The sequence below is a fragment of the Lolium rigidum genome, chromosome 3, assembly GCF_022539505.1.
Source record: "Lolium rigidum isolate FL_2022 chromosome 3, APGP_CSIRO_Lrig_0.1, whole genome shotgun sequence".
NCBI classification, from domain to species: domain Eukaryota; kingdom Viridiplantae; phylum Streptophyta; class Magnoliopsida; order Poales; family Poaceae; genus Lolium; species Lolium rigidum.
In genome coordinates, this window is record NC_061510.1 from 259,628,910 (window position 1) to 259,700,998 (window position 72,089).

The 72,089-nt window shown below is 46.7% G+C and overlaps 1 long non-coding RNA gene across 1 annotated transcript; it reads left to right on the forward strand.

Moving 5' to 3' along the window:
* The first annotated feature begins 26,979 nt into the window (after positions 1-26,979).
* On the forward strand, positions 26,980-34,390 carry LOC124703352. The gene is made up of 3 exons (XR_007003073.1): positions 26,980-28,088; positions 28,172-29,869; positions 31,323-34,390. It is a non-coding gene; the product is annotated as an uncharacterized LOC124703352 (long non-coding RNA).
* Positions 34,391-72,089: the final 37,699 nt, after the last annotated feature.

A 72,089-nucleotide genomic window follows, 5' to 3' on the forward strand; every position in this document is an offset into this window, starting at 1 on the left:
CAAGTGTATTAGGTGTGTTGGGGACACAAGAGACTTCTTGTATCGTAATTGCACGGTTGCTTGAGAGGGATATCTTTGACCTCTACCTCCCTGAGTTCGATAAACCTTGGGTGATTCACTTAAGGGAAACTTGCTGCTGTTCTACAAACCTCTGCTCTTGGAGGCCCAACACTGTCTACAGGAAAAGGAGTGTGCGTAGACATCAGGCTCCCAATTGCCCAAACCGCTTTGACAAGCGTCAGCAAGGAAAGGGCGGCAAGACAGCCAATGTTGTCATTGGAGACACTGAGATGAAGGATGCTGGGTATGGTATATTTCCTACTGTCCTTTCAATATGTCATTCTCCTGAATGGTGGATTGACACAGGTGCCAATGTACACGTTTGTGCTGATATCTCCATGTTTTCTTCTTATCAGGTCGCAGGGTGACAAGGTATTAACTTGTCAATGCCTACGGGTTGTAGACTAGGGTTTAGTTGGAAGTAGAGGGCAAGTAGATCTCGAAGGTTTCAGCCGAAAAGTACTCGATGATTATGAAAACTAGGGTTTGAGAGACAATGATTTTATGATTCTTCGTCCCTCGACGAAGCCCTTATATAGGATACGGAGACGGAGCCGAGGGATTCGTGTTGTACAAGTTACAGAGTCCGGGAAGGTTTCTAACTCATCCCGCAAGATTACAAATAACACTTCCTATTACAACTCTAGCTTTCCTTAATAATATCTTGGGCTTCCGAATCTTCTTATTCTTCGGGTAGTGGGCCTTCAGTAAACCCCGGGTACTATCTTCGGCAGGCCCATTTGGGATGCCTATGTCAATAGCCCCCGAGATTTTGCTTGAATCGTAGAGTCAGGGAAAATCTCCACTGTTTTATTTTTATTCGACAACTTTAACTTTTCTATATTTCTTCACATAAACTTCTATATTGTGCAGGGATAATGGTAGTTGGGGCTAGTTCATCTGACGGATCAGGTACTAGTTAACTGCTCTAGTGGCAATCCGCAAAAACCTACTTCAAGATCACGTCCCTGGACATGATCTCGGGATACTGGTGTAAACTTCGACATGTGCCGCTTAAGGTCTTACCATTCTGTCGAGTCCCAGTAAAATTTATCGGGTACCTAACGCGTCCGTTAGGATTTTTCTTCGTATCTGTTGATACGGATAAAAGTAGCAAACCGACGTCAGAGACGGCGCCACGCCACACAGAACGGATCTTGGGTCTTACCTTCGCAAATTTGCGGCATTCAGAAATTGATCGCAACTTTGGCGTTTTGAGAATATATTGTCGAGTGCTTATTCGGCTGTTGGAATGGCACATTTTATTGAGTCAAAGATGACTTAAATTGCTCTCCCGATGGGAGTATATGCAGAGTTATTTATAACTCGAAATATACTTTTTTGGTCTGCTATCTTTCTTTTTCTTTTTCTTTCTTTCTTTTTCATGATTTCATCGGGCACGCGAACAGCGTTCCCGATGGGAGTAGCCCCTGAGGCTACAGCCAAGGACTTGTACTTGGTTGTAGGCTCCACGCCTTATGCCGCTATGTTTTCTTTTATCTCCCGAAGTTTTATAATTTCTCGGGTGCGCGAACAGCGCTCCCGATGGGAGTAGCCCCCGAGGCTATGAACAAATATTTGTATTTGATCATAGGCTCACGCCATTTCTATTTTGTCTTTCTTGATCTTTTCATTTTTTCAAAGTAGCCCCCGAGCATTTGATCAAAAACTTGTATTTGATCAAAGGCTGAGCATAACTTTTCCATGTCGCCTTTTATGAAGCTATTTAAGGCGAATTTTTTCTTCTGCCAAGGTGACGTTATTGCTGACGATAGCCACGATTGCGAGTTAAAAATCGCGAGAAGTCTCCTCCCGCTGCCTTGCGGGCCCAATTGATCCACTATCTTGACACGTCGTGCAAGTGGGGGACACACGTCCTCCGCTTTTTCTGGCGCACGTACCGTAACTTCTCCAATGTTAAAATACCTTTTTACCCCCACTTCCACGTGGTTATCATCTACCACGCATTTTTTCCATCCAACGGTCCGCCGTTTCGCCGCACCTCTATATAAGATCTCCTTCTTCCTCCTCGAGCACTTCCGCTCACGCCGCACCTCTGCTCTCCTCTGCAAAACCTCCTCCTGCGCTCCTCAATCCCCTAAGCTCATCTTCTCGAAGCTGCATTCCTGCGCCATTGTTGATGCCACCGCGTCGTTTGACCAGGCACAGTACGCCGGAATCATCAATGGCTGCCGTGGATCTGGGAACCGCGGAGTGGGAAAGGTCCAAGATTTCCACCCAGGACATCAATCTGCTGAAGAAGCTGGGAATCAACAAGAAGCCCAAGGCGCTGAGCTTCCCTAGCGAGGAAAGCTACCCAACCCCACCAATGGGGTATCGGGTAAGTTTTGTCGACCACCTCATCCGCGGTCTTTCCGCCCCCATTCATCCTTTTCTCCGCGGACTGCTCTTTATTTACGGTCTGCAACTTCACCACCTGACGCCCAATTCCATCCTCCATATCTCTATTTTCATCACCCTCTGCGAAGCCTTCCTTGGCGTCCAGCCTAACTGGGCGCTATGGAAGCGCATTTTCTTTTGTCGCCGCAATGGCTCTCCCAATGTCGCCTATAATATAGGCGGCGTTGTAATTTCTGTTCGCCCCACCGTCGATTACTTCGACGTTAAACTCCCTGACTCAGTTCAAGGGTGGCGCAAGAAGTGGTTGTACATTCAGGAAGAAAACCATGGATGTGCTGAAGACAACATCCCTCCCTTCGATGGTCCCGAGAAAATCCTTCGCCGCCACTCCTGGGACGCAGAGGCTACCGAAGAAGAAAAAATAGCGACAGAAGCCCTGATGACTCGCATCCATGAGTTGCAAAATACTCGCGGCAAAGAGTTGTCAGGTATCCAAATCACGGCATATTTTCTTAGGACTAGAGTGCAGCCGCTTCAGGCTCGCAAATACCCTTTCTGGAAATATGCTGGCGACAAGGACGCAGATCGGTTGTCAGCGGATTTAGAGGTCAAGGACTTAGAAAAGCTTCTCCGAAAAATCTCGTCTCTCAGCAAAAAAGATCCTGTCCCTTCTTCTTGCCGTGTAAAACCATTCAGTGCCGTCAATCCACTTCCCAAGGTAACCTTTGTCGATTGATTTGTTATTGCTTTGCTATCTTTTTTTGTAACTCCTTTTCTGATATCTTCCCCTGTTTTTTTTGTAAAGAACCATCCAAATCTTGTCTCGCTTCCTCCTCTTCCTGAAGGTGGAGAAGTCGAGGAAAGGGCCGTTGTCACTGATGACAACCAAGATGCCCCCTCCTTTGTGAATGAACCCGTGGATTCTCTAAAATCTGCGAGATCTTCTGAAAAGGAGGCTGCCTCCGAAGGCACTGCGTTGGCACAATCTCCTCCTCCTGCTGTTTCTCCAAGGAACAAGAGGAAGAGGAATGATGCCGAAGATTCTGGCACCTCCAAAGCCGAAGAAGTTGGTCCTTCACATCAGAAGGCAACTTATGATCCATATCTTGAATCCCTCATCAGCTCGTAAGTCACCTTTATTTCCCCTTATTTTTGTACTCGAAATTTTTTGTCTATCTTGTTTTTTATGCTGTCGACTTTTAATCGTAGTGATGATGAGGAAGAAGTACCAACTCTTGATGTGGCTGCTCGAACGAGCACGTCACATACTTTAATTGTTTCGGAGACGCCAGTTGAAGGAGAGGAATCCTCGCCTCCTCAACAAAATGTCGGCGCTCGCACTCCTCCGTCGAGCCCTCTTGTCCCTTCACCAAAAAGGACAAGGGTGGAAACAATCCCGGAGCCTACCCTCCAATTGGGTAGCTCCTCTAATTCTCTCTTGGATGATGTAAGTTCTTGATTTTCTTGTCATTATCTATATTTCCTCTGTTTGCTTTTTCATGCCTTCATATTTTTGTCATACCGACATTTTCTTTCTTTGTTCTTCTTTGACAGCCTATGATCAAAGAACTTGTTCGCATCGGTGCCCAATTTATTGGGTACCGTGAGTATGCCAGCAAGACTGAAGGTAATAACTTTTGCTGACCCTTGTTTATAGCACCTTGCTTCTATTTTGTCGCCATTTTGATGATTCTTTGCTATTTTGGCAGAAAAACTTGCAGAAGCCAACAAGCTTGTCGACACTCTTGCTCAAAAACTGGAGCAAAGTGAAACGGCTCGCAAGAAAGCTGAACTTGACGCTAGCCAAGCTAAAGCAGAGGCTGAGAAAGCCAAGGCAAAAGCTGCTGGTGTCGAGGATCTGCAAAAAAGACTTGATGACGCCGAAACTGCTTTGAATGAGCACAAGGCTGCCCAGGCTACTCGTGAACAGGCAATCATCAAGCGCTTGAACACACAGAATCGACGCTTCCTTGGTAACTTTGTTGATCCCTTCTATCTTTCTTAGGCTTGCTTTTCCTTGCTTGCTGTCGACCAATCATATATTTTCTGCGGCAGGTAAAACAAACCAAGAGTTTGAGCTTGAGGATCCCGACAATGATCCTCTCCTTGACGCACTCTCTTTCCTGGAATTTCATGGGACCGAGGTTCGTGAAGGCATGGAGCATGCTGAGGCAGGATTATCAAGGCTGTTCCCCTACTTCTTCCCGAGGAAAGAGGAGCCCAAGACTTTCCTTGCCCTTGCCAAGGACTTCAATCCACCGGAGGATCTTGGACTGAAGATGCGCCAGGAGAATATGAAGATTGCTGTCGAGAGCACTGTTGCCTTGGTCGCTGACAGCCAACAAACTGTTGACTGGATGAAAGTTGGCGACACTGAGCAGATAGAACAAACAAAATGGCGGTCATTGATCAAGGCAGCGAAACCCAACACGAAGAAAATCCTGGCCTATCTTGGGATCAAGCCATCTCCAACTCCTAGCTCATCAAGGCCGGAGGTCTAGTTGAATGCCTCTTCTTTTGCTTTCTCTGTTTCTTTTGTTATTGTCGCCATATTAGCTTTGGCGATAATTATCTTGGTAGTCCTTTTGGAGAACCTTCTTCTGTAATATCCATGTAAATTTCCTGAAGATCAATGAAATTCTATCTTGCACTATCATTGATCCTGAGACTTTCTTTTCCAGTTAATATTCAATAATTACTCCGCCGACCCTTGTTCTGCCGATACTTCGCCTGCTTCTTCCTTCTCGAAGAAAACGCTAGTCGATAATAACCTCATCGAAGGTTCTGCAAGCAAACATTTGTCGCAAGATTTGCAAGAACTTCGACAACAACTTCAATCCATGAAAAAGCAAACTCTGGCAATGATGGAACAATCTCGAAAAGCATCTGAAAGAGAGAAAATTGCTCTCCAACAAGCCAAAGAGGCCATAGCTACCAAGGATGCTGCTGTGTCGGAGGCTGAAAAGGCCACTGCTCGAGAAAATAGCATGCTCAAGCTAATGTCTGAAGCTAGCACGGATATGCTAGGTATGTTTTTCCAACCTCATACTGCTTCTTTCTTGTTTTATTGTGCTTCCCCTTAAATTTCTTGCCTTGTCACTTAATAGGCTCTGTTCTTGACGCTGCCGCTGAAGATGAAAGAGTGAATGTCAGAACAAATCTCCTCGTCAATCTTTCTCTTAACCATGGCTGTCTGTTTTGGGCCACCCCTGAACGGACCCAGCAAATTGTTAGGTTCCAAGATCGCGCTTGCCAGGTGCGCGAATTTCTCAATTTTTGCACGAGAACCTTGACCCTGGTTTACAAGACTTTATTTCCTCGAGATGAAACTCCAAAAACTCTTCCTGGACTACTGGAGAAATTTAGAGATGCCCCTCGCATTCATAATTTTGTGCGAGCTCAATTGACTGCTGGAGCAAGGTTCGCCATGATTATGATAAACATTTGCCATCCCAAGTTGGACCTGATGAAGATTGTTGCTGATTGCTTGGCCAAAAAATCGTGGCGAAAAAATGATATTGACACAATCAATGACATGGTGACTCCTGTGGCCGAGTCGATGATGGACGAACTTCTTCGGATGGATTCAGAATTCTTCGTCAAGGGGACCTATGCTGAACAAAACAACCAGAGGTTTATCCATAGATAGTATCTTAGGCCTTGATTGAGCTGTACTGTATTGCGAGATATTATGTCTGTATTGTTTTGATCTCTTTTTGTTCCGAAGAAATTTGTTTATATTGTAAAGTGGCCTATATTGTTGGAGCCCCCGAGCCTCTGGCGAATTTTTTTCCTCTTGTCGTAAGAAGATATATTTATTTTTCCATCGATGGGTTACAAGCCCCCGAGTGTCTTGGTGTCGAAGTTCTATATTTTTCTTGCGAGGTTTTGAGACAAAAGCAATAATACTTTGACGAGTATACTATATTTATAATTGTTAGCTTCCGATGTTTATATTTGGCGAGGTATTATTGTACCAAGGCGAAATATTTCGGTAAGTCTAGTTTATCTATATTGTATGTATTTTGTAACTTGAAGGCGTTGAGTCCCCGAGCGTGTTGAGGAATAAGAAGTATATCTCCACTATCTTTATTATATTGCAGCACCGAGAGCCCGCCTCATTAAAAACCCACTCGGTGCCCCGAAAAGGAAAAGAGTGCGTCTGAAAACTCGCGGGGGTTTCAGTACATTGTATTTTTACAAAGGAGGACTATATCTCGACTCTAGGCGTAGAACCGCCTGAGCTGCGCCACGTTCCAGGGGTTTTTCTCGGGAGCCCCCGTCTTCTTGTCCTTGATCCTGTATGCTCCTCCGTCGATGACTTCCGTGACGACGTAAGGGCCTAGCCATGGTGATTCGAGCTTTTCAGTACTTTTTTGATTTAACCGTGAGACCAAATCTCCGACCTGGAAAGATCTTGGCCTTAACCGTCGACTGTGGTAGTTTTTGAGGTCCTGCTGGTACTTGGTGACTCGTGAAAGTACTTCGTCTCGAGCTTCATCGAGTGCGTCCATATCATCCTCCCGAGCTTTTCGCGACGTTTCTTCGTCATACTCTGTTACTCTTGGAGAATCATGCTCTATTTCAATTGGTAATACTGCTTCGGCTCCGTGGACGAGAAAAAATGGAGTTTCTTGTGTCGCCGTATTTGGTGTTGTTTGAATGCTCCACAAAACACTTGGCAATTCCTCTGGCCAAGTATGTCGAGCTTTTTCAAGCGGTCCTAACAGGCGCTTTTTGAGGCCGTTGCAGATGATACCATTGGCTTTCTCGACTTGACCATTGGTTTGCGGGTGCCCAACTGACGCAAAGTGCAATTTAATGCCTACTTCTGCGCAGTACTCCTTGAATTCCTTGGACGTAAAATTTGTACCATTATCTGTGACAATGCTATGAGGCACTCCAAACCGAAAAACGAGGCCTTTCACAAACTTTATTGCCGACGCTGCATCTGGTGAATTTATTGGCTTCGCTTCTACCCACTTGGTGAATTTGTCGACAGCGACCAGCAAGTACTCATATCCTCCTGGCGAAGCTTTGTGCAACTTGCCCACCATATCAAGTCCCCATTGGGAAAAGGGTCATGACAATGGTATTGGCATCAGTTCTGCCGCCGGGGAGTGAGGTTTTGCGGCAAATCTTTGGCACGCGTCGCAGGTTCGTACTATTTCCTTGGCATCCTCAATTGCTGTCAACCAATAAAATCCTGCCCGAAAAACCTTGGCTGCAATAGCTCGACTACTCGCGTGGTGGCCACATATTCCTTCGTGTACATCCTTTAGGATTATTCTTCCTTCCTCGGGTGTGACGCACCTTTGCAAGACGCCTGAAATACTTCGCTTGTATAACTCCCTTTGACCACTGTGAAAGCTTTGGATCGTCGAATAACTCGCCTTGCCTCAACTGGATCGTCGGGTATTTCTTTCCTGAGGATATACGATATGTACGCTTGCATCCAAGGAACTTCCACCATCATCACAAGCTCTTGGTCCTCTTCGTCCTCCGTGGCTTCCTTGAGGGGCGCCGAAGTTTTTTCATCCTTTGCTTTTTTCTGCACTTTTTTCGGCTTCGTGGATCTTTCCGCTATTTCTTCCCAAAATACACCTGGCGGGATTGGAAGGCACTGCGATCCGATGTTTGCGAGAACATCGGCTTCATCATTGCTCAACCTACTGATGTGATTTACCTCGCATCCATCAAACAGCTTCTCGAGCTCATTGTACACCTCCTTATATGCTATCATGCTATCATTGACTGCATCACATTGGTTCATAACTTGCTGAGCCACCAATTGTGAGTCGCCAAAGATTTTTAGTCGAGTTACACCAAAAGCTTTCGCCATCTTCATCCCGTGTATGAGTGCTTCATATTCTGCTTCATTGTTGGATGCGTTAGGGAACGTCATCCGTAGGACGTATTTTAACTTGTCGCCTTCAGGTGATATAAGTATTACTCATGCGCCAGCTCCTTCTACTCTCTTGGATCCATCAAAGTTCATGGTCCAAGTTCTTGACAAATCTGGAGGTCCCGTGTTTTGCAGCTCCATCCACTCTGCAATGAAATCTGGCAAAACTTGTGACTTGATTGCCTTTCTTTTTTCATACGTGATGTCCCGAGGGGAAAGTTCTATTCCCCAAAGGGAGACACGCCCTGTAGCTTCTGGATTGTTCAGTATATTTGAAAGAGGTGCTTCATTGACTACTATTATCGGGTGTGCCGAAAAATAGTGGCGCAACTTTCTTGCCGTTGCAATTACTCCATATGCTAGTTTCTGGTACTGCGGGTACCGCTGTTTGGAAGGCGATAAAACTTCACTAATGAAATATACCGGCCTTTGCACTCCATGGAGTTTTCCTTCTTCTTCTCTTTCGACAACTAGCACCGTGCTAACCACTTGGGGTGTGGCTGCAATGTACAGCAGGAGAGGTTCCTTTTCCTTCGGCGCCACCAAGATTGGTGGTGTCGAGATTGTGCGTTTCAGATCCTCGAAAGCTCTATCGGCTTCTTCGTTCCACTGGAATTTCTCCCCTTGCTTTATCAAAGCGTAGAACGGTAACGCTTTTTCTCCCAGCCTGGCGACGAATCTGCTCAAAGCTGCGACTCACCCAGTTAGTTGCTGTATTTCTTTCAACTTTGTTGGCTTCCTCATTGTTACGATAGCTTGTATTTTGTCGGGATTTGCTTCAATCCCTCTTGCTGAAACTAGAAACCCCAGAAGTTCTCCTGCTGGGACGCCGAAGGAGCACTTCGTCGGGTTCAGCTTGAGGCAGAATTTGTCGAGGTTGTCAAAGGTTTCCTTGAGATCCTCGATCAGCGTCGCCCCCTTTTTTGATGTTATGACAACATCGTCGATGTATACTTGCACGTTTTTTCCGATCTGTGTCGCCAAACACTTCTGCATCATCCTCTGATATGTTGCTCCCGCGTTTTTCAGACCAAAGGGCATTGTTCTGTAGCAAAACACGCCGTAAGGTGTGATGAACGCTGTTTTTACTTCATCTTCTTCTTTTAATCTGATCTGGTTATAACCAGAATATGCGTCCAGGAAGGAAAGACGTTCACACCCAGCCGTGGAGTCGATAATTTGATCGATCCTCGGGAGGGGAAAGTGATCCTTTGGACAATGTTTATTGAGACATGTAAAGTCGACGCACATGCGAAGGACCTTAGTGTTTTTCTTCGGCACCAGCACTGGATTTGCTACCCATGTGGCCTCTGTGTGCAGCTCCTTGATAAAACCAGCTTCTCTTAGTCGATCAATTTCTGACAGCATAGCCTTGCGGTTTGGTTCCGAAAAACGCCGCAAAGGTTGTTTGATTGGTCTCACTAGTGGATCCAAGTTTAGGTGGTGCTCGGCAAGTTCCCTGGGTACTCCTGGCATGTCAGCTGGACACCATGCGAAGATTTTCCAGTTCTCACGGAGGAACTCGATGAGCGCGCTTTCCTATGCGAGGTCCATGTCGTTCGCGATGGACGTCGTCTTTTTCGGGTCTGTCGGGTGAATCTGCACCTCCTTAGAATTTTTCTCAGTATTGAAAGTTGATTCTTTATTTGGCCTTCCAACGTCTGGCAGCACGTCGTAGTCAGTCATACTCCTTGACGCCAAATACTCAGCTTGCATCCCGAAAGTTTCTGATATCCGATGAAAATCCTTGTCACATTTATCGGCTAAAGCAAAGCTTCCTTTGACTGTGATTGGTCCCTTAGGTCCAGGCATCCTCCACAGCAGGTACGTGTAATGTGGTACCGCCATAAATCTAGCATATGCTGGTCGCCCCAACAGAGCTTGGTACTGTGACGGAAAATCTACGACTTCAAACTCCAACTTCTCGATTCTGTAATTTTCTCGAGTCCCAAACTGAACGTCGAGATTGATCTTCCCCAGCGGATAACTTGGCTTCTCCGGTGTAATACCATGGAACCTCGTGTCCGTTGGTTTTAGGTTTGCTAGGGATATATTCATCTTCCTTAGTGTATCTGCATACATAAGGTTTAAGCTGCTGCCGCCATCTATGAACACGCGAGAGACGTCGAACCCTGCGATGACTGCTGGTAGGATAAGTGCTGACTGCCCTGGTCGAGGAACTTGCTGTGGATAATCTGCTATGGTGAAGCCAATATCTTGCCCTGACCAATTAAGGTACTCAACTGTTGGTGGAGGCATTTTTTCTGCCATGAACACTTGCCGCGAAATTACTTTCTGAGTTCTATTGGATGGCCTTCCCTTCTGAATCATCGAGACCGCTCCGTTAGAGTTAGGATCAACGTAAGGCGGTGGTGGAGGTGCTGCCGCTATTCTGAGCTGATGTCGATTGTCGTCCGTAATCGCAGGAGGAGGTGGCAAGTGAATCTCACTCCTGGGTTCTCGAGGATTTCTCTGTGCTGCCCGAGCATTAGCATGCTCTGCCCACCTTAACATTGCCTGGAAATTGCGACAATCTTTTTGCAGATGTCCTGACTGTCTTTTTCCGTTGCTGTCGAGGAAAAAGTGCATCTGACACGGCCCGTTCATCATTTCTTCGGGAGACACGAAAGGCCTCTGGAACCTTGGCCCACTATTTTGCCTGTTGTTTCGGGAGTCATCTCTATTGTCGCCTCGTTGCTCATTGCTTCTCTGGTAATCATCTCTATTGTTTCCTCCGGTGTTCGCTCGGAAGCCTGCCGAAATTTGACCTGGAGCGTCGTAACTCGGGTACTGCCGAGGAAATCGTCGCCTTGGTTGATAGTTTCGACCGCGATCTTCCTCTGGCGACCTATGCCGTTTGTTGTGAACAGCATCTTCTCCATCTGCCCACCTGTTTGCTATTTCCATTAAAGAAGATACTGTCTTTGGATTGGTTCTCCCCAAATCCTCGACAAAATCTCCACGCCTGATCCCTGCGACAAACGCATCTATCGCTCTCTCGTCAGATATATTTTCTGCCGAGTTTTTGATGATGTTCCACCTTTGGATATATTTTCTCATTGGCTCGTCTGGCTTTTGTCGGCATGCTCTCAACTCCTCTAACGACGCAGGTTTCTTGCACGTGGACCGGAAGTTCTTGACGAACACGTCCTCGAAGCTTTCCCAGCTGTCGATGGATCCTGGAGGAAGTTTCTTTATCCAAGATCGTGCGGCTCCACTCAAATGCACCTGGATGCTTTGCATAGCTATTGCTCTGGTTCCTCCTGTAAGCTTCACCGTCTCGAGATAATCAACTAGCCAATCCTCTGGATCTTGAAGGCCGTCGAATTTCTTGAAGTTATCAGGTAACTTGAATCCCGAAGGGACTCGAGTTTTTCGCACTCTCCTCGTGAAGCACGGCAAGCCACACATATCCTCGTCGTTTAATTCTGGGGACTGCCGATGTTCCCTCCTGCTTTGTCGCGCTCTGTCGACCCTTGCTTGTGCTGCCGTGTCCCTTGCTCCACTTGGTCCTTCGGGAGCTGCTGCTGCTGCTGCCGCAGGTCGTGGACTATTTTGCCTTGCCGCTCCTTCGGGAGGTGTTGATACAAACGCCGTCCCCATGGCTCCAACTCCTGCTATCGCCATGTTGTACAGTGTTTCCCTTGGATCTCCTGGAGGTGGTTTAGATGCGAGGATAAAAGCTTGTGTCGCCATATACCCAGCCTCTGGTGTCTTAGGGATGATGTTTCCTCTTGTGTCTATCGACATAAAAGACATGTCGAGGTTTTGGACCAAGTGCTCTCTTTCTCCTTCGGGTACGTGTTGTAACCTCGATCTTGCTCTATTCCGAGCCTCCCTGTGGCTATCACCCGAAGTTCTAGATTGTCGACTCAGCTCTGCCCTTCTCCTGCTGGATGCAGAAGCTGCCTCCTTTCTTCCGTTTAACTCAGCCTGCCTGTTTTTCCAATTCCCTTGCCGCTCGTGCGAGCCTATATTGATATGCTTGTAATTCCTCTGGCGTGGCTGTGGTGGCCATTGGTTCTGAGCCATCCATAGCTCTCGCGGCTCTATCCCATGCTGCTTGCGGGAGTCGAACTCTGTGTCGCGGCTGTGGCCCGACATATTTATTGCCTAGACCTCGCCGCAGATCAGAGGGATCGACGTATGGATTTCCCAAATCGTCGAAAGCCTCAGATGTTTCTTCTTGGTCATGGCTTGGCTCTCCGATGACATAAATCTGATGATACTTTGTATTCAGATCTATGTTGGGTTTGGTGACACCATCGTTAAGATTGGCGAAGACCTTGCCCACTGTAGTAGATTTGTCGATGAAGTTGTAGTTGTCGACACTGCTTGAGCCATCGCTTATATATGAGTCCGCAGATGACTCAAACGACATGTCGCTGAAGATCTTGGCGAGTTTTTCTCTTGCCCTGGTGCTGATGAAGCGTGACGACGAAGTTTCTTCTTCTCCTGATTCGGTTGACGATGTATAGCTTGAAAAATCGGAATTGACCGCCGACGATCCCGACGAAATCGGAATTTCGACACGATACGATCCTTCTTTCTCGACGCGAAAGTGAAACCTTCCGAACGTCATCTCCATAGGCTCCTCCAGATATGCATATGCATCCAAACGGGAGGGCGGGTGAGGAACAAAATCGACAGGACCAGTAGCGATCTGTTTACCTCGATCCATTGCGTTGCTTGCGGTTGACGAAGTCGACGATCTTGAATGTGCCATCGAGATCAGATCCTTGACGCCTCTAGTTCCCACAGACGGCGCCAATTGACAAGGTATTAACTTGTCAATGCCTACGGGTTCTAGACTAGGGTTTAGTTGGAAGTAGAGGGCAAGTAGATCTCGAAGGTTTCAGCCGAAAAGTACTCAACGATTATGAAAACTAGGGTTTGAGAGACAATGATTTTATGATTCTTCGTCCCTCGACTCCCCCTTATATAGGAGATGGAGCCGAGGGATTCGTGTTGTACAAGTTACAGAGTCCGGGAAGGTTTCTAACTCATCCCGCAAGATTACAAATAACACTTCCTATTACAACTCTAGCTTTCCTTAATAATATCTTGGGCTTCCGAATCTTCTTATTCTTCGGGTAGTGGGCATTCAGTAAACCCCGGGTACTATCTTCGGCAGGCCCATTTGGGATGCCTATGTCACAGGGACTTCCTCTGTGTTGATGGGCAACGGCTCGCATGCTACTGTTCGTGGTGTTGGTACGGTCGATCTGAAGTTCACTTCGGGGAAGATCGTGCGCCTGAAGAACGTGCATCATGTCCCTTCTATCAATAAAAATCTTGTTAGCGGATCGCTTCTGTGTCGTGATGGCTACAAGATTGTGTTTGAGTCCAATAAATTTGTTGTGTCAAAATTTGGAACCTTTGTTGGTAAAGGCTATGAGTGCGGAGGTTTGTTCCGCCTATCCCTGTCAGACGTTTGTAATAAAGTTGTTAATCATATTTGGACAAACACTGAGACAAATGTTTGGCATTCACGTCTTTGTCATGTTAATTTTGGTTGTATGACGTGGCTAGCTAAACTGAATTTAATCCCAAGTTTCACTAATGTAAAGGGTTCTAAGTGTCAAGTGTGTGTTCAAGCTAAGCAACCTCGCAAGTCTCATACGACTGCGGAGGTAAGAAATGTGGCACCTCTAGAACTCATACATTCAGATATCTGCGAGATGAATGGTGTGTTGACAAAAGGTGGAAAGAAATACTTCATGACGTTCATTGATGACTCAACTAGATATTGTTATGTGTATCTTCTGAAATCGAAGGATGAAGCGTTAAGTTTCTTCAAAATCTATAAAGCTGAAACAGAAAATCAACTTGAACGAAAGATCAAGCGACTTAGGTCTGATCGTGGTGGAGAGTATTTCTCCAATGAGTTAGACTCATTTTGTGCGGAGCATGGTATAATCCATGAGAGGACGCCTCCCTACTCACCTCAGTCAAATGGGGTGGCCTAAAGAAAGAACCGCACTCTAACTGATTTGGTTAACGCCATGTTAGACACATCGGGTCTCTCCAAGGCATGGTGGGGGGAGGCGATATTGACTGCATGTCATGTCCTAAACCGAGTTCCCACAAAGAATAAGGAGATAACTCCATTCGAGGAATGGGAGAAGTAAAGATTGAAACTCTCTTACCTACAGACTTGGGGATGTTTGGCCAAAGTCAATGTGCCAATTCCCAAGAAGCGCAAGGTTGGACCAAAAACTGTTGATTGTGTTTTTCTGGGCTATGCTTTTCATAGCATTGGCTATAGATTATTGATAGTAAAGTCTGAGGTATCCGACATGCATGTTGGTACAATCATGGAGTCGAATGATGCGACTTTCTTTGAGGATATATTTCCCATGAAGGATATTCCTAGCTCATCGAATCAGGGGATGCCTAGTACATCTATCCAGGAATTCGCTACAATTCCTGAATCCACCATTCCGATAGAACACCTTGAGAATCGGAGGAGGATAACAATGAAGCTCCTAAAAGGAGTAAGAGACAGAGGACTGCGAAGTCCTTTGGTAATGATTTCATTGTGTATCTCGTGGATGACACTCCCACTTCTATTCCGAAGCCTATGCATCTCCGGATGCCGACTACTCGGAAGGAAGCTGTCCGAAGTGAGATGGATTCCATTTTGACTAATGGAACTTGGGAGATTACTGATCGTCCTTATGGGTGCAAACCCGTGGGATGTAAATGGGTGTTTAAGAAGAAGCTTAGGCCTGATGGTACAATTGAAAAGTACAAGGCACAGCTTGTGGCCAAGGGTTATACCCAAAAGGAAGGTGAAGATTCTTTGATACGTACTCACCTGTAGCTAGATTGACTACCATTAGAGTACTACTATCACTGGCTGCCTCATACGGTCTTCTCATTCATCAAATGGATGTTAAGACAGCTTTCCTAAATGGAGAGTTGGATGAGGAAATTTACATGGACCAGCCAGATGGATTTGTAGTAAATGGTCAAGAAGGAAAGGTGTGCAAATTATTGAAGTCTTTATATGGTCTCAAGCAAGCACCTAAGCGATGGCATGAGAAGTTCGAAAGAACTTTAACTGCTGAAGGCTTTGTTGTAAATGAAGCTGATAAATGTGTGTACTATCGCCATGGTGGGGGCGAAGGAGTCATTCTTTGCTTATACGTCGATGACATACTGATTTTCGGAACCAACCTAAATATCATCAAGAAGACCAAGGATTTCTTATCTCGCTGTTTTGAGATGAAGGATCTTGGGGTAGCTGATGTAATCTTAAACATCAAGCTGTTGAAGGATGACAATGGTGGGATTACACTGCTTCAATCTCACTATGTGGAAAAGATCTTGAGTCGTTTTGGGTATAGCGATTGCAAGTCTTGTCCAACGCCTTATGATCCTAGTGTGCTTGCTTAGAAAGAATAAAACGACTCGCTAGAGGTCAACTAAGATATTCTCGGATTATTGGCTCGTCGATGTATTTGGCTAGCGCTACGAGGCTCGACATCGCCTTTGCTGTGAGCAAACTTAGCCGATTTGTCTCAAATCCTGGTGATGATCATCGGCATGCTCTTGAAAGAGTGATGCACTATCTAAAAGGCACTGCGAGTTATGGCATTCACTATACCGGGTATCCGAGGGTACTAGAGGGTTATAGTGATTCAAACTGGATTTCTGATGCTGATGAGATTAAGGCCAGTAGTGGATATGTATTTACACTTGGTGGTGGCGCTGTTTCTTGGAAGTCTTGCAAGCAGACCATCTTAACGAGGTCAACAATGGAAGCAGAACTCACAGCACTAGACACAACCACTGTTGAAGCAGAGTGGCTTCGTGAACTCTTGATGAACTTACCCGTGGTTGAGAAACCAATACCCGCTATCCCAATGAACTGTGATAATCAAACTGTGATCATCAAGGTTAATAGTTCTAAGGATAATATGAAGTCATCAAGGCATGTGAAGAGGAGATTAAAATCTATCAGAAAAATGAGAAACTCCGGAGTTATTGCATTGGATTATATCCATACATCTAGAAATTTGGCAGACCCCTTCACGAAGGGTCTATCACGTAACGTGATAGATAATGCATCAAAGGAGATGGGTATGAGACCCACCATTTAAGTTGTCCACAGTGGTAACCCATTCTATGTGATCGGAGATCCCGTGAATTAGAACTGGGAGACAAGCTGTATGTCAACTGAGAGGAAAGTATCCTTACTCCTTATATGATACCACTCCTTAAAAGATGCAATACTTTCCTAATCTGCACGGTAGGCTAATTTATCTTAATGTGTTCTAAGTTGCTTATTTAAGCACATATGTTGTCCTGCAGAACATCCGTTGAAGAACACACCTATATGAGTTTGGTTGTTAAAACGTCGCAACCTATGAGAGTTGGGTGCTTTCTAATAAACTCATGAAAGACCATGGAGTATGACGCATAAGCTCCACCCGCGGGGAAGCCCTGCGACGGCCTAGTACCGGTCAAGGCTCGTTGTGAAGCTAGATTAGCAGAAAACTTGCAGTTCAAGGCTTAGTCCACTGTTCAAGTAGCAGTCTAGTGTAGCATAGAGTTCTGGCGAAAGTTCAACTTAACAGTCTTCGCTATAGTACCGGTATATAAAACAATGTTTTGGAACCAAAGGCAAATTCTATGTGCCTCTAGGATCTGGTGGGGGATTGTTGGAATTTTGGCCCATATTGGATCAACACAATAAATATTCCAAAAATTTCTAATAAATCCTAGAGGCCCACATGGCCCATTCATGCATGGCAGGGGTGGGGGATAAAAGTTTAGTCCCACATTGCTAGTTGAAGAAGAGTTGGAGCAGCTTATAAGGGGAGCTCTTCATACCTTTTGTAAGAGAGAAATAATAGGAGGAAATAGGAGCTGACCACACGCGCGCTCCTCCTCCGACGACGTTGCCGCTCGCTCGCCTCGTCACGACACGACACGTTGCGCCGCGCCGCGGTTTGCGGGAATGCTGAGAGCCGAGAGCCTCTCTCTTTCTTTTTGCCACTCATGAACGGGTATATGAACAGACGCTAGGAACTGAAACGTTTTTCAGTTGGTTTTGAATAAGTAGGCTGTTCAGCTTCGGCTGCTGCCTGTTCGGTTCACCTCCCTGGCCCTTCGTTTCATCTCCTCACGTGGCCTGTTCAGCTCCTCTCTCTGTGCCTATAAAAGAGGTCGCTCCTCTCCGGAGATACACTACGAGACACATGCGCCTACCACTCGGTTCCAGAGCTTTGCGCCGCCGCTCAAGACTTCTCCATCCCATCTATCGGCGTGCACCGCTGGACGGGACAGCAGGCCTCCGGAACCCCGTCTCTTGTGATCCTGTACGGGAGAGATGCGATAAGGTTTTTGGGGAGCGTTCTACCGCGACTGCTGGCTTCAACATCGACACGGAGGCCGACGACTACTTCCCCAACGACGACTTCTTCCCCGACATCAGCAACCTCTTCAGCGACATGGCTCTCAACAGCGACAACGGCAACGCTGGTTCCTCTTCTGGACCGTATGTGTTCTTGCCTTTCTTTTATGAGATTATTATCCTCTTTCTTCTCCTAGCAACAAGTTCAGGTTCATTGTCAGCAAACATATTGCTCTTCTCAATCAGTTTAGACATGTTTCTCCTTTACTCTATGGTGATTTGCATGACTAGTTTTATCTCAAACTTTTTAGTCATGTTTTATCCAATGTTTTATTTGATTAAATCATGGGGAAAATTGCTAATATATTCAACACGAACCGCTCTGCGTGAAGGCAGTGATGCTAGCAGCAGTAGGCGGGACTCGGGAGCAGACGAGAGATGGGGCTTGCCTGCGCCCGCGGCTGTGCGCCCATCCGTATGCCGCGGTCTTTATTATCCATCGCACGGTTCTGCTTTGTTCTCTTCTCACGCTTTCCCTTTTCAGTTAAAACAAATTTCGAATACCGTTCTAATACTCCTCCATAGAGTATGTCTCCTCCGTAGAATGCGCTATGATGATCTGCGACATCTCTGGCGACGCCAAGCTTGGAGAAGGTCATCGGATGGTGGCGGCCAGCAACGTCTTCCGCACCGGCGAGCAAATATCTGTCGATGCTGGAGCTCGCAAAAATGGAAATCGATAGAACGTTGTCGATGCGTCAAGGAGCCGAGCGCCCGCCCGTGCGTACTGACCCTACTCGTCGTTGATAGGAACCAGACCCGGCCTCCGGTGACATGAGGTCCATCCAGGCCGCCGCTGACTCGCACCTGCCGATCAACCTCGCCCGTCGTCTGCTCATCAAGATCAACGCCGGCATATTGCATTACCCCGTTGGCATTCTGTCCGGTTTTATTTCTCCAGCCGATGATCCATGCATAAGACCATGATCATGTATATCTCATCCGTGCAGCCGGCTCTGTCTCAGGGACAAGGTAACGATATTGCCTATGCGTGTGTTCATATCATCGCTTGAGCCTTGAGGAGTTGAGGGTGCACAAAACAGTCATGCGGTAGGGCAACGCCATTGACACGCCGGCCAGGTTGATGGGCGACAATCGCCGTCAAGGCGAAGTAATTCATCGCCCGAAAACATCACCAACGTCCGGCCGTCCGTCCTGTCCTCTTCCGCGCTTAGCTCCTCTTAGAGTTGGGAATCGGCCAGATTGTTGGTCTCAGGCTCATTCTCGTGTGGTCCTCTTCTTCGGGCTCTCGCTCTCGGAAGCGATGGTCCTCTTCTTCGGGCTCTCGCTCATGGAAGCGATGTCTCGGACAGCGAGCGCATGTCGATACGAGGTCGCCCGCGGTCGCCTCGGCGCCACTGCTATCCTCGACGACGGGAGGAGGGCCACGTGAGGTCCAAGTCTCTGAGAATCCCCTGCTCGCCTGTGCGGAAAGCGTCGCCCGCCGTTTATTATAGTGCCTTCTACGGAGGATGAAGAAGAGTACAGCAAGATATGTATTAGAACAGTATTTGCCATGCTACACAGTGCCCAGGCACTATTTAGTCTTCCACGGTGCCCCACCCAAAAATAGAAAAGAATTAGTTAACTGTCACTATCGGTTCCCAAAAAAGGAAATCCTAATCCCTCACGTTTCTTCTGCACACAATCCCTCTCCGTACCACCATCGCACGTCTTCTTCCTGTGAACCCACTTCCCACGCCATCGTTTTACCACAGTCTGGTCCCATTGCTATTTAGTAGAATTAAAACAAAGGATCTTGGCAGGAATAAAAAAATGCATCCCTCTAAAAAATAATTCATACTGCTCATTTTGTGATCCAAATGACGATGTACAAAATACAGCGATGGATGTAAAAATATATAAAAATTACATTCAAAATCACCAAAATTGGGATCACAAATATACTCTAGATGTAGAAAAATGTACAATATACGACGGATGTAAAAAATCAAATATACTCTAGATGTAGAAAAATGTACAATATACAGCCATGGATGTAAAAAATATATATAAATTACATTCAAAATCACCAAAATAGTATTATGTCTTACACCTTGATCCATTAAACATTATAGATGTAGAAAAACGATGAAAACTACATCCACAGTGGAGAAAGAAAATAATATAGTTATATCTTTCTACTGATGGGAAAGTAAAAAAAGTTTAAGAAGCAAAAATTAGTCTGCACAAATTACATCCATGACATAATTTCTTCGTACCGATCTGGAAGTAAAATATTTAAGAGGCAAAATTAATCTGCAAAAGTTACATCTATGAACAATTTTTTAGTGCATGCAATAGAATAGATCAAGTACAGTAGTAGTAATCTTGAGGATTCGGGCACCTGAAACATCCTCAGCGCGAACGCCCTGGCACGCGGGCTCCCACCCGGAGGATCTGCTCCGCCGTTGTCCAACCGCCGCCCTTGGCCGGGAGGAGGACCCCGATGATGCAGGCCCGAATGGAGTCGTCGTCGGCGCCCATGAACTTGGAGGCGAGGCAGACGAGCATGGTCTCGATGAAGACACTGGGCTTGTCGGGCAGGACGTCGTGTGCGGAGCTCGCCGCCGCCAGGAGGGCGGGGCACGCAGATGGGTCACAGATGCGAGGGGCGGCGGCATCGAGGGCCTGGAGGCGCGAGCCTGGAGGGGGAGCAGTGGAGGGGCGGCGGCATCGACCGGTGTTGGGAGAGAAACGAACTGTTGGTCGACGGAGGAAGCTCCCCTCGTGCCTCACCGCGGCAAGCACGCAGGCAGGTGCTTGCTACATCTCTCGACGGTGGCGCCGGCCTCACGGGGCTAGAGGGCCTCTTCGACGGCGGTCTCGCACCGCGCCACCCGCTTGATACCCCGCTTGGCCGCCGGTCGCCGCCTCCGTGCTCGGCCGCTAGCCGCCGCATCTGACAAAGAGGTGCGGGAGTGAGATGTGTTTCAGGGAGGTGAAGAATGGGGAAATTTTGACCGACCGTCTCTTCTCTCTCTCAAGTATCAAGGAGTGCCGCACGGATCGGGAGAGTTGTCAGATGGCAATCTGACGTGACAGACCAGGAGCACCGCCTAAAACTACACGGTGCCCAGGCAACAATTAGATATTGGGTTATTTTTAATCGAAAAACGGACGCGTCAGAAGGGAATGAAGCAGAACCGTGGGATGCCTAAGAAACGGCCGGGCGCACGGATGGGCACAGGACCGCGGCGCAGGCAACCCCCGTCCGCAGAGGAGGACCACGCGCGAGACAGGCGACCGATCTTTCCCCAGCGATAGATCGGCTGATTTCAAGCATTTACCTAATCAAATTGCCTTGGGCTGGTCGATCTGCTGTGCTGCTACTATTTGCTTTGGCTGGACGTAATACTAGGTCGCGCGGATGGATTTTCTCCTCGGTGATCCACGCGCGGCAACGGAATCCGGACAGAAGCAAACTTGAACACGCTCGCAAGAAACAGATCGAAGCGACTGGATGCTGGCAATGTCAGCACCTTGACAGACGCAACGCGATGCGATGAAATGCAACTCCGACGAATCGCTAGAAGCGGCGCACAATACCTTGGTGAAGCTGCCTGATGTCGCCAGACTACCTCTGTTGATCCAATTGTCGTTGCGCGGTGATGCCTAAGGAGCACAACGGAGAAATCTCCGCAGCGGTTCGATCTTAAAACCTTGTGATCTCATACTTGTAAACACAAATATATTAAACGAATAACACGAACACATATCTTTACGTGAAAAATCTAAATAGGAAAAAACCACGGAATGCATGGCAGTATATCACTATAATTGGGAGGAGTATTACTGTGCATGACAGGACATAATGTGCTATCCATATGATGGAACTCTCTCGATCTATTATATGACTAGTTGAAACTATATATAGAGGCAAACAACTCTTTTTTTTTGGCGGACACCAAATAAAGTTATAGATGTGCTACGGCTAGCATGTTTGGCATACCGTGATCCATCAGAACTCCTTCCATAGTACATCAGGTAAATAGGATTCGGATCATATTCAACAGTAACTATTACTGATTTAAATCAAATATACTGCAAAAAAAGTTCACCATCTAGTACTTTCATGTTAAGTTAAATAGGAATTTTTTTTCAAAAAAGCTAAATACGAAAATTTGGTACAAAGAATAGCGAATAGCCTCATATAACATCAAATAAAATTTAGGAACAGTTTGTATCCTTCCACAAACCTACAATTTGGTCGACAAAATCAGTAACATTTTCAACCAGACCAAGATTTAAAAGCAGGTTAAAAAACTATCACTCCCTCCGTCTATAAAAGAATGTCGAAGATTTATTTAAATTCGAATGTATGAATACACTAAAGAGTGTCTAGATATACATCTAAATTTAGATGAACTTGTGGCATCCTTTTATAGACGGAGGTAGTACATAACAAAGACTACATTGAAACATCACAAGTGGCAAGATAGAAATTCCTACTCGACTCAGAATGTCGTTTGTTTCTCATGCACCTGGAGCACCGTCTCTTGGTCCCATACAGATAGAAGGCTCTTTAATTTCTGCATAATAAATACCGAAAATAAAATAAAATAACATCAGCTATGTGACAATTAAATTTGCCCAACAACATAGAGGGAGTACATTGTTACGTAGAAAGGAAACATACAATTTACAGCGTGGACATTCGTAATAAACATATTATTAGGAAACATAGCCACACCTGGGATACGGAAGCCAGTGAAGGGACATAGTCTCCCCGGCTTCACGGACATCTTTGTGGCCCGCCTTGATTTGAGGTGGATCATATAAGAATCACCGGATGAGTGCACAAAGATGACATCCGTGCCTTTCACGAAGCCACTCACATATATCCAATGAGGCTTTATTGGGGTTGGGAGAGCATCATCAGGCAGCATCGTCTCGAGCTCGATGGTCCTGCTGCAAACCCACATCGGAATTCCGTGGGCATCTACTTCCAGTAATGACCACATCTAAAGGTATAATTGATGCCCCCCCATGGGGGTCTCACAACGATCCTTGCTTCTGGATCGTCGGATCTCCCCATCAACTGCATCTTGTCCACCCATTCTAGACAGCAGCGCAGCCTCCCATTGGCTGCCCTCTAGATTAAACCATGCAACAGCCGTGGTCTACCCACCTGCAGCTGCGTTCGGGACCCACGTTTGTCCGGGTCCACACGTCATTCGCTTGGGGTAAGTTTGGGTTGGGTCAGGCGCGAGCGTGAGACAACCAGGAGGCAAAGCCTTCCCCAATCACGTCCTCTCCTTTCTCCCCCAATCCCCTTTCTCTCCTTCTCCACCGAGCCTCCTCCTCCCAGCCCTTGCTTGGCCGCCCGCCCCTGCCTTCTCCACCCAGCCGGTTGCGGCTTCGCCGGCCGGAGGCCATGACGGCAGGACGACGCCGAGATCGATGAGGAATGGGGAGGCAGCGGGCGAGCTCAAGGTGGAAGTAGACCATGGTGGGTAGGGTTTCTTGATCTCTCCTCTGTCTGCCGCCTCTCCCTCCTCGATTTCCTCTCCTCCTCCTTTCTGGCAAGCCAATCCCGCCTCACTTAATCCCGTGCAGTAGTGGAAGAGGAACCACAACGCTGTGGTGGAGCATCCCGCTGCCTAGGCCCGCCTCCAAGAATACATCCAACCTACAGGTCTGTAGCACACCCCTCTTTCTTCCTCTCCCTCTCCCTCTCAAATCCCTACAGATTCTTATCTTTGTTTGTCCAGTTTTCATTTTGTTTATGCCTACAAGGTGTTTGACAAAAATCCTACAGGGGGTAAGATGAGTCTATGTAGTTAATTAATTGGATTATTGTAATGATTTGGCTGGCTCAACTTTCTGGATATTCAAGATATTTCTACTTTAGGAACTTCAAGTGACAAAAATCTTTTTTCGTATTGTCTTACTTTAGGTTTGTCACTGCATCACACATGTGCTACTCACAGTTAGAGCAACAAAGAAAATCTGGGAAGGTGTTGATTTATGTCTATGGACAAAGGCTGATCCGGAGGTGGTGATTTATGTGTCTTCTTTTTTCTTTGGAAGGGCGTAGGAAAGTGTTTGATTTTACTCATTTATAATGGAGTGCGTGTCTTGATCTGCAGGAACTTAACTGGGTCAAATCCATGTGACTACAAATTATGTATGTCATCAAGTCTAATTAGTCACTTGTAAGAATTTATTATATGTCTCCTCGCGTCAATTATATTTTGCATTTCTATTTTTTGGTTGCTTCTTTTAGTTTATCCTTTGTTTATTTTTGGTGCAGGTGTATTCTATAGGAAGAAGATGAAGTTGGCTCACGAAGGATGCCAACAAGCATTGCAGTTGTCTGCCCTCCTCGGCCATTTGTGTACTTGGTGGGCGTCGTCGTTTCGGTCATCCTTGTGCCCAGAAAGCATCTAGGTATCTCTCTCTGGTAGATATTCAAGGGAAACAGAGGCCTACACTTAATTTAAGCGCTGGAACATTCTGGAGCAACAATGAGGAGGCAATAGCAAGAGGATGCGGGAGCAAGAGAAGAAGATGAAGTCCACCACGGCTTCTTCACTCTACCTGTGGCCTGTAGACTGTTCCTACAGTTTAGATGACTATAATATCTGGTCATCTGAATACTCTGAATATGTACACCTACAATTCACCTACTTGTATTCTAAATCAGTGCAAGATTTGAAATAGCTTTCAAATAAAACCATGATGGAATGAGGAGAACTCGTCAATGGATTTGTTTGCAGGGTCTTGCTGAAATAGGATGAATATTTATGTATATTCTTACTCGGAGGTGATCATTCCATTCCCCCCTTATTGGCCTATTTATTTATTAGTGATATCGAATGCTACTATGATTTGAAATCAGGAAATACACTTTTTGTTTGCTGAGCATCGATTCTTTGTATGCTCGCCATATAATGTTTCTGCTCAGATAATTAAATTGTTTTACTTCTCAGTACAATGATAAGGCACAGTTGACTGAAGAATATATTTTCTCTCTGATTTAGATATAACCACTGAACTAAAAGCCATTATGTGAGTTTACATCCTTTACTCTCAGGCTGACCATGCTTTATATCAATTAAATATCCAGATACTGCTTCCTTTTATTTATGATGCCCCCGAGAAAATTTATCATTGCAATTTCCTCCCTGATTCTTAGTCTATACACAAATAATATTAGTCTATGAGTTTTTCATTCTCAAATTTAGCTATTTATAACAGGGTAAAACAATTTAAACACCTCATGCATCTTACATGTGTAGGAACGGGTTGTTTTAGAGAGCATTTTAAAATAGCATACTATTGTTTGTCAAATACAGGTTGGTACCAAAAAAGTGAGATTAGGATGGGAAGGAATCTCCTCATTTCAAATTTTATTTATGAAGCACCTCATGCACCCATTCTTCTTGGATCTTATACTTGATTGTGTGAATTGCAATGGAAAGTTCATTGTATTGTAGTGTCATATGGTTGTTCAACACCAGATGTGATATAATTTCAACACCTATGTTCCAATGCATATGGTTGTTCAGTTTTTATTAATCCACTATGGTACTCTTTTTAATTTTGATGTGTGAGATTTGATTTGGTTTGTGATTTTCAGTCAGACATGTTGAAGAGTTACCTGTCCAGGTCCCGCTCCGTGGCATCTCCGGCCACCGCTGCAGCTATGGTGGTCACATCACCATCAGGTACCTACATTAAGAATTTTGTACTCGCTACCGATTGAGCCGGCTTTTCCCAAATGTCTTAATGTATATACCTATGGATATTTTCTCAAGAGGAGCTTGTAAACTCATCTCTCTTCATCAGCTTGCAACATCAGTTAACTGAATTTGAACTATCCAGTTTTACCTCATGATGTTTCATGTTTCAGGTTCAGGATTATGAGAACATGAGCCATTTGGATATTTGAGAGAAAGATCAAAACGTTAGTGTGTATATCCTGGGAAGGGAGAGATAGTCCTTGCTCAGTTTAGCCTTGACAACTCCTGGAATAGAGCAATGGTATGGCTACAGTTAATTTACCCATCTTGAAACTAACTAAATGATTCTTTGAATGACTAACTTGAGCTATGGAATTGTAGGAGGTTTCAAGGCAATTCTTTTCAAGGTCCGCTTCCAGCTACTCTTGCCAATCTTGGCCAAATGAAAGACTTGTAAGTGTCTATTTCCAGTGATAAGAGCTAAGTGTCATTCTTAAATGTCAAGGTTGCAGCAGAGAAAATTTAATAATATACTTCTGTTGGGCAGACAAATTGGTGATATAGTAAATGGAAGTTCTTCTTCATTGCCATTCCTCACTAATATGACATCTTTGACCACCCTGTATGCATAACTTACTATTCAGTTATTGGCTCAAATGACAGTTCCAATTTGTTGTAATTCACCGAGTTGTTATCCTAAAACTTGTATTATGTTATTTTGCAGGGTTTTGAGGAACTGTAGGATATCTGATAGGCTTGTATCAGTAGACTTTTCAAACTTCGCGAGTTTACGTTTATTGTAAGCATTTTATTTCGGCATCCAAGTGCCTTTTGTGCAAGATACTTAAATGCATTGCTATAGATTGTATATATTGGTGTATGACGTCTTTCCTGTCTTGCTTTTTTACAGGGATTTGAGTTTCAACAATATCACAGGCCAAGTACCACAAACTTTGTTTAAGCTGACCTCACTCCACTTCTTGTATGGACTCTCTTGACTTGCAAAGCGTATTTCTGTGGAAGGAAAACTTTTATCATTCTTCTCGCTAATCTTTATAAATTTTGTTGTGACTAGATTTCTTGGGAACAATAGCCTTTCAGGAAGCCTTCCAAGCTCAATAGGATCTTCACTTAAAAATTTGTATGGAATGTGGTTCGGTTTTACTTACAGTATCACACAATAAAATCAGGAGATGTTTATTTAATTTCTAATGGTGCTTTCATATTATTATGTAGAGATTTTTCTTACAATCAGCTATCAGGAACCGTTCCTTCTTGGGCTAAAGATTCACAGTTGTAAGTTCCAAGTTCTGAATTTCCCATTACTGGCTGAACCAAATCCAGCCCAACTAAGGCTTATTAGGCTTATAGTGTACACAAGAAATAAGCAAGAATCATATTGATAAATATGAAAGTATGTTTGGTGCATCTGTCTTAAGCATTTATAAAGTTGTGTCTGGGTTCTTTGGTGGATATGAGGTGGCTCGGAGAAGCACTGTGGTTGGTTCCTTGGACCACAATAACAGGTGTGATGGGCAGAACACTTCAGCTCTGGTTGTGTGAGCCGTCTAATCGATTTATCTTCTCAGTTACATATGCCATTGGTCATGTTTCTCGACTTCTCCTTTTTGGATTTCTTGATAGTTTGTTGTGTGACATTTGCCGTGTTCTTGCTGCAGGTGTTCCTCTGTCCATTGGATGTCCACTGGTTGCATATATACAACACGCAGATGGCTACATGTGTTGCTATGTTCATTATGTTAGTTCCATTTCTTTGGTCGTGTTGCAGGATTGCAACTCATCCCTTTTTACAGTTTGTCTCCTGCATGGTCAGGTTTCTTACAAGCTATATGCATCACCTGCTGTTAACTTTATCATTATTCGTCAACCGTTCGCATGGAGGTTGTTGAGATTCTAACCACAGCCCTGCTTGAGGAGATGCTGAAGAAGCTGTGCTTGCCAAGCCCAAAGCACAAGAAATACTTATCTCTGGAAGCATAGCTGATTGCTTCGATCACGTTCTACCCGAAAACTTTGTCTTAGTTTTACTTACGGCAACATCTCACTGTCCAGCTGTCCTATGGACGGTTTGGGGGCTGCAAATATAATATCTAAGCATATAATGCTCCTTTAAAATCCAAGCAGATTGACATGGGAGTATTAATCTCTGTAATTGTCGTATTTTTTTATTGGAAATTTATTCAGTAAATGCTAGCAAGGTGTTCAATTAATATTTTAGCTAGCTATTTCTGATGATCTGTACAACTAATTTCTTTAGCTTCCTAAATTTAATCCTATTTTTGCAGGTGCCAGCCCCCGCACCCAGGTGCAACGGCTCCAACTCCTGGTGGCGAGCATGGGTATTCATGGGTAAACTCCTGACCCTCATAGGGCAAGACCCTGTGATCTCACGGGAAGCTGGAAGATACATCGTCTGGTTGATTCCAGGGCTCTTTGCCTATGCAGTCAGCCATCCCCTAACAAAGTTTTTGCAGTCTCAGAGCCTAATAATTCCTATGCTTTGGTCCTCCATTGGAACATTGCTCTTGCACATTCCTCTCTGTTGGTTATTGGTTTTGGAGACCAGTATGGGGTATTTTGGAGTCGGTGTGTTCATGCGCCTAGCTCTGCCATCTGCACTAATGTTATGGTAATCCCAGCAGTGTGATTCACAATATCTCTGTGTCATGTTTCTTTTACACATGCTAATGCCTTTTCTTGTGCATCTTCCAGTTTTGAATGGTGGTCATTTGAGGCCATTATTCTTCTGTCGGGACTTCTACCCAATCCAGAGCTGCAAACTTCTGTTCTTTCGACCTGTTAAGAATTTCCCATGTAAGGTAATAAGCTCTTATGGTAATATCTGCATTATACTTACACTCATCTTCTTGTGCAGCATGACAACAATCACAGATCTTATGCTCTAGGACAAACAGGTATTGGAATACATCTATGACGCATGAACTTGAATAGAAAATATGATGTTTCACATTCTCTGATCGCTCGCATGTTACGTTTCTTTCTGATACACCTATGATTGTTAGGCAGCATTCCCTTTTTATTGTCTAAACCTTCGTTGATTCAGTTATCTCCTGAATTTTCTCGGTCAGTACTTGTAGAATCAAAAGGGAGTAACCTGCATAGTTATATGATACTTGGTTTGCTCGAAAGAATAAATGCTAATAAAATCCTAGACTGCCACGACTAGAGGGCATGTATCTAATGGTTTGGCTGGTCTCATCTGCAAGTATTTTTCTTTCATCTCATCTGTCTTGACACGGTTCATATCACACCTATGCAGAAAACTAAGTTATTATGTACTATTATCATCACAAGGCTTAGCCCTGAACAAGGCTCTTGATTCTCTTCCTGTGCAACTTGCCATAAATCGGTGGTTCCATACGACACAGAGTAAAGGTGCTCTGATTTAGGCCGTTGATTAATTAGTATTTAGTTGTTTGTGTATGGATTTGCCTAGAGGTATTCAGGTTACTTCCGTCCCAGCGTGCTAAAGCAATCCTGCATTTTTAATGTTTTATAGGAGTATGTTTCCTAATAATTGAGCAGTGAGGCAGAGTAAGCACAGATACAGACCAACAGACTTTTATTATTTTTCCTAAATAAAAAGGAAAATCCAGGATGCATGTATGTGCGTATGTCATAATACGTTCCAAGGTTTTCATTTACGTTCAGGTGCATCTGAATGAAGTATGGTATTCTTTAATATCTATCATTTACATTCCAAGGTTTTCACGTGTGTCCCATAAAAATCCTGAAGAGAAAGGTGAGTTCTTGATGGAAGTGCATTTAGCATTTCTTTCAAGGCAGAAACGAGCAGATGCTTGAAAATTTTCATTCTTGCGTTAGTTTACAAATAGTTACATTACATGGCCGTCAATTACAACGACGGATTCTCAGGGCGGAGCACTTGGCAGTAGCTGACCATTTAGCAGGGAAGGTAAAATTGGACAGTGTATATTTGCATATGTTCAGAGCGCAACTTCAGAGCGCCATTTTTTCGTTTCACCGTATAATTGATTATTTTTAGCTAACTGCCGTTGAAGGTCAGTGTTCATGTGCCCAATGCCCACAACTGCAGTTGAAGGTAAAACCGTGGTTTTAGCAAGTGGAGTTAATTTCCATTAATATGTCACAGCAATATACTTGCTAGAATAGATGTAGGTCTCATATACTCCAAGAAGTTGATTGGATAATTGCAATGGTTGTAGTGGCTCAAATTATTTGGATTGAAAATCTTTCTGCTACAGAAAGTAAGTATTGACTGAACAATGAAAATCTTCCAGCTAATATTTATTCCATGATTTAAAGGGCACAACTAATTTATGGCTGGGTTTTACCTTGCTGCATCGATTCTATCCTGTTTTGCTGCCTCGCTGATAAGGACCATGGCATCATTGGATGGACTTGCAGGTATTTCATGATTTGTTTCTATACACATTTGTTACCTTAGAGTATATATAAAATTAATACAATTTTTTACACATTTGTTACCTTAGAGTATATATAAAATTAATACAATTTTTTTAGTCCATGAAAATATGCATCGATACTGCGCTTCTTATATGCAACGATGTTCATTATTTTCTATAAAGCATGGTCGTGCCTTTTTTGGATAATTATGCTGATGTAGTATGGTCGTTTTGCACTCAAGAAAGTTATCTAGCAATAGCCAACTGCATCTGAACACAGAAGCAATATTGTTCTTTTGTCTCATTGTTTAATTACATGCTCAACTATAGTTCACTTCATATTTTCCATGTACAATGATACTTCAAATAACAGTGGCCTTATACTTTTATACATGTTCAATTTTCGTCGAGTCTTCTGGTCTGTTCCAGAAGTTAGAAAGACCCTCTGCACAGTACGTTGTTGGACTGTGTTTCTAAACTCTTCTATTTTAAGCTCTGATTTCTTGTTTGGGTCAGACATGCAGAAATAGGAAGTAACTATCCAATCTGTGGTGTAATATGTATTTTATTGCAAAATGCAAAATGGTGACTTACTGTATTATATTTTATTTTAACTGGTTCATCTATCCATTAATTAGAAGAATAGCCATGTTGGTTTTGTATTCCACATATTTCTGTCAGCTGCATTCAGAGGTGCTGAACTCCATCCAGATCATCTAGGCTGAATTGCACTGCAAGTCCTAGAAAAAAGATATAAACCAAATGTTAGAGCTTTTGTTGTAAATTCAGATGACTGAGTTCTACAGCGGGGTATCCCGTTAACATGCCCCTGTGATTACTACTACTTAACCATGTACGTCTATAAGAATAAAAGATCTCTTCTCTGCCCCACAAAATGTATGTGACTAATTTCTTCTCAGATCTTCCATCACCAAAGTTCGTTGTGCGATAAATATTATTCGAGTTAATTAGAATGAGTTCAGTTTTTCCTTATGAGGTCACGATGGTTCATGTGTCCCTTTCTTTTGCCTCCATCTGGCATTTTATTGTTGCAGTTTCCATATGATCAAGTATTCAGGTCGATAAGCGAGTAGGTCATATCTTTGTTTTCTTTATGATGGATACAAGGTTCTGTTTTGCTGCATTTTCAGTAATGTCAGCGTTAAAGTACTTATTTAGATTATATCTTACCTCTTTGTTCATGGTAGTTGATGGACATATACTGGACAGAGTATATTTGGAGTCCAAAGTATCATGGTTAGAGGTGTGCCTTGGCGCACGATCCCATGGAACACTTGCCGTGCGTGGGTTTCCCTCTTCGTTTCGTCTTGCTCTGTGACAATATGATTTTTGATGCATCTTTTGCTTATCATAATCCTCACATGATTCATGCTTATCGAATTCTTCTACTGAATATGAGTACTGCACACTATTGTGCATCTTTTTAATTTCAGATATTTGACCCATTGAAAGTGGTGGTGAACAAGAGAAGCATACTCGTGTAAGTTTGAGGTATAGGTTGTATCCTCTTGAGATTGAAGAACACATCTATTCCAATTTACAATATTACAGTTTGATCAGAAATAAATATTCAGGTTTTTCAATATTAAATCTATCTCTAAGTGTAGATGTTATCATATTAAAACTATCTCTAGGTTACTCTTTGCCTCTGTGTTGTGTTACTCTAGATCTCAGTTTTCACATGCATGAGTGGTAGTGAATCTTAAAATAAAACATAAGTTCACAACTTTAGTAAACATGTACAAAAATCCTATCTTTTATGGATGTTGCCCTTGCGGGGAAGAGTGAAATAGGGTCAATGTTCATAAGTGTTGGGTATATACTAACATCATATACACATTTGAACTGTGAAAATACCATTGCATCAGTTGCAGGCTATCTTTTATAGAGGTTGCCCTTGTGGGGAAGAGTGAATATTCATTGGCGCCTTTATCCTAGATGAATTCAATATGCCATTCATAGTCAATTGCTTGAAACGCAAATATAGTAGGGCTACCTCTGTAGAAGATAGCCTGCAACTCATGCAGTTACTACTTGATTATTTTATGCATGATGCCGATCGAATCTAAATTTTTTTTTCTTACTGTGCCAGGATAAATCCATTAGAATGTTCCCTTATATTTGTTTTCAGGTGCTTGTTTTTTCTTAATCTATCAGTCTGGACACCTGAGTGTAGCAGAGTGTCAACATGTTAGCTAGGTTTGTAGCTCCGACGTTGTGGCATAAAGTGATAAACCGTATGCAAAAACAATTGAATTATAAATTTTGAACTACAAGTGTTGAACTGCTTTCTTTTATGCTCCAAAGGACCAAGAAATACATCGAGAACTTAACCGTACTATATGTATGTAGGGTTAAATACTTTGTCGTATATACTACCAACGTACCAGAATATAAGATGTTTTAGTACCCTATTTTAGCCTACTAAAACGTCTTATATTTTGAAACAGAATAGAGGAAACATATTTTTATTAAACTCAATCACACGTGGATGGTAGTAGTTGCTTACACTTAGCATGCCTATGCTATGTCCTTTCTAGCTGAATGACTAGATCAGACATGCGGAGAAGCAAGGTTTTTTTTTCTTTCAGTTCTTGTGTCACAATTGCAACTAGAATGTGTGTCCCTGATAAATATCTTCTACAAGTAGTAGTTATTTTGTCTCTTTGAATTATATTGTCTATCTTTCACTGCCGCAGATTGATGTTAGGATGTTCAGTGTGGCATGTCCTGCAAAATTTTAATCAAACTATAACCTGACATGAAAAAGACCGCAAATCGATGCTATGATGTGCAATATGAGGTTTGCTTCCATCTCTCGCCTAGGTTCTCAGGTGATATTTTAGGCTATTTAACGAACATATTACTTTTTCAATACTGAATGCATTTCGCTTAGAAAAATGGATCATTACATAATCATTAAGATTGATGCCATGCTTACATAATGATGTTTGAACTGATAATATTGAAGTACAGCTTGTTGCTGAGGCACACATTGGTATGATTTGGATCTTCATTAACATCCTCATCACAAGCAGTCACAAAATATTAGTTGAAACATGAGAATCTCCGTCGAGCAGCCTGGGAATGGCTCTCCAGGAACCACATCCAGAACCTGGTTTGCCCCTAGCCTTTTCCCATGCTTCTTTGGTGTTTTTGACATATTGTTGTGCTAGAATCTTCTCGATTGTCATTAGTCAAATGTTATTAGGAACATATACCTACATGGTTGCCTTTGTTGGTACCTTAGTACATATTACTAAATCGTCATCAGATTCTTCTCCGTAGATAATGGACACTAATGTGCTATGCTTTTGCTTCTGAGCGGCGTAGATTATATTAGGCCGGCCTCACCGCTATTAGCGCTGGACAAAAGCTGATGCTGGCCGAGAAAATGGTTCTTTACTGTTAAGATTGGTCGGTTGATTTGGCCATAGTCTGTAACACTAATAGTTACTAATTAACCTAAGCAAAAGGGGACATCTAGGGATGCGACTGACTATACTAGGATCCCACGTGGTTTATTTTTTATCTATAGATTTCACAATATTATTCCATGTTGTTCTTCAACTTTAACAATATTTTCTATTTTGAGTTAGTACCTTGGTAATATTCAGCTCTGTAGACTCCATATGTAGGCTGTATTTTTCTGTAGGTAAAGAAAATATACTGTGTATATCTCAGGCTTGCATTTCAGATATGTATACGTTCCTGCTTAATGGTAATTTTCATTTTCCGTTTGTGAACTAGATTAATCTCACAGTTCTTTGGTTCATGTAATTGAGAGTCTGCTTCAAAGGGTTATGTCTTTGTACTGTGATTCTACATCGAATTCACAGCAAATCTTTAAAGGATAATATGGCATCTTTTAGTTTAATCATATGTATGCTGCTTGCTTTCGATTTGAAAAAATGTTTAATATAGTGTTTTACAAACCCGTTTACCAATGCAGAAGACAGGGGACACGTGCCAAGATGCGCCCCTAAATTTGTTGGTCATTATCTTTGTCCTAAGACAAATAACTCTCTTCCTCGGATGTCCAGATGTGGTTGGCAAGATTTCAGCAACCTAATGTGCTTCCTTTCTATGTCTATATGTTCATTCTATTTATGGTCTGGCTATTGCATTCCCCGTAGCGGCCAGGTGCTAAAATTTGATCTTTGGGCTGATAGTGCTTTAATGGAAACACGTTGATTTTCCTTCGGAAAATTGAGTCAGTTGTTATTTTTCTTGGCACCACTGTTCGAGGTTATTTCGGTAGCCCCTCTTTATTTCGTTAGACATGCTAGCGTGATATCATTTCTTCATTTCCTGTTAACATATATTTGCAGGGCAAAGGAGTCTAGCCGTTGGGAAAGCATGTAGACGGTACATCAATGTAGACATCCTTGAAATAATTGTCCTCCCTTGGATGATACTGACTGATCTTTTTTTTTATTTCATTGCGGTCGACCAATTTGAACCCAATGCAAATTCTTCGTTGGATATCAATATTGCGCTGCGTCACGAGGAAATCACTTGCTGAATTCATCAACTTTGATCTCTTGCATGTGACTGTTTGGAGAAAATGATGATGGGCTCCTATTCCTAAACTTACAATTATTATGCACTCATGTAGTGTAAGGTTGTTTATAGCCTCTTCAGTTCATCCATTTTGTTGCTTTTGACTGTGTTATTACCCCTGTTTGATAGGTTAATTAGATTGATATCTATGAAATTTCGTATGGTTCCAGTAATTATGTTTATGACCTTCTCTTGATTTTATCAGCTTATTATATATATTTCACAAAGCGTTCCTTCCTTTCTTTTGTCTCTCTCTTAAGAGAGCCGCACTGTTTATGATTTCGTGCTTTGTCCTAATTTCATCCTATCAACTTTATTTTGTAAAACCTAAAAAGCGTATTATCATTTTCCACCTTATATTTATCGTTGTTATACAAAATCTAAATTATAGCTAATTTCACGGGATCGTGCGCCAAGGCGCACATCTAAATCTAGTATTGATGGTAGACCCCTCTACATCGACGGAACTCAGCAGGTGCCATTGCGACGGGCCGACGTGGCGATCATGGATAGTTTGTGGGTACTCAGTTTGCATTGGAAGGTGAAATCCCTCCCGCAGCTGAAGTAGAGTGCGTCTCCATGGCGAGGTACTCATAAACAAACATATTCATTTTACTGTAAAATATAATACTACTAGTAGATTTATAGCCGGCTAAATGATCAACTAGCACACTCATGGTGATAAGGGGTTGCCCGATCTTCTCAGTAAGCGATGGTGGATGTGATGAACACACGATGAACACAGCGGATATATGAAGTGGATGATAGCTTGTATGACGCAACGAGTCTCTCGATTGGTCCCTGTCGCCAATGCAACAGCTCTCAACCCTGCAAGAAATTCGCAACTCCACACAATTGCCCATGTGGCCGCCGACCACGAAGCGGTAAGTTGCAACCGTCTAATTCTCAATGGAACAACATATCACACAAGACTTTCAGTAGCTAAACACCAAACCGATGCAGATCGGTGTAGAGATTCAATAGAGTTGTCAAGCAATCAACTATGAACTAGGGTTTATCTTAAACGTGATCTAAACCTAATTTGGGGACGTCCTAGGCACTTATATAGGGGTTCAGGATGACCAGGGGTCGAGAAAATACATTAAAAACCGACCCAGATCGGAATCTGGTCGAGACAGACTCGGACTAGGCCGGCGTGGGAGCCGGTCGACCGGACCTGGGATCGGCCGGTCCGGTTTGGACCGGGCCTGGGACCGGGTCATGACCGGGGCGCCGAGGTGATGCACAGTACACCCCCCGGTTGGCACCAGTGCAGGAGCCGGTCGAAACCGGGCTCACCCGGCGTGGGGGCCGGTTGGACCGGGGCTGTGACCGGGTCAGCCGGCTTGGCGGCCGGTCGGACCGGGCCTGGCACCGGCCTGGACAGCTTCTTCTTCCTCCTCCCTCGCGCATGTCTCCCGCTCCACCCTCGCGCGTCCATAGGTTGTCTTCATGTCCAGCTTCATGTCCAGCTCCATGTCCAGCTTCACGTCTAGCTGCTCCTCTCCTCCTCGTGCGATGCTTGCTCCCTCTTCGTACCTGATCATGCATAAGTAAAAAAACTTAGTTAGTATAAAGTTCTCATCGATCAAAGTATCATTTAGGAACAAGTTCACCTGTTGTTTGAGTAGCTTCGCACGAGCTCTTGTAATGGGTCCAATCCTGACTTCGTTGGACTTGAACTTCACAGCAGCATCGTCTTCATCTTGCAATGATAGAGGTAGTAGTGTAGTAGGGATGTCCTCACCATCTCCCCCCTTCAAAAGGCGTCGACCTCGATGCTCCAAGGTCTTCTCCGTCATATGGTGTCAAATCAGCCACATTGAAAGAATTACTGACACCAAACTTATCAATTAGAAGATCTATAGAGTATGCATTATCATTGATGTTGGCAAGCAGTTTGTAAGGACCAACACCAAGAGGAAGCAACTTGGACTTCCGCGGTTTCGGGAACCTATCCTTGCGAAAATGTACCCAGACCATATCACCAGGCTTGAACAATATCTCCTTACCCTTCTTGTTCATTCTTGCAGCATTGTTCTTGCCTTTCTTCTCTATCAACTCTTTAGTCTTCACATGTATCTTCCGTACATAATCTGCCCTCTTTGATGCCTCCATATTGACTCTCTCATGGATGGGTAAAGGCAACAAGTCAAGTGGAGTAATGGGTTTGAAACCATACAACACCTCAAAGGGACATAGCTCTGTGGTAGAATGTACCGCCCTGTTGTAAGCAAACTCCACATGCGGAAATCTATCTTTCCACTCCTTCAAGTTCTTCTTGATCATGGATCTCAACAGTTGTGACAATGTTCTATTCACCACCTCAGTTTGACCATCAGTTTGGGGATGACAAGTAGTGACGTGGGCACTACCCTTCGAGTAATGGACGTTGCCCTATCCTGTATTGACTAATTGGAGGCCCATGAAGACACCCGAAGGCTAGATGGGCCACCTGGACAGCGCACCGGAAGAAACCTTGGTGGGCAAGACAAGGAAGCAGTCAACAAGGAAAGATTAGATCTAAAAGTGCTGTAAACCTAGTCGTACTCGGTTAGGACCCTTGAGACCTGGCCTCCTATATAAAGGCCAGGAGAGGGGCTGCCGAGGGACACGAACAATCTTAGCGATCATAGCCAAAAAAAGCTTAGAGCTAGGTAACCCTAGCAGTAGTAATCTCGACGAGATCTCAGCCGAACTATTCGGCACCCCATTGTAACCCATTGTCATCATAATCAAGAACAGACAGGCAGGACATAAGGGTTTTACCTCATCGAGGGCCCCGAACCTGGGTAAATCGCTCTCCCCGCTTGTCTGTGAACCGATGTCTCGTGTCAGCTTGCAGGATTCCATCAACCCTAAGCCCCTATCGGAGGGCATTGGCGAGGAGTACCCTCGACAATTGGCGCCGTCTGTGGGAACCCTGTCGGCGCAAGATCGGACATCGGCTGAACCCGTCATGTCATCGGTAGCTTCATCAACACCATCATCACCTTATCTGGGAAGCCCGATCCGTTTCGGCTCCGACGAATTCACCCCGCATAGCGACTCGTCTCGCTCGACTTTCTCCAGTTTACAAGGCAACATGGAGATGACTTTCGGGAGCGTCCACTACAACATCAATTCAGAAGAAATTCTTCTGCTGCTGGAATCTCCCATCTCCAGGTCGATGAGTCCAAGCGCGTCATCGTCACTCGACCTTTCGGCTGGCCTCACAAGCCCGTCGAGTCCAACTCCGCCTTCGAATCCCCATTCAGCATCCTCTATGTCGGTCGGATCAGATGACCTCACATCCTCGGAGCTAACCTCGTATTACTGCATGAACTGCGACACCAGGCACGGACTGGGGTCAAGTGACACGCCGTTCATCTGCAATGCCTACTATTCATCGGGAGAGGACAGCATCGGTAGCATCACCCGAGGAGACACCCGAAGAGTGGCGCCCCTCCAAGTTTATGTCGCTAACAGGGGAGACGAAGATCGCACCCCTCGTTCCAGCAGGCGAGCTAGTTTTGAAAACAGCGCCAGCAACAACAACATCGACCATACCATCGCAGAGGAGGAGTGGGCAGCAGCCAAAGCAGCTGTGCTTAACAACACACCGCTTCCAGCAGGAACCACGGTTGGCACTCTCAATGCTTACCGCTCCATATTGGAGAAAAATCGGGAGCGCCTATCTAAGGAGCAAGCCACCCTCGAGAAACGCCTATCTGCAGCAGACCGATCTAGCGAACGACGGAGGGGCTCACGGGGAAGTGCCTCTCGAAGTACCCATGGAGGAGGAAAACACCGATCAAGAATGTCCAGGCTTTCGGAAGATGATGCAAGGGAGATAACGTCAAACTTGACTAAATCCTTTATGACTACAGACACCACGAGCATGCCACGGTAAAAAACCGTCGCGGGAGCAACAGCCAACCTTGCAGCATACTTCATTAATCAGCGTCCCGAAGGATCCATGGCTCAGGCTCACTGTGGCGCCTTAGAAAGCCTCGCGATATTAGGAGACAATCTAGTACCAAGGAAGGAGAAGACCACATTGCAGGCCAGCGGCTCAAAGCACCGCGCAAGAGACGCTCGGGATGAAATTACACAGAGTAGGATCGACAAGGCAAGGCGACGACGCGCCCTCAGAGAGGAATTCGACAGCGATTCTTCGGATGAGATCCAGGAGAACGACGGCGAACTTAGGGGGGCCGATTGTTTAAGCTACAAAATTCGGGAGGCGATGCCACCTAAGAAGTTCAAACCCACCCCTACCGACGCCGCCAAGTACGATGGGCAGCAGGAGCCGAGATCCTGGATAGAGGATTACCTGCAAACGGTGATTCTGCAAAAAGGAAACCAGATAGCAGCAATGCACTGCCTGCAGCTTTACCTAAAGGACTCAGCACGAGCCTGGCTGAGAGGTCTGCCAAAGGGTTCCATCAAGTCTTGGGACGACCTAGTAGAAGCCTTCGTCGCCAACTTCCAAGCAACTTACAAAAGGCCCGTCGGGATTGAAGAGTTACGGCACTACCAGCAAAAACAGAAGGAGTCGATGCGAACATACATCGGGAGATTCACCAAACTCTTGAATGCTGCGGAGGACGTATCTGTCGACAGAGCAATCGACGCCTTCAGTGATGGCATCCGACGTGAAAGTTACATAGAAGAACTTGGACGAAAGAAGCCGAAAACCATAACCAAGCTAATGGAAATCGCCAACAGCTGGGCCGATGGCGAAGACAACGTTCGTAAGCCACGACAGCGCAGCGATGACGAAGAAGATGACCAGCCGAAGCATGATTCGGGAGGTCGAAGGGATCGCAACAAGAGGAGGAAGAACCGCAGCTACGATGATAACAACTTGGTAGCTGCAGGATACTCTGATCGGCAGGATGATCGGTACGATGACAGGCGAGACGATCGACAGGACGGTAATCGGAGCAACTCTGGCAATCGTGGCAACTTTAAACCACAACAACAGAGAACTCCAGAACTACCCTACGCTGAGCAGATCAACGCCCCCTGCTATCTGCATTCGTATACCGATTCCAAGGATGACAAAATAAAGTCTAGCCACCTGCTCAGGGACTGTCGGCAGTTCATCGATATGCATAAGCTCATCCAGCAGGCAGGCCAGCAATAGCTACCACCGCCACCACCACCACCCCCACCACAGCACCAGGTCCAGCAAGCTCAACCTCATCAACCCAACGAGGCATTTCCACCACCACGTGGGCAGATGAGCATGATTCACAGGACAGGCGTCTCAAGGAGAGAAATGAAAAAGCTCACCCGAGAAATCAACCTGGCAGAAAGCGTCATGGCAAACATCCCTGAGTATGTCGAGTGGTCGTCTCAGAACATCACGTTTAGCCGAGCGGATCACCCGATGACTATACCAAAACCAGGACACGCTGCCCTAGTGGTTGAAGCACGGATAGGAGGGTTCAAGATGAGCAAAGTCTTCATGGACGGAGGAAGTGGACTCAACTTGATATTCCTTGACACAATTCAAAGCATGGGGATCACCATGAGAATGCTAGAAGAATCAGATACCCGCTTCCATGGGATCCTCCCTACTTCACCGGCGTACTCTCTTGGCAAAACGTACCTGAACGTTGTCTTCGGCACACCCGACAATTTCAGGAAGGAGAAGATCGAGTTTGAAGTCGTGAACTGGGAATCACAGTATCACGCTATACTCGGGAGACCAGCTTATGCCAAGTTCATGGCTGTGCCGCATTATGCATACCTCAAGCTGAAGATGCCTGGGAACAATGGGACGAACATCACAGTCTATGGAAGCTTTTCACGCTCGGACAATTGTGATCGTGATTTCCAAAGGATTGCTGCAAAGTTTGGGCCACAATGGGAAACTGTCGACCCTCCACCCAAACTGACGATACGAGAAATCAAGGAGGAAAAACTCGACAGAAACATCAAGAAGAAGCCAGCCAACCTTGCCCTTGAAGCCTCGGCAGTAAAAGCGTCGGCAGTACAAGCTTCGGCAGTTGCCGATGCAGAAGATATAGGAGGCAGCAAGACATTGACAATCGCTGCCCAAGCCCCTGACGAAATCAACAACGCTGCAGCAACCACTGGCATGACGAAGAAATCGGAAGATGCTGTTGAAGATGAGAAGAATCCCTTCCTTGATAAAACACTTCCTTAGTCTTTAAATTTTTTCCCTTTACCTTACACAGGGCTCTCCCTTTTTCGCCCTCTAGTTTCGTATTTACCCCATCAATGAGCATTTAAGTTTCGATTCTTGTTAAGCATTGCAGTAATTTAAAGCATCTGTGACCACGCCACCGTGAACCTTGCTCACAAGTAACGGTACAACATAACGCGTGGCAGAAGATTGCGCCACGAGGAAAAAACTTCTACGAGTGCTGCAAAGCAAACAAGGACATTAATCCTTACCTCTGCTTTAGATGCCTCTACGAGTGCCGCAAAAAGCAAGAGTTCGGAAAATATAAAACAACCCACGTTCGATATTTCACTTATGGAAATATCAAAGAACAACGGGCTCATTGGCAGAATCACTGCACCCGAAATATTCGGGAGTGACTGTCGAAATTCAGAATCAGTTGAAAGCAAAGTTGCGCATACAACAGGTTTAGCTAAACCTGCAACACGAGCTGATCACTCATAATGATTTGCTGACCAACCAGTATACAACGGGCAATTAAGATTTGCTCCTTCAAAATTTTGCCAACGGCATGGTAAAAATACATATTCATGTATCTACCAAATAACAAGTTTCGGCTTAACAATCCTAACATTTAGATGGATTAGCCAATACAATTCATTTTACAAAAGATAACTTTACACCCAAACGTCACCCTTGCGGAGTTTCCTTTTCTTCAGGTGCATTTAACTCCTCCTCAAGCCTGTCGACAATTATGTTGGCAGGCACTAAAACCTTCGGGTACAGTTCCTCAAAATCACCAGTTGCGTTGGCGATAGATAGCAAACATGCTGATGGATAACGAGCAAGCACAAGGGCAAGCGTACACTTGGCCCCTGCGAAAACTTGAGCTCGCACCAAGTCCCGAACCTTCTTGGCGTTTCCAAACTCGGACATCAAAGTTAAAAGCATGGGGGGAACTGGATTTAACGGAAACATCGTCTTCCAAACCACCCTCATAGCTTTGTAGCACTTATCAAAGAATTGATGGACCTGTTGGACCCGATCTTGGAATTTTGCAACAGCCGAAGCCTTCGAGTGATCCCGCCAGAAAATCTCTTCGGATGAGGAAAGCTGGGTCAAAGCATGCACCCGCTCATGTATCCGTTTGTTCTCTTCCGCACGGTTCAACGCTATGACTGGCAAAAGAATCAGTAAAGAGTCAGGCAAGGTGTTGTTGGCAAAAGGGCAAAGGAATCAGGAAACTTACAGTTCAAACTCTCAGTAGCTTTATGCAGCTCCGCAAGAGTGTACCGTTCCACGTCGGCTGCAATCTCACTCTTCTTATTGACAATAGCAGCTAGGGCATAAGTGCTGCGCAGGTCCTTTTCCATCTGCGTAATCCGATCCTTCATGCGCTGGATCCGATCGCTTTCAGGAAGGGCACCCGAAGAGTCGTCAACAAATGAGGACACTGGGAAGACCTGCAGGAAACATCGTTACAAAAGAATGATGGACATGATACAACTGAGCATCCGAAATAACTCCCATCGGGAGAAGTATGAGAAGAAACATCATAACAAAAGTGTGCTAACAACATTGCTAGCACGGAGTTTATTACAAGCGTAAGTTTGCGGCAGAACAATGTTTCACAATAGCTTAAGCATAAGCTTGCTACAAGAATCAAGGGGCTTGGGTCTGAGTCGATAAACTGGGCCCAGCCGACGATTTCCTTGATGAAACCAGTTCAAGAAGCTGGCGGGCACAAGTAAGGGCTTATACGTCTCCGACGTATCGATAATTTCTTATGTTCCATGCCACATTATTGATGATATCTACATGTTTTATGCACACTTTATGTCATAATTATGCGTTTTCTGGAACTAACCTATTGACGAGATGCCGAAGGGCCAGTTGCTGTTTTCTGCTGTTTTTGGTTTCAGAAATCCTAGTAAGGAAATATTCTCGGAATCGGACGAAATCAACGCCCAGCATCCTATTTTTCCACGAAGCTTCCAGAACACCCGAGATTCGCCAGAGGGGAGCCCTGTTGGGCCCAGGAGGTAGGCCGGCGCGGCCCAGGCCCTGGCCGCGCCGCCTTACCATCTCACCGCCTCTTCGACCCTCTGACGCTGCCTCTTCGACCCTCTGACGCCGCCTCTTCACCTATTTAAGGGTCCTCGACCTAAAACCTCGAGACGGAAAAGCCACGGTACGAGAAACCATCCAGAGCCGCCGCCATCGCGAAGCCAAGATCTGGGGGACAGGAGTCTCTGTTCCGGCACGCCGCCGGGACGGGGAAGTGCCCCCGGAAGGCTTCTCCATCTCCACCGCCGCCATCTCCACCGCCATCTTCATCAACGCTGCTGTCTCCCATGAGGAGGGAGTAGATCTCCATCGAGGCTCGGGGCTGTACCGGTAGCTATGTGGTTAATCTCTCTCTTATGTACTTCAATACAATGATCTCATAGGCTGCCTTACATGATTGAGATTCATATGAGTTTTGTATCACTATTCATCTATGTGCTACTCTAGTGATGTTATTAAAGTACTCTATTCCTCCTGCATGGTGTAAAGGGGCAGTGTGTGCATCATGTAGTACTTGGCGTAGTTTATGATCGTGATCTCTTGTAGATTGTGAAGTTAACTATTACTATGATGGTATTGATGTGATCTATTTGGTTATGTTGATCTATCTTGCACTCTAAGGTTATTTAAATATGAACATTGAATATTGTGGAGCTTGTTAACTCCGGCATTGAGGGTTCGTGTAATCCTACGCAATGGTGTTCATCATCCAACAAGAGGGTGTAGAGTCTAGCATTTATCTATTCTGTTATGTGATCAATGTTGAGAGTGTCCACTAGTGAAAGTATAATCCCTAGGCCTTGTTCCTAAATACTGCTATCGCTGCTTGTTTACTGTTCTACTGCATTTGTATTGTCCGCAATATTACCACCATCAACTACACGCCAGTCCTGGGCAAAGCACTTTTCTGGCGCTGTTACTACTGCTCATACTTATTCATACCACCTGTATTTTACTATCTCTTCGCCGAACTAGTGCACCTATTAGGTGTGTTGGGGACACAAGAGACTTCTTGCTTTGTGGTTGCAGGGTTGCATGAGAGGGATATCTTTGACCTCTTCCTCCCCGAGATCGATAAACCTTGGGTGATCCACTTAAGGGAAACTTGCTGCTGTTCTACAAACCTCTGCTCTTGGAGGCCCAACACTGTCTACAAGAATAGAAGCTCCCGTAGACATCAAGCACTTTTCTCGCGCCGTTGCCGGGGAGGAAAGGTAAAAGGCACTCATACTTCGGTTCCAGGTAACAATACTTTTCTGGCGCCATTGTGTTTGTGCTCGAAGCTATTTCCTTTAGATCCTGCAATTGCATCTTTTTGTTTCTTGTTTACACTAGTTAGGCATAATGGAAAACAACAAAAATATGAGAGATCTTTATGAACTTTATCTTGAATTAGGACATGATGTGTTTGAAGAGAGAATTAAAAAACCCATGGAACTTTATATGCATGCTAACGGGAATGTTATTAATATGAATGCTTTGAACACTATTGTTGCTAATGCTATGGAAAATTCTAAGCTTGGGGAAGCTGGCTTTGATGAGCATGATATTTTTAGTCCCCCAAGCATTGAGGAGAAAATTTACTTTGATGATACTTTGCCTCCTATTTATGATGATTATAATGATATTGGTCTTTTGCTGCCACCTGTTATGGAGGATAAATTTGATTATGATTACAATATGCCTCCTATATTTGATGATAGCTACTTTGTTGAATTTGCTCCCACTACAACTAATAAAATTGATTATGCTTATGTGGAGAGTAATAATTTTATGCATAAGACTCATGATAAGAATGTTTTATTTGATAGTTATATTGTTGAGTTTGCTCATGATGCTACTGAAAGTTATTATGAGAGAGGAAAATATGGTTGTAGAAATTTTCATGTTATTAAAATGCCTCTCTATGTGCTGAAATTTTTGAAGCTGCACTTGTTCTATCTTCCTATGCTTGTTACTTTGCTCTTCATGAACTTGTTTATTTACAAGATTCCTTTTCATAGGAAGCATGTTAGGCTTAAATTTGTTTCATACTTGCCTCTTGATGCTCTCTTTTGCTTCAAATACTATTTCTTGCGAGTGCATCATTAAAACTGCTGAGCCCATCTTAATGGCTATAAAGAAAGAACTTCTTGGGAGATAACCCATGTGTTTAATTTGCTACAGTAACTTTGTGTCTTGGAAGTTGTTTACTACTGTAGCAACCTCTCCTTATCTTAGTTTTGTGCATTGTTGTGCCAAGTAAAGTCGTTGATAGTAAGGTTCATACTAGATTTGGATTACTGCGCAGAAACAGATTTCTTTGCTGTCACGAATCTGGGCAAAATTCTCTGTAGGTAACGCAGAAAATTATGCCAATTTACGTGAGTGATCCTCAGATATGTACGCAACTTTCATTCAATTTGAGCATTTTCATTTGAGCAAGTATGTTGCCTCAATAAAATTCCTCTTTACGGACTGTTCTGTTTTGACAGATTCTGCCTTTTATTTCGCATTGCCTCTTTTGCTATGTTGGATGAATTTCTTTGTTCCATTAACTTCCAGTAGCCTTGGGCAATGTCCAGAAGTGTTAATAATGATTGTGTCAGCTCTGAACATGTATATTTTGATTGTGCACTAACCCTCTAATGAGTTTGTTTCGAGTTTGGTGTGAAGGAAGTTTTCAAGGGTCAAGAGAGGAGGATGATACACTATGATCAAGAAGAGTGAAAAGTCTAAGCTTGGGGATGCCCCGGTGGTTCATCCCTGCATATTTCAAGAAGACTCAAGCATCTAAGCTTGGGGATGCCCAAAGGCATCCCCTTCTTCATCGACAAATTATCAGGTTCCTTCTCTTGAAACTATATTTTTATTCGGTCACATCTTATGTACTTTACTTGGATCGTCTGTTTGTTTTTGTTTTTGTTTGAATAAATGTTTGTGTGGGAGAGAGACATGCTCCGCTGGTTCATATGAACACATGTGTTCTTAGCTTTTAATGTTCATGGCGAATGTTGAAACTGCTTCGTTCATTGTTATATGGTTGGAAACGGAAAATGCTACATGTAGTATTTGCTAAAATGTCTTGGATAATGTGATACTTGGCAATTGTTGTGCTCATGTTTAAGCTCTTGCATCATATAATTTGCACCTATTAATGAAGAAATACATAGAGCTTGCTAAAATTTGGTTTGCATAATTGGTCTCTCTAAGGTCTAGATAATTTCTAGTATTGAGTTTGAACAACAAGGAAGACGGTGTAGAGTCTTATAATGTTTACAATATGTATTTTATGTGAGTTTTGCTGCACCGGTTCATCCTTGTGTTTGTTTCAAATAACCTTGCTAGCCTAAGCCTTGCATCGAGAGGGAATACTTCTCATGCATCCAAAATCCTTGAGCCAACCACTATGCCATTTGTGTCCACCATACCTACCTACTACATGGTATTTCTCCGCCATTCCAAAGTAAATTGCTTGAGTGCTACCTTTAAAATTTCTATCCTCTACCTTTACAATATATAGCTCATGGGACAAATAGCCTAAAAACTATTGTGGTATTGAATATGTACTTATGCATTTTATCTCTTATTAAGTTGCTTGTTGTGCGATAACCATGTTCCTGGGGACGCCATCAACTACTCTTTGTTGAATATCATGTGAGTTGCTATGCATGTTCGTCTTGTCTGAAGTAAGGGAGATTTACCGCTAGAATGGTTAGAGCATTGCATAATGTTAGAGAAGAACATTGGGCCGCTAACTAAAGCCATGATCCATGGTGGAAGTTTCAGTTTTGGACAAATATCCTCAATCTCATATGAGAAAATTAATTGTTGCTACATGCTTATGCATAAAAGAGGAGTCCATTATCTGTTTGTCTATGTTGTCCCGGTATGGATGTCTAAGTTGAGAATAATCAATAGCGAGAAATCCGATGCGAGCTTTCTCCTTAGACCTTTGTACAGGCGGCATAGAGGTACCCCTTTGTGACACTTGGTTAAAACATGTGCATTGCAATGATAATACAGGTAATCCGAGCTAATTAGGACAAGGTGCGGGCACTATTAGTATACTATGCATGAGGCTTGCAACTTGTAGGATATAATTTACATAACACATATGCTTTATTACTACCATTGACAAAATTGTTTCTTGTTTTCAAAATTAAAGCTCTAGCACATATATAGCAATCAATGCTTCCCTCTCTGAAGGACCTTTCTTTTACTTTTATTGTTGAGTCAGTTCACCTATTTCTCTCCACCTCAAGAAGCAAACACTTGTGTGAACTGTGCATTGATTCCTACATACTTGCATATTGCACTTGTTATATTACTTTGCATTGACAATTATCCATGAGATATACATGTTATAAGTTGAAAGCAACCGCTGAAACTTCATCTTCCTTTGTGTTGCTTCAATGCCTTTACTTTGAATTATTGCTTTATGAGTTAACTCTTATTCAAGACTTATTGATGCTTGTCTTGAAGTACTATTCATGAAAAGTCTTTGCTATATGATTCATTTGTTTACTCAAGTCATTTACATTGTTTGGATCGCTGCATTCATTACATATGCTTACAATAGTATGATCAAGGTTATGATGGCATGTCACTCCAGAAATTATCTTTGTTATCGTTTACCTGCTCGGGACGAGCAGAAACTAAGCTTGGGGATGCTGATACGTCTCCGACGTATCGATAATTTCTTATGTTCCATGCCACATTATTGATGATATCTACATGTTTTATGCACACTTTATGTCATAATTATGCGTTTTCTGGAACTAACCTATTGACGAGATGCTCGAAGGGCCGATTGCTCGTTTTCTCGCTGTTTTTGGTTTCAGAAATCCTAGTAAGGAAATATTCTCGGAATCGGACGAAATCAACGCCCAGCATCCTATTTTTCCACGAAGCTTCCAGAACACCCGAGAGTCGCCAGAGGGGAGCCCTGGTGGGCCCAGGAGGTAGGCCGGCGTGGCCCAGGCCCTGGCCGCGCCGCCTTACCATCTCACCGCCTCTTTGACCCTCTGACGCCGCCTCTTCGACCCTCTGACGCCGCCTCTTCGCCTATTTAAGGGTCCTCGACCTAAAACCTCGAGACGGAAAAGCCACGGTACGAGAAACCATCCAGAGCCGCCGCCATCGCGAAGCCAAGATCTGGGGGATAGGAGTCTCTGTTCCGGCACGCCGCCGGGACGGGGAAGTGCCCCTGGAAGGCTTCTCCATCGACACCGCCGCCATCTCCACCGCCATCTTCATCAACGCTGCTGTCTCCCATGAGGAGGGAGTAGTTCTCCATCGAGGCTCGGGGCTGTACCGGTAGCTATGTGGTTAATCTCTCTCTTATGTACTTCAATACAATGATCTCATGAGCTGCCTTACATGATTGAGATTCATATGAGTTTTGTATCACTATTCATCTATGTGCTACTCTAGTGATGTTATTAAAGTACTCTATTCCTCCTGCATGGTGTAAAGGGGCAGTGTGTGCATCATGTAGTACTTGGCGTAGTTTATGATCATGATCTCTTGTAGATTGTGAAGTTAACTATTACTATGATGGTATTAATGTGATCTATTTGGTTATGTTGATCTATCTTGCACTCTAAGGTTATTTAAATATGAACATTGAATATTGTGGAGCTTGTTAACTCCGGCATTGAGGGTTCGTGTAATCCTACGCAATGGTGTTCATCATCCAACAAGAGGGTGTAGAGTCTAGCATTTATCTATTCCGTTATGTGATCAATGTTGAGAGTGTCCACTAGTGAAAGTATAATCCCTAGGCCTTGTTCCTAAATATCGCTATCGCTGCTTGTTTACTTGTTCTCATCGCATTTGTATTGTCCGCAATATTACCACCATCAACTACACGCCAGTCCTGGGCAAAGCACTTTTCTGGCACTGTTACTACTGCTCATACTTATTCATACCACCTGTATTTTACTATCTCTTCGCCGAACTAGTGCACCTATTAGGTGTGTTGGGGACACAAGAGACTTCTTGCTTTGTGGTTGCAGGGTTGCATGAGAGGGATATCTTTGACCTCTTCCTCCCTGAGATCGATAAACCTTGGGTGATCCACTTAAGGGAAACTTGCTGCTGTTCTACAAACCTCTGCTCTTGGAGGCCCAACACTGTCTACAAGAATAGAAGCTCCCGTAGACATCAAGGGCAGATGCTTTAAAGGCACTTAAATCAACAAGCTGCCCATCTTGCTCTTTCGGCAGCTCCTTGGTCATCCCTTCAATGTCACCCTTAAAGTCGTAACCCATCATAAGCTGGAAGGCAAGGACAGCACCATAACTGCGCGATGTACGCTTGAATACCTCGATAACCTCCTTGGTGTCAACCGCGAAGGTAACCAGCTGCCCCAGGGTCTTCTCCTGCTTGATCTTGGGGAAAATCATCGAGTGCATCCGCGCCAGGGCACCCTTCCCCTTTACAAGAAGCTCCCGCGTAAGCTGGTGCGAGGCAAGAATCATCGACACAGCATTCGCTGGAGAGTTGTTTGGAACTTTGTCCAGAGCATCAACAAGGATATTCGCCGCTTCTACAGGGAAAAGAAGGAAACAAGTACATTGTCAAAAGGATCGAATCCATAAGCACATCAATCGACAGAGGTGTATAAAAATTACGAAGTAAGGCTAAAGAAGACTGGCGAAGGACTTCATCCTTTTCGGCTGATCGAGCTTCAGCCATCAGCCTGGATGCTTCCTCCTCCTTCAACTTCTTTTTCAGCTTGCTCAGTTCTGCCTTCAGAGAGTCAACCTCTTGGCGAGCCTCAACAGCTATCTTGACCGCGCCATCCAATTTCAAGGAGGAAGATTTGACTTCCTCTTGCAGCCGAGCCTTGTCAGCTTCCAGAGAGGTGAATTGGGAGGCGAAGGCCTCCAAAGAGGAAATGACGCCTCGCAAGTCCTTAAGAAAGAAGATATTTTACTAAAAATTGTCAAGCAGAGCACGCTCCAAGAGATTTGCATAACAGTTAGAAAAAGGCTTACAGAAGGAGGAGTTGCGGTGGCAGCAGTTGGAGAAACACCTTTCCCTTTGGAAAGGGAAGAAGCAGTCGATGCTTGAGCCATAGGGGCGGACTTAGGAGCCGAAGCTTCGGAAGCCGCTACGACTGGCGAGGCAGCATCAGATTTGGCTTTTTTAGACGGGGGCTCAATAAACCCTTCGTCGCTGCAAAGGTGAAAAGTCGACAATGGTTATAGAAAGAGTGAGAAAAATAAAAGGGGCAAAGTATAACTTCCGAAAAGAAACTACTTACATGTCGAAGAGATCATCTTCATCAGCAAAGCCGCCGGTCGATCTCTTCACAAGCGAAGCCCTGGCCTCCTCTGCAGCTGCATCAACAAAGGTATCATGGTCAGCGTCGTCATTACGCGTTGATCCATCCACGACACCAGCATCATCGGCTGAGGAGGGAAGGTCGGTGTGGGAAGCTTCAAAATCTATCGGACCATTGCATTCGTCCTCTGGGCCTGTATGCTCGACAGTGTGGAAATCTACGGGGATTGAGGAGCCTTTCCCTTCAGAAGTGTCATCTGGAGAATCATGCATATCTCCAGAAACTATGGGGATCTGTCGAAGAAAATAACGAGTAAGAACAATGGAAATTGTGTCGATTAAGAAAAAACGGCATAGTAAAGACATGAAGAAACAAAAATACCTCTGATGGTGGATGATCCGCATCAAGAGTAGAATGAGAAGAGATCAGTGGAATCGAATCTTCTTGGTTAAAGGAAGTAAGGCGTCGGACTTCATCAAGCAACTCCTTTTCTGACAGGTCGGCAGCATTAATCCTGGTTTCATCCTTTGGACCTGAGTACAACCACATCGGGTGAACTCTGGCCATGACTGGTTGGATTCGGCGCTTCAAGAATACCGCTGCCACCTCTGTGCTGATCATAGTTTGGCCGTCGGCCTCCTTGATTTGAAGAAATTTGGCGAATAATTCTTCGGCTGATGCTCTCTCATCAGGAGAGAGAATGTTCTTCCAAGAGTTCTTGGGTTTGGCTTCGGAAACATCGGCGTAGCAAGGAAGCCGAGATTCGGGTGACAGGGAGTCCTTGACGTAAAACCATTTCAGCCTCCATCCTTGCACGGACTCTCTCATTGGGAAATTAAAGTCATTGACCTCTGAACGAGCGACAAAACCTACTCCTCCGGTGACGAAGTACCCATTGCTACTGATGTATCTCTTCACATAGAAGATCTTTTTCCACAGCCCGAAATGAGGTTCAATACCTAGAAACGCCTCGCAAAGGGTGATGAACACAACAACGTGGAGGATTGAGTTGGGAGTAAGTTGCCATAGTTGGATTTCGTACGTCCGCAAGAGATGGAGGAGGAATCCATGAGTGGGGAGTGAAAGGCCTCGGTGAAGGAAAGATAAGAACATCACAGTAAAGCCAGCAGGAGGATCAGGCCGAGAAATCGCACCTGGAAGGATCACATCTCCCGCATCGGAGGATATCAATCCTAGGCTTCGGGATCTCTTTTCGTCACGCTTGGTGACGGTTGATGCTACCCAGTCCCCGGGCTTGACCATTGAGCTCGACGGCGCTGGCGGCACCGGAGCTGGGGGAGGAGCGCTTGGAGCGCTCCCCTTCGGAAGAGAAGAGGAGGACTTGGCGGCGGCACCGCCGCTGGTGGAGCTGGCGGCGGCGGCAGGATTCTTCTTCTTGACCATTGTGGGATCTGAGGAAGATTGGAAAAGCTGCGGTGGCGGCGCGACAACGGCGAAGGAAGGAAGAAGGGGAAGAATGAGGAGATACTGCGGGAACCGTGGAGGAGATTAGGAATTTTTCCCCCTTTGGAGATTTTGAGGAGAAATTAAGAGTTAAGTAAGCACGTGGCGCTTGAAGGAGGGGAGGAACTGGCGGCCCACTATGTTCACGTTGTGCGAAAATCGAGGAGGCACCTCGGTCACCATGCGTGCAATGATCAAGCCCTAAAAACTGTCCGCGCAGAGTTAGGGTGGGCCCGTCAGGTCAAGTCCTGTCAATCAGCCCATAGCAGTTATACGTCAGCAGTGACATCATAAAAAAACAACCCTTAAGGCATTCGAAGGAGAAATGAAAAGTTATCGGGTGGAAGACTTGAGTCTACGCACAGATTGCAAGCATCTGTACCTAGACTCGGGGGCTACTCCCATCGGAAGCGCTGACGCGCCCCGATAAAATGAAGACTCGACAGAATGAGCAGTCGAAGGAAGAAGGATTGAGTCTCCACTCAGTTACAAGCGTTTGCACCTAGACACTCCCATCGGGAGTGCATGATGCACACCGAATAAAAGTTTTTTGCACTCCAGGATCATGCCCGGGGACTTGATTCTGTGTAGGGTAACGTTGTTTTGCCATCGGCAGTTAACCAACAAAAGTTGGGCACGTTACTCATTATCCTTTGCATAAAGAAAATATATCGGATGTCCTATGTAGACCTGTGAAAAACATCGACAGAGAAAAATATTCGAGTAGTACAACTTGAGTCTACGCACGGATTACCAGCATCCGTACCTAGACTCGGGGGCTACTCCCATCGGGAGCGCTGACGCGCACCCGATAAAATAAAGACGGAGCAAATTCAAGATAAGCAAAGAACATCAGGAGAAGACATGCATTAGTCTCTACCCGAACTATCTTCGGCTAGACACTCGGGGGCTACTGACGTGGGCACTACCCTTCGAGTAATGGACATTGCCCTATCCTGTATTGACTAATTGGAGGCCCATGAAGACACCCGAAGGCTAGATGGGCCACCTGGACAGCGCACCGGAAGAAACCTTGGCGGGCAAGACAAGGAAGCAGTCAACAAGGAAAGATTAGATCTAAAAGTGCTGTAAACCTAGTCGTACTCGGTTAGGACCCTTGAGACCTGGCCTCCTATATAAAGGCCAGGAGAGGGGCTGCCGAGGGACACGAACAATCTTAGCGATCATAGCCCGAAAAAGCTTAGAGCTAGGTAACCCTAGCAGTAGTAATCTCGACGAGATCTCTGCCGAACTATTCGGCACCCCATTGTAACCCATTGTCATCATAATCAAGAACAGACAGGCAGGACGTAAGGGTTTTACCTCATCGAGGGCCCCGAACCTGGGTAAATCGCTCTCCCCGCTTGTCTGTGAACCGATGTCTCGTGTCAGCTTGCAGGATTCCATCAACCCTAAGCCCATATCGGAGGGCATTGGCGAGGAGTACCCTCGACAAGTAGTGCTGAAAACTAGCTTCGTTCCCAGCTTTCCCCAAAGTGTCTTTCAAAAGTAGCTCATAAACTTCACGTCACGATCAGAAACAATACTTTTCGGGACTCCATGTAGACGTACAATCTCCCTGAAAAATAGGTTAGCAATTTGTGACGCATCGTCGGTCTTGTGGAAGGCAATAAAGTGTGACATCTTAGAAAATCTATCCACTACCACAAATATAGAATCATGACCTCTCTTAGTACGCGGCAAACCCAACACAAAATCCATACTTATATCTTCCCATGGTGTAGTAGGAGCCGGTAAAGGAGTATACAAACTGTGAGGCTTTAGCTTGGACTTGGACTTGTTGCAAGTAATGCATTTCTTCACATACCTGTCCACATCCCGCCTCATCTTTGGCCAATAGAAGTGACCAGCGAGCATAAGTAGCGTCTTCTCACGCCCAAAGTGACCCATCAAACCTCCAGCATGTGATTTCTGCAATAAGAGCAAACGAACAGACGATTCTGGAACACATAGTTTATTAGCTTTAAACAAGAACCCATCATGTATGTGATATCTGTCCCATGCTTTACCAATAGCACACAAGCGATATGGTTCAGCAAAATCATGATCAGTAGCATACAAATCACATATTACTTGTAATCCAGAAATTTTAACATCAAGTTGAGTTAATAGCATATTTTTCCTAGATAGCAGCAACAATATTATCTTTTCCCTTCTTATGCTTAATAATGTATGGAAAAAACTCAATAAACTCAACCCACTTAGCAAGACGCCTATGCAATGTAGATTGAACTTCCAGATATTTCAAAGCTTCAGGATCAGAATGTATGATAAATTCTTTTGGTCACAAATAATGTTGCCAAACCTCAAGAACTCTAATTAAAGCATACAATTCTTTATCATAGATAGGATAGTTCAACTTAGCACCAGAAAGTTTCTCAGAAAAATATGCAATTGGGCGACCCTCTTGCATCAACACACCACCAATTCCAATACCACTAGCATCACATTCAATCTCAAATTGCTTATTGAAATCAGGAAGTGCAAGCAACGGTGCAGAAGTTAATAATCTTTTCAGCTCATCAAAAGCTTGATCTTGGGCGATGCCCACTCAAATGCAACACCCTTTTTAATCAATTCATTCAAAGGTGCAACAATAGTACTAAAATTGGGCACAAAACGGCGATAAAACCCAGCAAGACCATGAAAACTTCTTACTTGACTCACATTCATGGGAGTAGGCCAATTTTAAATTGCTTCAATTTTAGACACATCTACTTCTACTCCATGTTTAGAGACAACATAACCCAGAAATATGACCTTATCTTTGCAAAATGTGCACTTCTCAAGATTACCATAGAGTTTATTATCACGCAACACTTGCAAAACATGTCGAATATGTATAGTATGATCAGATTCATTGCGGCTGCAGATTAATATGTCATCAAAGTACACAACCACAAACTTGCCAATAAAATCACGCAAAACATGGTTCATCAGTCTCATGAAAGTGCTAGGTGCATTCGTCAAACCAAAAGGCATTACTAACCACTCATATAAACCAAATTTTGTTTTAAAGGTTGTTTTCCATGTATCCCCCTCTTTCATCCTAATTTGATGATAACCACTACGCAAATCAATTTTAGAGAAAACAGCAGCACCACTCAATTCATCTAACATATCCTCTAAGCGGGGAATAGGATGACGATATCGAATAGTAATGTTGTTTATCGCTCTACAATCTACACACATGCGCCAAGTACCATCTTTCTTAGGAACTATAATAACAGGAACAACACAAGAACTAAGGCTTATGTGGCTATAACCTTTGTCGAGTAGCGCTTGTACTTGTTGCTGAATTTCCTTCGTCTCTTCGGGGTTCGTTCTATATGGCACCCTGTTGGGAAACGAAGCGCCAGGGATCAAGTCGATTTGATACTCAATACCACGCAATGGTAGAAATCCTGCGTGGACCTCCTCCGGAAACACATCGCTGAATTCCTGCAACACATTATAAACACCAAGAGAAATAGGGGTCATGTCATTAGAAACCAAAACCTCACCCTTGTACATGAGCACAAGAGGCATTGTTGTAGGATCCTCACTAAATTCTCTCATATCGTCTTTGGTGGCTAATAGCACTAAGGAGTTCACTCTCTCCCTTTTCGTTATATCACTCACGGCATTACAATTCTCTGGCCTATCTATAGGTGCATCCTCCAAGTTTACTTCAACTTTCTGACGAGATTCATTGACAATTTGCTGTGGTGACATATGCTACAAGTTGATTTTCTTGCCGTTGAACTCCAAGTGATAAGTATTGGCACGGCCATTATGTTTCACAGAACGGTCATAAAGCCATGGCCGACCCAATAGTAGGTGACACACCATCATAGGAACCACATCAAAATCAATGGAATCCTTTTACGGTCCAATCTCAAAATCAACACGCACCATGTGGTTTACCTTCATCTCACCATTATCGCTGAACCACTGAATATAATATGGATGCGGGTGCGGTAGATACTTCAGCTTCAGCTTGGCACACAAATCCTTGCTTGCTAGATTGTGACAACTCCCGCCATCGATAATGACTTTACAAGCTTTATCAAGACCAACTAGTGCCTTTGTTTGGAACAAATTGCAGCGTTGAGTAGATGCACTCGGCTGCACATTAATAACATGTTGTGACACAACAATAGTGCGAGCATCAGACGGAAAAGCATCTACACCATCAATGTCATAATCATCATCTTCTCGAGCATATGGATCAGCATCATCTCCAGTCTCATACTCATCATGGTCATTAATGATCATTACCTTTCGGTTAGGACAATCTCTCTTGAAGTGACCCTTCCCTCCACATGTATGTCAATTCATATCGTGATTGCGCGCGCGTTGACATGGTAGAACCACTTGTACTAGCAACAGGTTCAGGCTTTTTGTGTTGGACACATTGGAGACCGGCTTGCTAGACGAAGTAGGAAAAGGTGTGGGGCGTGAAGATGGTGTCGACGCCAAGGATGGGGGCGCCCTAGGCGTGTAGCGCCCAACTCCCATAGTACGGCCTTTGATTTGCGCCTCATCAGCCAACTGTGCTTCAGCTTCTCTTGCATGATGTAGCAGCTGATTCATAGTAGTGTAACTTTGATAACGAATAATGCCTTTAACATTATATTTCAGACCATGTAGAAAACGATGCATTGTCATCTCAAGTGACTCACGGACACGGCCACGCTGCATAAGCATCTCCATCTCCATCTAATAAGTATCAACTATCATAACACCTTGTCTCAAGAGGGTCAACTTATCATATATAGATCGCAAATAATTAGTGGGGACGAAACGAGCTTGCATAATGTCCTTCATCTCGCGCCATGTAAGAACTGGCAATTCATTATCTTCCTGACGAGCACGTGTAACTCCATCCCACCAACGCAATGCATAACCATCAAATTCTGAGGAAGCAAGCTTAACCTTCCTATCTTCAGTATAGTCATGTAGGCGCCATAACTTCTTAATTTTCATCTCCCAAGTGAGGTATTCTTCAGCATCAACACCTCCTTCAAATTTGGGTATTGAGAACTTTAGCTTACCCAAACCATCGTCTTGCTGTTGTGGAGGGACACGGCGAGCTCCGAGTTCAACAAAGCAACGACCACGGTTACCACGTCCAGCACCACGATCAGCACCACGCGCTTCATCTTGAAGCCCTACATCTTCATCTTCATGTTGTTGTTGTTGGGTCAAATTCTCAATAGCGAGAGTCAATGCTTGAATAATGCGCCAAATATCCGTAATTTGATCTTGCATTGCATTGATAGTCTCATTAGTAGTATCCAGCTTCTTGGCGACCTCCTGAACGATCCCCTTAAGTTCTTCGTCCTGATCGCGAAATTCACGCCGCATCTCATTACGAAGAGCTTCATACTCCCTCCATGTCACAACATCAGCTGCATCCTTGTTTTTATGGTTAACAATTTTTTCATCACTAGAAGACATGGTTAGTAAATTAGTGCACTAAAACAAATATATATAGTGGTACTCTCACAACTCACTCAAAACTGATAAGAAAAGGTAGTCTTACCGCTCCGAAGTGAATTGGTATTTCTTACCACTTTGTAGTGACAACTAGTGCACGGATGTCGCAAAGCGAATATCAAGGGTATAAGAACAATCACACGACAAAGCAGGATATATGTGAGGCTGTAGGTGGGCTACCTATTTGCACCAATAACAAGCTCTAGCGCTGACCGTAGAACAACCAATGATACTCACACAAGATGATAAATGTGGAAAAGCAACTATATGGATGAAAAGGTTGCAATGCACTCGAGAGACGCTAGCAAACATCAACGGGACAGGCACAATATTGCTCAACTACATGTGCAGGACACTAAACTTAGGCCTTCACTTGATTCTACTAGCACTTCACGTTTCTTTTTGGATTTTCTTTTTTATGACACGCAACACTTATAGCTCTTTTTGCTTCTTTTCTAATTTTTTATTTATTTTATGACTCAACTCCTTGTAACACGGCCAACAGGTAATGCAAAGCACCAAAACCCTAATGAGCAGCCCGTCGAGCGGTAAAACTAGTCTCTTCTGGGGAAGTTCCTAATCACGTATATCGAAAGGCCGTGTCTATGGTTGGAAACAAGCACACTGTATGTTATGTGAACTCGGAGAACACAAAAACTTAAAACTAGATGATAGCGAATCACAAATCCTAACAATCTACTAGATGGAAGAAAAAGGGACGCAAAAACAACTACGAAAAGCAACTAAAACTCGAAATTAGTACAATTTAAGGCTGCAATGTATAGCAGGAGTGGTTCTTTTTTCTTTCGGAGCCACCAACACTGGCGGTGTCGAAATTGTGCGCTTCAGATGCTCGAAAGCTTTGTCTGCTTCTTCGTTCCACTCGAACTTTTCTCCTTGCTTGATGAGCGCGTAGAAGGGCAGCGCTTTTTCTCCTAGCCTAGCGACAAACCTGCTCAAAGCTGCGACACGATCCGTCAGCTGCTGTATCTCTTTGAGCTTGGTTGGCTTCCTCATTGTTATGATGGCCTGTATTTTCTCGGGATTTGTTTCGATTCTTCTGGTTGATACTAAGTACCGCAGGAGTTCTCTCGCAGGAACGCCGAAGGAACATTTCGTCGGGTTTAGCTTGAGGCGAAACTTGTCGAGGTTATCGATGGTTTCTCTAAGATCATCAATCAAAGATAACCTATGCTTTGTTGTTATGACGACCTCGTCGATGTATACTTGAACGTTCTTGCCAATCTGTGTGGAAAGACAATTCTGCATCATCCTCTGATAGGTAGCTCCCGCGTTTTTCAACCCGAAGGGCATTGTTCTGTAGCAAAACACGCCATAAGGGGTTATAAAAGCTTTTTTGACTTCATCTTCTTCTTTTAGGAGGATCTGGTTGTAACCGGAATACGCGTCCAGGAAGGTAAGACGTTCGCATTGTGTTGTGGAGTCGATAATTTGATCGATCTTCGAGAGGGGAAAGTGATCCTTTGAAAAATGTTTATTGAGAAACGTGAAGTCGACGCACATGCGAAGAACATCAGTGTTTTTCTTTGGGACCAGAACTGGGTTAGCGACCTATGTGGCCTCTGTGTGTAGTTCCCTGATGAAATTTGCTTCTCCAAGTCTATTAATCTCCGATAGCATAGCTTTGCGGTTTGGCTCCGAGAAACGCAGCAAAGGTTGTCGGATTGGCCTAGCCCTTGGATCCAGATTAAGGGGGTGCTCGGCAAGTTCCCTGGGTACTCCCGGCATATATGTCAGCTGGACACCATGCGAAGATTTCCCAGCGCTCACGGAGGAACTCGACGAGCGCGCTTTCCTATGCGCTATCCATGTTTGTTGCGATAGCTGTCGTCTTCTTAGGATCCGTCGGGTGAATATATACTTCCTTTGAGTTCTTAGAGGTGTCGAAGGTTTTCTCCTTGAGCGGCCTTCCTCCGTCGGGTAGCACGTCGTAGTCGGTGCTGAGCCTAGAAGCTACATACTCAGCCTGCATCCCGAAAGTTTCAGAAAGCTTATGAAAGTCCTTGTCACATTTATCTCCTAAAGCAAAACTTCCCTTCACTATGATTGGACCTTTGGGACCAGGAATCCTCCGTAGCAAGTATGTGTAATGCAGCACAGCCATGAATCTGGCATACGCGGGTGATACGTCTCCAACGTATCTATAATTTCTTATGTTCCATGCTAGTTTTATGACAATACCTACATGTTTTGTTCACACTTTATAATGTTTTTATGCATTTTCTGGGACTAACCTATTAACAAGATGCCACAGTGCCAGTTCCTGTTTTCCGCTGTTTTTGGTTCCAGAAAAGCTGTTCGGGCAATATTCTCGGTGTCGTGGTATCGTCACGGCATATGCCATAGGGTGGCTAACGAAGGTGGTTCCTAAGAGATCTCACGGCGGTATCCGGATGCGGGTATGGGGACGAGCGACACGGCGACGTACCCAGGTTCGAGGCCCTCCAATGGAGGTAACACCTCTACTCCTGCTAGAGTGTATATGATGATCACACAATACAAGGTTGCTCCTTGAGCTGTGTCCGGCTGCCCCTGGGAGGCTAAGGAAGACAAGAGTCTCTCTCTCACAGGGCAGCGCTAGGGGTGGAAATGAGGTGAGAACGATCGATCCCCTGCACGAGAGGGGGTAGTGCGGCTTATATAGGCGCCGGCACTTTACATAAAAGACCCTATAGTCTACTGGCCGGCTTGGCCGGCTCCGTCTTCCGCTCCTTCCCGAGGTAATGACGTCAGTAGCCGTTGAGGCCTCATGGCCTGTCCCATCCGGCTGCCAAGGTCAGCGGTATGGAGAGGAGGTGTCCCTGTCGCCATCAGCCACTGTAGCCAGTACGGATCGACGTAGACCATGATGGCATGTCCGGCGCATGGCACTATTGCTCCACAGTGCCCCGCGCTTTACGGAGGGTGAAGTCAGCGTGGACTTCGGGAACCCGGACCACCAACCCGGTTCCTTCTAGTGCAAGACTCGCCAGCCTCGAGTCGGTCTGAGGCACAAACCCCCAGTCGGATATGGCTTGTAGAAGCCGGCCCAGCTACAGCATTGGCGGCCGTAGCTAAGCCGACTAGGACCTAGAGCCAGCCGGCTTCCGGACCAGCCGGCCACGGCGCCAGCCGGCTGCTCCTCAGCTGGCCTTTGCCGCGAGCCGGCCAGTGACCAGCCGGCTGCTCCGCGTCCATTGCCCTACCCGGGGTCTTCCCCCCGACATTAGCCCCCGAAGCTGGCAAGGTCCTGCGTTTAGAAGGACCTAGGCAGGTTTTCCGGCTTCTTGAATATACTTGACGGCACTTGGAGGGGCCGACTGAGAATTTGCATTCAGCCGGCTGCGCCCTCATCCGGCTCGTTCCGGCCGGCTGCTTCTAGCCGGCCACTATTTACACTTATGCAGCTTTTGCTTTCTCGCAAGTTTTGGTGTTGTCTCCGCCTTGCTGGATAAATTTTGGGCCGAGGTGAACTTAATGTCCGGCTCCGGCTTGCGGCGCGCCGGAGTCTCCGCCGCCTCGGGTCCTGCCCCCGACTTGACCGGTCTGACGTCTGGGCTCTGCCGCCGGTTCGTCTGGTCACATCAATGTCTCCTCCGGATCCGGTGCGGTCGTGGGCGACGTGGTGTGGCAGTTTCCGGTAACTGCAGCGATCGTGGGGGGAGTTAATGCGCAGAAGATCCGGGCGACGTGGCCACGTATGCCACTTGGAGCCCAACCGTCCGCCCCGGGCGGCTATAAATGAAGCGCGGCGGGGGGGGGGATCGAGGCGGCACTCCCGCACTTCTTCTTCTTCCTCGCGCCCGCGCCCTGCTCCGCTGCGCTCGAGCTCTTCGTTGTTTTCTTCGCGCCCTCGCTCCTTGCGGTTCCGGCGAAGGTTCTCACTGGCGAGCTCCGGCGAACGCGCCTCCGTCAAGCCGCTGCCGCCACTCCGTCGAGCCGGCGCCACGAGGCCCCGAGTTTCAACCGTGCGCCCTCCGCCGCCGTCGTCGCCGCCGCCGTCGCGAGGTTCCTCCTCTCCGTTCCGTCTCTCGTGGTCCTCTTCTTCTTCTTCTTCGTCGATGGCCTCCGCCAGCGGATCTTGGAGGGGGTCGTACATGAGGGACGACGACATCGAGCGGCTGGTGCGCCTTCGCCGGATCCCGTCGACGGTGGTCACGAGGACGCCCGGCGCGGAGACGGAGCCCGAGCCGGAGCCCGGCGAGCGCGTCGTCTTCGGCGCGCACCTCGACCGCGGGTTGGGCCTGCCGGCGTCCAACTTCTTCCGCCAATTCCTCGACTATTTCGGCTTGCAGCCGCACCACCTGCCGGCCAACGCCTGCGTCCTCCTCAGCTGCTACGTGGCCTTCATGGAGGCTTACGCCGGCTTGTGGCCAGACATAGATTTCTGGAGCCGGCTCTTCTACCTCAAGGCGCAAACCACTGACGGCCGCCTGCGGGCCTGCGGCGCCGCCTCGATCTACACTCGGCCGGGTACGCCCTTCCCCAAGATTCCAACCGTCGACTCGGTGAAGAATTGGCAGATGTCATTCTTCTACGTGCGCAACGAGGGCCAGCTCGTCGACCGGATCAATCTGCCGGAGTTCAACCCGGCTCCTCCAGTCGGCCGGATCAACTGGAGCTACAACGCCCGCACGACGGACCCGGACGCTGAGGTGAACCAGCTCTGGGACTTCCTGGGGGCGGCCGTCGGGAACGGGCTGACCGCCGAGGACCTCCTCTGCACCATCGCCGAGCGCCGGGTGCTGCCGCTCCAAATGCGTACCCACAAGATCGGGCACATGTCCGGCCGGTTCGACCCGAACCGGACGTCCAAGGCGCTGCTCTCCAAGGCCCAGGTGGCCCGCCGGGTGAACAACATCACCAAGGCGAACATGCCGGATGAGTGGAACTACGGGCTGGCGCCCCACAACAGGGACCACCAACCCGAGCTGGTAAGCTTTATGTTCTGGCCGACTTCCAGCTTGCGGCTGCGAGGCCAACTTCCCTTTCTTTCTGCCGACTTCCGGCTTGCTGTTTGCTCATGCCTTCTGTTTTTCAAGCTCTTCGACCGCCAGAACGTCGAGGACGGCGACCTGGCGACAAGGAGGTGGACGCCGGATCACGCCGATCCGGCTGACCAAGCCGGCGACCAGGCCGGCGACGACGACCTGCTGCAGGCGCCTGACCTAGGCGGCCAGGGGGAGCACAATCCGCCCCTTCACCGGAGCAGCAGGAGGACGAGGAGCCGGCGACGTCCGCTACGGGGCCAATCCCCGCCGTGCCCCTGCGCGCGAGGCCGCCAAGCACCACGGCGACTTCGGCGCCCAAGGGGAAGAAGCGGGTCGGCGACCCCCGCTCCACCGTCGCCTTGGAGGCGAAGGCGAAGAAGCTCCGCCGGCAGCAGCCGAAGAAGGTTCCGGAGCAGGCCGGGTGAGTTCTCTTTTTCTCTTGTTTGATTCCTTTTCTTTCCTTACTCTTTATGCTTATCTTTTCCTTATTTGTCCGGCTAGGCCCCCCATCAAGTTCGCTCAGGGCGGCGGCTCCCGGCAAGCCCCGCGTGTCGTGTCGACGCCACAGCCTCCATCGCGCGCGCCTACGCCGCCGCCGCCTGCGGGTACTCCGCCTCCCGCAGGGGCGCCTTCCTTCGCCGTGCCACTGGCCTCAGCGCCTGGCCGCGGCACGCGGGCCGAGCCGACGCGCCAGCCGACGCTGGACGACATGTTCCCGCGCTGTGCTCGTCTTCTGGACCCAGCCGCTGGGGCCGGCCGGGGCATGCCGCCTTCGACCGGAGCCGGAGCCAGCAGGGCTGCGCCACCTGCGACCGGAGCCGGAGCCGGGCCAAGCGTGGTGGTGTTGGTGGAGAGCCCGGAGGGGGCACCTCAGGCGCCGGAGGTGGCTGCGCCGACTGGGCCAGCTGCTTCGCCCGGAGCGCCGCCACCGCCGGAGCCGACGACGGAGGAGCCGGCCAGGCAGGAGCCGGCAAGGGATGAGCCGGCGCGCATGGAGGGCGCCGACTCGCGCGCGCTGGTGAGGACGGGAACCCCATCGGCGCCGTTGGGGAGCCTGCATGTGGCCAAGGGCGCCCGGCTGCTGCACGTGCCGTCCGCCTCCGACTCCAGCCTTGGCTCAGCTGGCACTATGGAGCAGGCGTGGCTCCGCGCCGACTCCTACGAGGTGACCAGCCGGGAGGGGAACCCAGGCCAAGCGTCGGTGGAGATGTTCTTCTCCGGCTTGCAAGCCAACCTCAAGGCCAGGGCTGCCGAGACCGCGGCCAATGTCGCCAAGGTGGAGGAAGCCAGCAAGGTAAGCGCTTCATCCGTTTTTCAATTTGGTTATTATCCTGGTAGCCCTCCGAGGCATGGGCCGGCTGCTCGGAGCCGGTCCAGGTTTCGTCTAGTTGACTGATTTTCTTTTCCTTTAGGCTGTGGCGGATCGGCGCACCAACTTGTACAACCGCGCCGTGACCCACTACCACAAGGCCAAGCTGGACCGGGCCGACTTGGCTCGCGAGCTGGAGGCCGTCAAGGGTAAGATCTTTCTCCTTCCAACTTGATGTCTTCTTTCTTTAGTCCTAGTTGGCTGATGCTTCTTTCTGGCTGCCTTGCAGCTGAAGCCGCCAAGGTCCCGCGGCTGGAGGCGGATCTTCGGGCTGCTCGCGCTCAGTGCGCCGAGTGCGAGGAGGCGGGCCGATCTGCAGCCGCCAAGCTCAAGGTGGCTGAGTTGGAGCTAACGCGGCTGCGCCGGCTTGAGGAGAACCACCTCAAGGAGCTTGCCCTCCTCAGGACGGCTGAGAAGGAGAAGGTGGAGGATCTGAGCCGGCGGCTGACCGAGGTGGAGAAGCAGCGGCTTGCGCTTCAGTAGGAGGTCACCACCAAGACCACGGAGCTGTCGGCCACTGCCAAGCGCTGGGTGGACGAGATTGGCGCGCTCGACCGCGGCTTGTCGGGTGAGTGCATTTTTCTTTTTCTTCTTTTCCCTTTGCCGGCTTTCGGCCGTCGGCTGCCGGCTTAGGTTGGCAGCCGGCGGCAGAAACTGATTTTTCGCTATCTCCATCTTCGGGCTGGGGGCAGTCGGTTGTTGCCGGCTGCCGCCAGGCTTTTCCTTCGGGATTTCCATCTTCGGACTGGGGGCAGTCGGCTCTTGCCGGCTGCCGCCTGGCCTACTTTAGGACTTCGAAAACTTGCATTTTTCAGTTTATTTCAGCTTTGATGATTTCTGACGTGCTTCTTCTTGTAGCGGCCTTCCCGGAAACGCAGGATGCGGCGTTAGCAGCCGTTGGCGTTGCGCGCGAGACTAGGAGGCGGGCGACTGGTGAGGGCAGCTCGGAGTACTTCACCATGGAGGATTATATGGCATCCATGGCTGCCCGCGTCGAGCCCATCACCAAGCTTGGCTGGGAGCTCCGGAAGGCGGCTGAGGAGCTGGTCCCGATGCTGTGGCCCGCGGAGGCGGTGCCGCAAGATATCTCCAACCTCATCTCCTTGATGGAGCGGGCGCCGGATCGCTTCCTCGACTGGAAGGAGTCTGCCACGCGCGCTGGAGCGGACATGGCGCTGTCCTTTGTCCTCTCCTGGTACAACGAGGTGGACCTGGGGCAGCTCGAGTACCGGCGAGCCGGCGTGGAGCACAAGCTCCCGGCCGAACACAAGACTGCCCGGCTTGCCCGAGCCAGCGCCATCGCCGACTTTGTCGACAAGGGCCTCTTCATCGCGGACCCGAACCCTCAGTCTGAGGATGAGTACGAGATGGAAGATGAGGAGGCGGAAGACGCGCCTGAAGACGACCCGGCAGCCGGCTCCGCTGACGCTCCTCCGGCTGGTCCTTCTCCAGCCGCTGCTTAGTTTACCTGTCTCTGTCGTTGCTTTTGCCAAGACAATTTGTTAAATCCCCGGGATGCCGGGTGCATATGTATGAATATTATTGTCCTTTCATTATGTCACACTTTAATGTGTTTGTTAATCATTTATGTGCCGAGTTGCTTTCTTTCGACTTGTTCGCTTTTTCCCATCCGCCCCACTCTTTGGCTGTGCTCTTGCCGATCGTACGTCCGACTTGCGATCCGTCGCCGGATCAAGAGCGGGCCGCTAAGTGAGGCCGACAATATTTCAGTCGAACGAGCCGAGTTCGGCAATCCGGCACTTTTATGAAAAGTTGCAAGTCAACTCGCTTTTACTCTTTCCCTTAGTCGTCTTTCGCGTGCCGGCTCCCTAGGCCTTACTCCCACCAGCCGGACAGCCGGGTTGCGGTCTGTAGCTGGATCGGAAGCCGGCTGTCGGAAACCGGATCACGTTACTGAGCCAGCCACGAGAGAGGGTTTAAGCCAATTGGCGAAACGAAGTAGAGTACGTGAAAAACTTGTCGGAAACGGCGCTCTTGGCGCGTGTTTTTTCATAGCTTACAAAAGGGATACAAGGGATACATACATTCCTGCTCTCATGTGTAAAATGGGCGGAGTAAGTTGACATTCCAGGGACGTTTAGTCTCCTCGTCAGCCTTGTCCGGCTTGTTTTCTCTAGCCTCTTGGGCATCTATGAGATAGTAGGAATCATTGCCTACTGCCTTGCTCACGATGAAGGGACCCTCCCATGGGGATGACAGTTTATGCTGTCCGGCTGTCCGCTGGATCAGCCGGAGCACTAGGTCTCCTTCTCGGAATGCTAAGGGCTGGACCTTCCGGCTGTGATAGCGTCGGAGGCTCTGCTGGTAGATAGTAGATCTGGATGCAGCCAGCAGCCGGGCTTCTTCGACCAAGTCGACTCCATCTTCGCGAGCTTCTTTGGCTTCGGCTTCTGTGTACAGCTTGATCCTTGGCGCGTCGTGCTCGATATCGGTCGGCAGGACGGCTTCGGCCCCGTATACGAGGAAGAATGGTGTGAAGCCGACTGAGCGGTTTGTCGTTGTGCGCAGGCTCCACAGCACATTGGGCAGCTCTTCAATCCAGCAACCGGCTGCTCGCTCGAGCGGCTCCACCAGCCGGGGCCGGATGCCGGCTAGGACCAAGCCGTTAGCCTTCTCCACTTGTCCGTTGGACTCCGGGTGCGCCATAGAGGCTAGGGCCATCCGGATCCCCATTTCCCCGCAATAGCGAGAGAAGATGCCTTGGGAGAAGTTGCTGCCATTATCGGTGATGATGCTATGGGGGTAGCCGAACCTCACGATGATTTCCTTGAGGAATGTGACGGCTGTGGAGCCGTCCAGCTTCTTGATTGGCTTGGCTTCGATCCACTTGGTGAATTTGTCAATCATCACCAAGAGATGTGTCATGCCGCCTCGCGCTGTTCTGAACGGGCCCACCATATCCAAACCCCATACGGCGAACGGCCATGTGATGGGGATGGTTTTCAAGGCGGAAGCCGGCTGGTGTCTCTTCTTCGCGAAGCGCTGACAGCCGTTGCACTTCTTCACCAACTCTTCTGCGTCTCTGAGCGCAGTCGGCCAGTAAAAACCGTGCCGGAAAGCTTTGGCCACTATGGCTCTGGATGAGGCGTGATGTCCGCACTCTCCTTGATGGATTTCCCGTAGGAGTTCAATCCCTTCAGCCGGCTCGACGCACCGCTGGAACACCCCACTTACGCTGCGTTTGTACAGCTGGTGGTTGATGATTGTATAGGCCTTGGCCCTTCTCTCAATCTGCCTGGCCTGGACTCTATCATCAGGCAGCACACCATTGGTGAGGTAGGAGAGGAATTCTTGTGCCCATGAAGGTACGCATCTTATCTCGAATACGCTGACCAACAGGGCCTCCTGCGTGGGAGCTTCCGGATTCGACTGCATGGTCGCCGGGTTCGGCTTGCTAGCCGGCGGGTTCGGCTTGCTAGCCCCCGAGTTTGGCGATGAAGCCCCCGGGTTGGACTGAGAAGTCCCCGGGTTCGGCATGGTAGCCGGCGGGTTTGGCTTTGCAGCCCCCGACTTGGGCGATGAAGCCCCTGGGTTCGGCTGAGCAGCCCCCGGGTCAGCCGGCACGAATATTGAATCCGAGTCCGGTGACGGTATGATGAACGGCTTCTTGAGAACCGCCAAGGCGATGCCCGGCGGAATGGCTTGCCGGGTTGAGCCAATCTTGGACAAGGCGTCAGCCGCTTCGTTGTTTGCTCGTGGTACATGGTGGAATTCGCAGCCGTCGAAGAAGCCGGATAGCTGCTGGACATGGAAGCGGTATGTTGCCATGTTGGCGTCCTTCGCGTCCCAGTCGCCAGATGCTTGCTGTATGACCAAGTCGGAGTCGCCGAAGCAGAGTATGCGACGCACGCCAATCTCCTTGGCCAGCTTCAGCCCATGAATGAGCGCTTCATACTCCGCCACATTGTTTGATGCGGCGAAGTGGATCCGCGGGACGTAGTCCGGTCGGTCTCCCTTGGGAGAGGTGATGACGATGCCGGCTCCCAAGCCGTTGTGCATCTTCGAGCCGTCAAAGTGCATCTTCCAATGTGTGGAATCCGGCACGGGCGGCAGGTACTGCATCTCGGCCCAGTCGACGAAGAAATCCGCGAGGATCTGCGACTTGATGGCTGTGCGCGGCTCGTAGAGGATGGTGTGGGCGGCTAGCTCCAGAGCCCACTTGGCAACCCGGCCGTTGGCGTCTTTGCTGCCAATGATTTCCGCCAAGGGCGCTGTGGCAACCACCTTGTCGGGGGTGTTGTAGACGGGCAGCTCCACGGACGGAGCCGGCGATTCCGCGCCGTCGCGGTCGATCTCAGCGCCTAAGGCGCCCCCGCGCTTGCGGATCATGCCGGCTCGGCTGGGGTTGTTGCCGCCTGGCGTGAAGCCATGGGCGTGCTCGAACTCACGCTGGGTGATGGCCAGCTGGCGCTTGGCTGCAGCCAGCTCTTCGGCCTGCTGGAGGAGGAGCTGGCGATGTGCTTCCAGGTCCGTCTCGACGGTGGCGGCGTCGCCGCCTGCGGTGAGCGGGGAGCTCAGCTTCGTCCGGACTTCGTCCAGCCGGGATGGAGGTGGAGGCGCCTTTGGGCCCGAGCCGGAGGCGTTGGGGTCGACGTTGCGCTCCAGGTTGGGGCCACGGGTGCGCGGGTTCTTGGTGGGGAGCTCTTCGCCAGCCATCATGACTTGCACGACGGCGGGGCTGGCGGGAGCGCTGCTGCCGGCTCGCGGAGGAGGGCTTGCGCAGCGCAGCACCTGCCGCGGGTAGCGCGGCGGTGCGACGGTGGCGACGTAGACGTCGTGACCGCCGAAGGAGATGACGCTGCCGCCGGCTGGGAAGGGCCGGTCGGCGAAGCAGCCAGCGTTGTCGCTGACGCAGTCGAGGGAGCCGAATCTCCAGATCAAGCCTGAAGCGACTCGCTCGCCGGTGGTGATGATGAGGCCCGTCCGGATGAAGACACCGGCCGAGGATGCTGAAGGCCCCACGGTGGGCGCCAAATGTCGTGGTATCGTCACGGCATATGCCATAGGGTGGCTAACGAAGGTGGTTCCTAAGAGATCTCACGGTGGTATCCGGATGCGGGTATGGGGACGAGCGACACGGCGACGTACCCAGGTTCGAGGCCCTCCAATGGAGGTAACACCTCTACTCCTGCTAGAGTGTATATGATGATCACATAATACAAGGTTGCTCCTTGAGCTGTGTCCGGCTGCCCCTGGGAGGCTAAGGAAGACAAGAGTCTCTCTCTCACAGGGCAGCGCTAGGGGTGGAAATGAGGTGAGAACGATCGATCCCCTGCACGAGAGGGGATAGTGCGGGTTATATAGGTGCCGGCACTTTACATAAAAGACCCTATTGTCTACTGGCCGGCTTGGCCGGCTCCGTCTTCCGCTCCTTCCCGAGGTAATGACGTCAGTAGCCGTTGAGGCCTCATGGCCTGTCCCATCTGGCTGCCAAGGTCAGCGGTATGGAGAGGAGGTGTCCCTATCTCCATCAGCCACTGTACCCAGTACGGATCGACGTAGACCATGATGGCCTGTCCGGCGCGTGGCACTATTGCTCCACAGTGCCCCGCGCTTGACGGAGGGTGAAATCAGCGTGGACTTCGGGAACCCGGACCACCAACCCGGTTCCTTCTAGTGCAAGACTCGCCAGCCTCGTGTCGGTCTGAGGCACAAACCCCGAGTCGGATATGGCTTGTAGAAGCCGGCCCAGCTACAGCATTGGCGGCCGTAGCTAAGCCGACTAGGACCTAGAGCCAGCCGGCTTCCGGAGCAGCCAGCCACGGCGCCAGCCGGCTGCTCCTCAGCCGGCCTTTGCCGCGAGCCGGCCAGTGGCCAGCCGGCTGCTCCGCGTTCATTGCCCTACCCGGGGTCTTCCCCCCGACGCTCGGGATTCGACAAAAAAAGCCAAACCTCCTATTTTTCCGAGGGACACACGGAGCTAGAAGGGCAAGCCCGGGGGAGGCCCATGGCCTCCTCCCCATGCAGCCGCACGGCCGGGCCCACAGGCGCGCCGGCGTGTGGGGAGCCCACCTCGGGACTCCACCGACATCGCCCCTTTGCCTATTTATTCCCCCATGACGTGAAAACCCGAGATATATCTATCATACTCCAGAAATACTCCCGGAGCGCCGCCGCCATCGCGAAACCTAGTTTCGGGGGACAGAAGTCTCTGTTTCTGCACCCTGCCGGGACGGGGAATTGCCCCCGGAGTCATCTCCATCGACACCACCGCCATCTTCATCGCCGTTGCTGTCTCCCATGATGAGGAGGGAGTAGTTCTCCCCCGAGGCTGAGGGCTCTACCGGTAGCTATGTGGTTCATCTCTCTCTCCCATGGTGTGATCTTTATGTAATCATGAGCTTTGTAATCTAGTTGAATATGTAGATGTTGCTCTTGTCTATTATGCACTCTAGAGGTTACTTTAATATGAACTCTGGAGTCACTCTCCACGGTGTGATGGTGACAATGTCCGCATCGTGTGTGATTCCTTTATGACGTTGTGGAGCTTGTTTACTCCGGCTTGAGGTGTGCTTTTGTAGCCCTACACGATGAATGGTGTTTGTTATCCAACAAGAGAGTGTTTGAGAGTAGTATTTATTTATTCAGTTATGTGATCAATGTTGAGAGTGTCCACTATTGAAAGTATGATCCCTAGGCCTTGTTTGTAAGCATTGAAACACCGTTTCCAACAAGTTCTGCTACATGTTCGCTTGCTGCCATTTTTATTTCAGATTGCAGTTACTACTTATAATCATCCATATTACTTGTATTTCACTATCTCTTCGCCGAACTAGTGCACCTATACATCTGACAAGTGTATTAGGTGTGTTGGGGACACAAGAGACTTCTTGTATCTTAATTGCAGGATTGCTTGAGAGGGATATCGTTGACCTCTACCTCCCTGAGTTCGATAAACCTTGGGTGATTCACTTAAGGGAAACTTGCTGCTCTTCTACAAACATCTGCTCTTGGAGGCCCAACACTGTCTACAGGAATAGAAGCGTGCGTAGACATCAAGCTATTTTCTGGCGCCATTGCCGGGGAGGTAAGGTAAAAGGTATTCACATCCTCCGACTACTAAGCATATCCTAGCACTGTTGCTGGTGTGTGAGTGCTCGAAGCTATTTCCTTTAGATTCTGCAATTGCATCTTTTTGTTTCTTGTTTTTATTTTTCACTAGTTAGGCGTAATGGAAATCAACAAAAAAATTAGTGAGCTTTTTAATCTTTTTCCTGAGTTAAGACATGAATTGTTTGATGCAAAAATTAAAAAACCTATGGAACCTTATTTGCATGCTAGTAGCAATCTTATTAGTATGAATGCAATTACTGCTAATACTATGGAAAAGTCTTAGCTTGGGGAAGCTAGCTTTTATGATCTTTTTAGCTTCCCAGCTTTAGGGGAGAAAATTTGCTCTGATAATACTTTATCTCCCATATGCGATAACTCTAATGATGCTTGTGATATTTTAAATCCACCTACTGAAAGCATTCCTTTCAAGATACCTATGAAAATTGTTGAAATTGCTATGATCGAACAATTGCTATTTTGGAGATGGGACTATCCATCCTAGTGATCATTTACTCTTTATACATGAATTATGCGAGTTGTTCGAGATTGCAGGTATTTCAAAGGACCAAGTTAAGAGGAAGCTATTCTCTATATCTCTGAAGGGCAGAGCTGCGGAATGGTATAAGATGCTGAAGAATGGTCGATCTATTGGTTGGGAGGAAATTGTACCTCTCTTTTATTCTAAATTTTATCCTCCTCATGAAGTTCATGTTGATAGGAATTACATTTATGAATTTTATCCTCGTGATGGAGAGAGTATTTCCCAAGCATGGGGGAGACTGAAGTCACTAATGCTCAAATGTCCCATTCATGAGCTCCCCCGTAATGTTATTATTAATAATTTTTATGCAAGACTTTCAGGACACCACAAGGACTATCTAGATGCCTGTTTGGAGGGATCTTTCACAAGTAAGAAGGTTGAAGCTAGATGGGATCTTCTTGAAAGAATTCAAAGCAATACGAAGATTGGGAGAACGACAAAGGTAAAGAATCAGGTATAAACTATGAATATGAATGCATTAAGTCTTTCATTGAAACTACTGGTTTTCAAAAGCTTAGTGATAATTATGGTCTTGATTCTCAAATTATTGTTGATTGTTTTAGAACCTTTGCTTCTCATATTAATGTTCCTAAAGAAAATTGGGACGTGTATCATGAACCTTTCAAAGACACTTGCATGGAAAATGAAATTGTTGTTAATGATTGCAATAAACATGCTCAAACTTCTGAAAATCCTATTTCTTATAAGCATGTTAATTTTTGTGGAATGGATAGACCTTGTGGAATTAATCAAATCGAAGATGAATATTGTATCCATCATAGGAATGAAAAAACTAGAATGTGGTACAAGGCTCTAAATAATCTTGGTGAAAAAGTTTGTGACCTCCATCCTTTTATTTGTGAACTTTGCTATGAAGTGGATCATTTTAATTTTCAATGTTCTGGTCATGATGATAGTATTTCGAATTTAATGAGTACTTCAAGTCTATATTGTGATAACATGATCGCTCCTAATCAGCATGATGAACTTACTTTATTTTTGGGGTGTGAAGAGTTATCAAGAAAATTTTCTTTGTTAGATATGAGTGATCTTGATATGAATAGTGTGTTGCATGGATGTTATCTCTATTGTGTTAATAATTGCCATTCCAACACCTACATACAAAATGTTATAAAGGATGGGACTTTACCAAAATATGACAGGACTAATATGTGTTTTGTTCTTATTAATGAAAGAGAGGTGTCCTCCCAAGTTTC